The 72,089-nt window shown below is 40.8% G+C and overlaps 1 protein-coding gene across 1 annotated transcript; it reads left to right on the top strand.

Moving 5' to 3' along the window:
• Positions 1-15,842: 15,842 nt before the first annotated feature.
• EHF (ETS homologous factor) lies at positions 15,843-68,405 on the top strand. The gene is made up of 9 exons (XM_053388171.1): positions 15,843-15,954; positions 43,557-43,656; positions 48,394-48,639; positions 50,389-50,448; positions 52,894-52,962; positions 53,063-53,131; positions 61,262-61,324; positions 62,560-62,755; positions 63,550-68,405. The coding sequence occupies exons 2-9, from the start codon at positions 43,560-43,562 to the stop codon at positions 63,647-63,649; spliced, it is 900 nt and encodes a 299-aa protein (XP_053244146.1). The 5' UTR covers positions 15,843-15,954; positions 43,557-43,559; the 3' UTR covers positions 63,650-68,405.
• Positions 68,406-72,089: the final 3,684 nt, after the last annotated feature.

Below are 72,089 nucleotides of genomic sequence, written 5' to 3'. Positions count from 1 at the left end.
TGTAATGAAATTGTAGATAAAGTGTAGTGCATTGAAACAAATTGAAAAAAAGTAGATACTTTTACTATACAAGGGTGCTGGTGCAGAAAAAAATATATTTTTGGAAATGTAGCATTTTATACTTTCAAGTGTTATAAAAAAGAAAAAAGAACAAAGAAACCCACGCTGTACTGTTTTTAACACTGATTGGGAGCCGCCCAGAGTGGCTGGGGAAACTCAGCCAGATGGGCGGGGTATAAATAATAAATTATTATTATTATTATTATTATTATTATTATTATTATTATTATTATTTGTTTTCAAACTCAACTTGTCTCTGGTCCCTACAGACTGTTCACCTGGCTTGTTTTCTGACACACTTTTTTTTTAAAACCCTATATCTCTGATTTACAGCATTAGGAATGTCTGCCCCCCCCTTTCTATCATCCTGATGCCACCTAGGTTCGGACTGTACTACCTTCTGATCCTTCTATTCAAATGTCAAACCTATTAAAATATATTAGGGTAGTTTTGAGAGAAGATGTTTTTGAAAGATTCAAAGATTCAAAGCCACTCATCTGAGGCTAAAGCTAGATTATGACGATGGTGATGAGCCCAGTATACCTGAAGGAGCATCTCCACCCCCATCGTTCTGCCCGGACACTGAGGTCCAGCACCGAGGGCCTTCTGGTGGTTCACTCCCTGCAAAACGTGAAGCTACAGGGAACCAGGCAGAGGGCCTTCTCGATAGTGGTGCCTGCCCTCTGGAACACCCTCCCATCATATGCCAAGGAAATGAACAACTATCTGTCTTTTAGAAGACATCTGAAGGCAGTCTTTAATGTTTGATGTCCTATTGTGCTTTTAATTCTTCTGGGAGCTGCCCAAAGTGGCTGGGGAAACCCAGCCAGATGGGCAGTGTATAAATTATTATTATTATTATTATTATTATTATTATTATTATTATTATTATTACTACTACTACTACTACTACTACTACACTAGACTAGGACCTGGGAGACCAGAGTTCAGATTCCCACTCAGTGTGGGAGAAAATTCCCTCTGTGGGTTCAGTACAGAGGTTTACACCAAATTCCCAATTAGTCATCCTTCATTCAGTAATGCATTGCAGGACAGAGTCCAAAAGAGTCTGCAAAAGCATTTCTATTTGCACACACCCTATATAGGAAATATATGTAATCTGAGCTGTTTATTATCCAGCCAACTAGCTTACGCCACCCCAGCACCTCACCATCTCTCATCCAACCATAGTCCTTGAGAGTGCTGATTCAACCCAAGGTTTTTTGGTGTACGTGCAGAGCCTTATTTGTATCCTTGTATGAATAAATTTAAAAATAATATTTATATACCACTTAATATACAAAATCCACAAACAGTTTACCTAAAACAAAGCAAGATCATAAAAAGAAAGATCTATACAACATTGTAACAAAAATAGCAAAAAAGAAAGGAGACTCTGTCAATAAAACTTCCAACTAAATATCAATAAATAATAAAACAGAGTAACCTATGAACAAGGGAAATATGTAATAGGGGAAGCAAGGATGCCACTCAAAACAATAGCCCCGCGTCTCTTTCTCTCTCTGTGTAAAGTCCAGGAATTTTCACTGTATGAGGTGATGTTATCACATTGGTAATTCCCTTATCCCTTGAAGCAGCAATTGGTGAGGTGGGGAAACTTGCAGAGTGATGTCAAGTATCTTCTGATGTCACAAGGGAGAAAAGAGAATGAGATGGGGGGTGCTATGTTCAGTGAGAGTTCGATTCACATTTCACCTTCCATGGATAGAAAAGCTGTTTCCAAAGGACTTTTGATCCAACAGAGGGATTCTGTTGGTAGAAGGAAGAGAAAGCAACTTTTGCAGGCCTAGCCTTCCTCCTGCTGCTTCCGATGGTGTCAAGGAGAATTCCCAAGTCCCACTGTGTGGGAGCTGATGCTGGAAGCTGTAGTGGTGGTGGGGAGGAATTGGCAATAGTTTCCTCCCCTGCTTCACTGGCAGGACCAAAATCTGGATCTAACCCAACCCGAACACTGCATCTGCTGTCATGCCTAGTTCCAACCTGTGTGAACACAGGGAATAATTCCCCCCCCCTTCTGCATTAACCCAAACCAAAAAGTTGAAGATGCTGTTGTGCAGATGACATTGTTGCTTTTGCAACAGTCAGCTTTTCTGTTTGCAGGACCTGCAGGTTTTTGTAGTACTTCAAAAACCTGCCAAAGCTGTTTGGCCAGAGATGATGGGAAAAGGAGGGAAGTAAGGAGTATCTACACCACTAGCAATGTTGTCTCTATTACATCATCTTTGGTTCTATTAAAAAGCTGTTGTCTGTGGCTCTGCATCCCATACCAGGGAACAGATCCAGTGGCTCATACTGCCAGGGCTGCCATGGCAATGTTGGATTTTCCATTACACAATCCTATGATATGATCTCTGAATACAAGGCACCCGGAATGTGGGAACTTGATGTAATCATGTAATTAATTCCTGATGCTTGTATGTCTTGTGCTTCTGAACTCCTCGCACTTTGATTTCCTTATCTCTCAGCCCTTTACTTTGAAAGTGAGCAATTTATAAATAATAAAGCCAGGACTAGCTTTAAATCATGCAGTTTATAATGCTCCTTTGCTGTGGAAACTGTAATATGAACACAACAGCAGCATCACAGCAAAGTTGTTATCTAACACTGAACAGCCTAGCTTGTTAGCAGAAATACTAGGAGAAGTAATCAATGACACTCATACAGTATCTTTAATTATATTTCTAACTTCAATACATTCCTTTGCTATTAAATTAAGACAACAATGCTATCATGTCACTGACTTTATATAGAATATGCAGGATAACTGATTATACAGAAGGAAGTTTTTTCATGTGTGGGCAGAATAGCGTGCAGAATGTATTTTCCATAATACTGAAAAGCTACAATTGTCTTGGATTTGGGGTAAGAGCTACCAATTTAGACCCCTTGTGTTTTCTCAATACTCCTGGTATTTCTTGTTTGGGAATGAAGGACTGGAGACACTTCACATTTTCAAAGTACAGTGGTACCTCAGGTTACATACGCTTCAGGTTACAGGCTCCGCTAACCCAGAAATAGTACCTCGGGTTAAGAACTTTGCTTCAGGATGAGAACAGAAATCGTGCTCTGGTGGTGCGGTAGCCACAGGAGGCCCCATTAGCTAAAGTGGTGCTTCAGGTTAAGAACAGTTTCAGGTTAAGAACGGACCTCCAGAACGAATTAAGTACTTAACCCGAGGTACGACTGTATTTGTTAACAAACAAAAAACTGTACCATCTTGTTTTGTTGCCTTTGCAAAACTCGTAGCTGCACACACTTGCTATGACATTTATAAAGCAGATGTAGGCCAATGCCTAAAATGGAGAGAGACGGCTGAGAATTGTTTTTAGAGATTCCACTTTCATTCTTCATAAAGAAATGAAATTTTGAAACTGGTAACTAATCAGCTACTGATTGACCTCTGGTCAAAAGTAGTAACTATCTCAAAGAAGCATGATAACAACTGACTGAAAATGCTGCCATCATTGTTTAAGAATGCACATGTATCCCAGTAGTTTGAGCACTAGCAAAAAAAAATTGGTCAGAAGGAAGGAACTAATTTGGAGGCCCATCATTACTTAAAAGGAAGTTGGAAAGCAACTATCACAGTAATTAACTGGAGAATACTTTTCTCACTATTTGACCTATATTTTGGTCCCATTGCAAGACTATAACATGTTTTCCTGCTGGTTTTGGGGATTGGTGTACACACACACACACACACACACACACACACTTAATGTTTTAGAATTGGAAGGTTCCCAATGAGAAAAACCACCTCTGGCTGAAAAAATGTTCTTCAGTAATGTTTTAGACTTTCCAGAAACTTGTTAACAAAACTATTAGGAACACTCATTGTAAATTTTGTGGGAGGCTCACAGATTGCACTGGTGTTTCAGTAAAACACACACATACTTAATTCATATTAAATGTGACTGTCGTGTTAGTCACAGAGACAAGCCAATTATGTATTTGCCATGGGAAACAGGGCTGGTGCTAACATTCAAGTCAAATTGTGAGTGCTTATCACACAGAGAGGACAAAACCACAAGCAGAACTTTAGATTTATCGTATAGCATCTCAGAGTTTCATGTGGACCTTATGCAGTATCAAGAATGAAATCTGTCCAAGCAGGGAGTAACAAGAGCACTATTGCCTTGAAGTTAGAGGTTGGGGATCGCTCTTATAGGTCTTTGATCTTCTGATGCATTGCTATACAAATTAAAAGCCTTTGGCTTCCAGCCCATGTCCAACTGTATTTGTCAGGCCACAAATGGCTCCTTATTTGAGCAGATGCTCTTTCATTTTCAAAATTCCTCTTGGCTCACCAGGGCCAACATTTATTATGCTTGCTCACTTGCGATCGCTTATCTCAGCGGTTCTCCTTCAAGGACTTGGTCGCTGATAAAGCTGTCACCTAAAACAATGCAGATTGTCTTGCCATCAAGGAGACAATTCACCTTTTCCTCGGCAACATCTGTCCTATAAAATATTAGGACTTGGTTTCTTAAAAAATAGGCTGCAATATTAACCCTGCTTACCTGGGAGTAAGCCCCACTGAATTCAATAAGTAGAAATAATTAGGAACAGGCTGTTAGTCAGCATAGAGGACACCTCAAGGTATCACAGATCTGTTATTCCCCACATAGTTGAATGTCATTGATTTTTCCAAGATGGGAGTGTACAAGTTGCGACCCCCTGAGCTGAGTCGGCTTCACCTACTACATGACAGCCCATTTAAGCTTAATAAAACATGTTTTTGCTGCCTGACTTACACTAGGGAGGGAATCCAATGCACAGTCTGGAGGGGGGGAGCTATAAATTATGCCAGGGGTTCCCAAAGTGTGATTCATGGGCTATTAGTGGTCCAGAAGCTTAGCTAAGGTGATCCATGGAATCTTTACATTAAATATTCATATTGATTTTTTTATTGCTTCTTAATGCATTTTATTGTATTAGAATTTGAATTCTGTGGAATACAAATTGTAATACAATAAAATAGAATATAAGAACTAACCAAATACACAATTACAAATAACACAGCATCTAGCACAGCACTTTATGATTGCTACAACAGGTAGAAAATCCAATAAGTGGTATGCTGAGACCATCAGCAATATTCAAGTGGTTTGTTGGAGAAAATGCCTGGGAACCAGTGAACTATGCAAGTGTAGTCTAGGGCATGGGATAATGAGCGTTCAAAGTTCGCATAACTAGTTAGCCTGCTAGAATGTTGGTGGTTGCCAGAATTAATATGATAGATGGCCTCTGCAAGCTAGGGATATTTATTCATTTTTCTCTGAAAATGCATGTCCTGCTGTTCTTTAAAAAAGCAAGCTTTAAGAAATAAAACACATAAAATATGACAATCACAGTAAAAGCATAAGGCAGGGGACAATTAAAATGGAATAGTCATGCAGCACCAACCACAGAACTGAGAAATACTTTTTAATCTGTCAAACATTTCAAAAGGAGCAGGCTTTCCTTAAAAAAAGAAGCAAACCCTGTCCTGGACTTAACCCAACTCTCTGCTGAAGATGTTTTCCTGCTGATCTTTATCTGGAATCTAAAGCTGCTCCCGTTAAGAGGAATCTTTCTGAAGGAACATATATTTAAAGTGACTGACAGCAAGGAACTCAAATATCTTTAATACTATGAGGAAGAGAGGTGGAACAACAACAATTGGAAACACACCAAGTTCTGAGGGAGCAGATGTTTGCAGGTATGTTATGAACTGCTTGATCCCATTTGGGTTTTCATTTTGATATAAGGAGGTGGAGGCATTGTATCATCTTGCCCTGTTGCTCATTATTTTGTTTATTATTGATTGATAGCCATCTTGATTCTGATGGAACCCTAAGGTGGTTTGCACAATAAATAAAATGGTTTGGCATAAACATGTACTGCTTTAACTTAATGGTTCCTCAACTTCAGCTGTTATCTTGATGCATGTGTTCTTGAATTCATGTAATGCTGCCTCCTATGGACAATATGAAAAGCTTTCAGCTGTGCATTTCCTGAGAAAAATAGACAAGAAAACACTAGTATAGGTTTTCACTATGCAATCACACTTTCTATAAAGTGGTGTCATCACTGCAGGACTTCACCCAGCTTGATGGGCCCCACATACAGCAGGGTAGACTTATCACATTTTAAAGCAAGTGAACTCTAGTGAGGATCCCCCATCAGACCATGAAGTCCCAATTTTCTGCACACAGAGAGATATGCACTGACCATCCATTCCCAGTAGATGGACCAGTCTTCCATGTGGCAGAATCCCAAATGCTGCTCTTTTGTCCTAGGAGCAAGTTTGTACTCGGAGTTGAGCTGTTCATCCGAATGCCTTAGATTCTTTCTAGAGTTAGAATGCTTTCATATAGCATCACTTGCTAAACGAGTCAACTCAGTAGTGCTCATTGACCCTTTTCTTATTATGATAATCACCCAATAACAAGGTGGAGCAATTTAGCTTTATCCTAGGCTATTATAATCTCCTAACCACGTCAGGGCTGGTGAATATGAAAGACTCATAAATAAACCACTGAAATAATGAAATGACCACAGAGAAAAATAATCTAATTTAAATAACAAAACCACAGCATATTGGGATGGGTGGGAGTAGTGGTTTTTTATCTGACGAATCTGTGGTTGCACTCAGTTTCTGCTGGGGATCATGTTTATGCAGCCTCATGAAAAATATAGGCTTTAGAATGGAAACAAAATATAAATGAGATAAAATGACAATACAATGTTTTCTTGGAGAAGGAGAGTATGTAGGTTTGTGAGCCTAAATTTGCCCCATCAAAGCTTAATCCCCAGCCTGTTAGGAGAGGCAACTCCTAATAATAATAATAATAATAATAATAATAATAATAATAATAATACAGTGGTACCTCGGGTTACATACGCTTCAGGTTACATACGCTTCAGGTTACAGACTCCGCTAACCCAGAAATAGTACCTCAGGTTAAGAACTTCGCTTCAGGATGAGAACAGAAATCGTGTGGCGGCAGCGCTGCAGCAGCGGGAGGCCCCATTAGCTAAAGTGGTGCTTCAGGTTAAGAACAGTTTCAGGTTAAGAGCAGACCTCTGGAACGAATTAAGTACTTAACCTGAGGTACCACTGTAATAATAAATCATTCTACAGGTTCCTAGATGCTAGGGCAAGATCTAGATAAAATCCTGTGCATGTTTACTCAGGTTCAATTGGGTTTACTCTCTAACAGTGGATTTTGAGAGTGTAGCCTTTAAGTAATCAGACATATCCAACATATACTATGGCTAGCCCTGGACAAACACCTGACATATAAGGAAAAAGTAATAAGACAGCTTTAGTTAATCTGAGAAATTGCAGAAGTGTAGACCATCGTAACAGTTTAAACATCTCTAAAGGATTACTATAAAGAAGAAGAAAACCACCATTTACCAGGGCGCCTGAGGAGGGAAATAAGGATTACTGTACGTACATAGCACCACATGTCCAAACTTATTCCTATAGTCAGACATTTCTTGAATAACAAGGCATTATTCTTAACTGTTCAGTGTAATCCTGAGCAGCTGGCTAAATTAGAAATCTCTTGAGTTGCAGGTGCAAGAGCAGCAGGGTTATCACCAACGACTGAATTCAAGTTGCCACAGAGCAGAGTAAAGTCGGAGATCAGCCTCTGAAAAGAGATGGCTAATAGAACAAATTGCCCAAGGAAGTTGTGGACTTCATGGATATTCTTAAGAATAATGTAAAGTCCTGCTGTCTTGACCACTTTAACACTGTGGGAAATCTGGAAGTCCACATGGACACTTTTTGCTGTAGTCACCTGCCCTGAATGTAGGTAATTCTACCATTGCAAGGATTAAGTGAGCCAGCTCTATGATTAAGTGATTGCAAATAGCTGTTGTTGTTATTTTTCAAATGAAGGCTAAGACTGTCACTTTAAAAACAAAATGGGGTGAAAGCGTACAGATCTGTAAACCTATAGAAATATTTTGTGTCATTTACAGTAAATAATTTGGGCACTAAATTTGATGGGGGTTTAAAATGTTTGATGCAAATATAGCAAGGTTGATATGCTTGGTTTTATGGGTTACACCAAAGTCCTATACCTACTTACCTGGAAATAAGCCCCATAAAACTCAGTGGCACTTACTTCTGAATGGACATTGTTAGGAATGCACTGTTAGTTTCATTCTTATTTATTATATTTCTTAGTAGCTTTATACAAAAAAAGCAACTTAATAATACAAAATACAACCCAATAAAATAAGCTAAAACCTGCCACCACCATTTTATTTCAACCCTGCCATATCTTGTTTTCATCCTAAACCCTGTGTCTTTCATGAGGCTGCATAATCCCTTATGCCAATAAAGATATAAAAAGCAAAACCAAAACAAACCACCATAATCCACAGCAGAAAGAGGATACTGCCATAAGTTTGTCAGAAAGAGTTGGATACCTGGTTGCTTCAGGTAAATTTAATCTTCAACATCCCTGCAACTTTTTGAGCTACTTTTATCCACATCAGTGTATTTGTGCCATGAAAGAACATATGCAGTGGTTAAAAAATATACAAAAGTCCAGAGGCTGGATTCAAGTAACTGGTCCAACTAGCAGAAGCTCATGCAAGGACTTCTGCTAATGCAATAGGGCTTTCTCCCCTTTCATCTTCCCATGTACCCCCCAGCACCCAATCGTCTCTGAAGGGGTTGGGAGAATGTAAAACAAATGTGGAGAGGAGAAGGAGGTTGTTCTGTAAAGCAAGTGGAGGTGCTTCTGCTGATGAAACATTTGTAACAACTTCTCAGGTCACCTAATGTTCCTATCAGACAGCAATAGTTAAGTACGGTAATTTGTTCATTTATGATTAACTGAATTTATATAGCCATCCCATAACACGAATTCTCTGGGTGGTTCAAAATAAATACAACAGTTGAAAAGCTATCACAATAAAAGCTGTTACAAACAAAAGGATTTTTTTTTAAAAGATGAACATATTTTAAAATGGGCAGAACAATCCTAAACTCTAGATTCACTGACTGAAAGGGATTAGGACTGGAGAGAGGCATATCTCTGCCTGCTGACAGGAACTCCACTGGTGGAAAGGCTGTATCTGGCACAGAGCACCCCTCTAAGCTCACAGAAAACTCTTGGGGCAAATACGGTCTGCTGTTGGGGTTCCCAGCTAGTGCTAGACACAAAAGGAGGTGTTGTAAGGACAGGGCAAAGGCAAGGCAGGGATCCAGCGGCCTTGGATCCAGTGGAGAGTCCCCAGGATTGGATCCCCAATCCTCACCATCCTGGAATCAGTGGGGAAAAAATGCACTGGGACAAAAGTAAGGTAAGTCCCCAACCCCCTCAGCTAGTGCAGAAGCCAGGATGACTTGGGAAGTGGGAACCAATCCACTTGGCACCCTGCAAATACCCCTTAGGATCCCACTGTAAAAGGATCAGGCCATATGACATAAGGTAGTTAAAAGGTCTGGGTGGACCAAATGGTCTTCATCTGAAAATATTTTATCTATTAACTGAATTTATATAGTCTATGGTTTAGAGATGTTTTGCAAACGTAGGTGGGGGGGGGCTATGATCTAAGGATTTTAATTCAGGATATAATAGTCAAGGTCCCAAATATTCAGTAAAGGTGATGTGATAATTTGTGAGTCAGCAACAAGATCCTTAGGGTTTAGACACCTGCTGGGGTGCCTGAATTTCACCAATTTCCATTCCTAATGGGGATAATGAAACTATGGATAAAAACATGTTGGAAAGGTTTTTAAATGTGCATCCAGGAATGGATGAATGTGCATGTTTGTCGGAATTAGATGTAGACTCATTAAGAAGATGCAACTTTCTCTGGCCTGCCTGTATGTTCTTGGCATCTAGGAAGATTTGTTTGTTTGTATTAACTCTGTGTGTTTCTTGAGACCTCACTGTTTCCTGAAATTCAAATGCAGTGGTACCTCGGGTTACATATGCTTCAGGTTACATACGCTTCAGGTTACACACTCCACTAACCCAGAAGTAGTGCTTCAGGTTAAGAACTTTGCTTCAGGATAAGAACAGAAATCAGGCTCTGGCGGCGCGGCGGCAGCGGGAGGCCCCATTAGCTAAAGTGGTGCTTCAGGTTAAGAACAGTTTCAGGTTAAGTACGGACCTCCGGAACGAATTAAGTACTTAACCTGAGGTACCAGTGTACAGTGAGCAAAGGGTGCACTCTCTGAACTGAGCTGCAAACGAGTATTTTTGAAACTGCTCCTGATTCATCGGAATTTTAAAGCCGTTAATCATAAACCTGATATTTGCATATTAATACCACTGTACTTTGTGTTGATATTAGAGATAGGATGAACTGGTTCCAAAGTATTTGCCTGTGGTAGCTGTAGACAAAGGTGTATTCACAAGCATGGAGAGGGCTGAACAATTCAGAGTCCAAAGGTACTGAGCGAAAAATGAAAGCGAGTGACAGGCAGGTATGTCTGCAATAAATACAAAGAAGGAGGTTATTGATTTGCAGGTGCTTGACTCGTCTGCATTTTAATTTTTTTTTGAACACATCCATTTGTATGTAAAGGTAAAAAAAAACCCCAAACCTCTTTTACATTGTAACTACTATGCAGCTTCACCAAAAATTGGAGATCCTTTTCTTTTTACAGGCTACTGATACCAGCTGTTATGGGATTTTAAGGATATTTAAAATTCCTGATTTTTAATTCGCCCCCCTATGTTATAGAGTTTTTGATTGTATGTGTATCATATTTTGTGCAATTGTCATACACCACCTTGAGATGTCTGCACAACAATCAGTATATAAATATTTACACCAATAAAGTTGTGGCCTAAATTTGCCCAATAACCATTAACCTTATATCTGTTTCCTTGTGTCTTATTCATCAACGAAGGGGTGGCTTTGGGGTCTCGACACACAAATATTTACACAACTAAATGTTTCTTTTCCTTCAATTCTATTCCCTTTCCACAAAATTTTGCAAATTTAAATACATATTGTGGCAGCGCCAGTGCAACTGCCCAGCCCCAACCTTGCTACCACCCAGTGCTGCCAGTGTCTGGAAGGTACCCCTTTATCGGGGTGCCCTGAGATTTCATACCTGATTAAGGGAGTGATGCACCATCACTCACCCCGCCCCCTCAATCTGGGAGTAAACAAAGCATTCAACCCAATACCTTATCTACCACACAAGCTGTCGCTACCTCACTGGCTCACCTCATTGGCTACCTACAGCTGCAACCAATTCCGCAGACCCCAGTATACATCTAGCAACCAAGCCTCCTTGCCAGCAGATGATAAATGCACACCATCTGGTTGATATCAGTCCAAACATAATGCCAAATGTAATGCCTGCATGCCACATGACCCTACCACCCAGACGCGCCACTGCATACCGCATTGCCTGGTCCACTTTCCATAGGACATGACTGATATGCACTGGCTCCCTTGCACCATGCCAGTGCTGCTGCTACGGAGCCCCCCCCCCAATTATGGTTAAACATGGATGCACTGCCTGCAAGGAGTCAAAGTCAGAAGCCGCTGCCAGGATAAGATCAATGCATCCACAGACACGTCATGCTGATGCTGAATGTCTGGTCACTGTGTGTGTGTGGCTGGCATGTATCCAGGCACAACCCCACTTTTCTTCACCCTATTGATGAACGTCCTGGGGAGTCTTCTGTGAACAACCCCACTGTTTGTGTCTTAATGCTGACCAATGAGAATGCACATTTGGAGGGGCACGGCAATAAATAGGACAACAGCATCTATGTGCTCATTATGTACAAAATAAGTGAACCATATTAAATTGGAATATTGTGGCATATTTCTCAATCACCATTTGTGCCCCCTCCAATATTTAGAACAGGAAGAAGAGCGTAAACCGTTCGTCTCCATGTTCATCTTTTCCCAGTGGCGTAGCGTGGGTTGTCAGCACCCGGGGCAAGGCAAGTAATTTGCGCCCCCTAACCTGTGGATTTGCGCCCCCTAACCCGTGAATTTGCGCCCCCTAACCCTAACCCCAGATGTTGCGCCCGGTGCGGCCTGCCCCCCTGCACCCCCACACTACGCCACTGTCTTTTCCTTCTTTCCACGATCATCATCATTCTGTCAAAGGTAGTTGGATGCTAATATAGTGCCTGTGCAAGTTGTTTGTACTTAATTGATCATATTTACTGGCACAGGTGAGTCACAATATTGTAACTATATGACATGATGTATGCATATGAAGAAATCTTGTGTATTTTTGACCTACTTCTGGAAGCAGAGCTGGTTTGAATTGCATACCATCATGTGAAACTCACAGGTGGAATCTACTGGAGCTGAGGTCAACACTGGTCTTTCCTGCAGCAGACACAACACATAGTACTTACCTGAGCAACCTAGTAGAGGCTCAAAAGTAGAATCCGCCTAACTATGGGATACATCTGGCTTATTTGTTCTAACAGTTAGAATTGCACCTTGGCCTCATGACAGCAGTCAAACATCTCTGCTGCTGTTGCCATTTCCAATTGCTCCGACTATCCTTAATCTATCCACTGCGCCTAGTCAATTTCCTTGCCTGCAATTCAGATTCAGGTAGCTAGCCATGTTGGTCTGACGCAGTAGAAATAAATAAATAAAAAATGTCCAGTAGCACCTTAGAGACCAACTAAGTTTGTTCTGGGTATAATCTTTCGTGTGCATGCACGAAATCTGAAGAAGTATCTGAAGAAGTATGTATCCACACGAAAACTTATACCCAGAACAAACATAGTTGGTCTCTAAGGTGCTACTGGACTTTTTTTTTATTTATCTTGCCTGCAGTGTTGCATTTCATAGCAACCAGAGAAGATAGGCTCCTCCATGTCCTTCATAGCCACCTAGTTGGGATTGGAGGAATGGTCACTGAGGGGAAAGGAAAACAACGATACAGACCTTGACCCATGTCAAGAGCTACAGCTAGTCTTGCTTAAAAAAACACTAATGTTTTACAACCGTGATTTATGGCATTGTGTCACAAATTACAACCCTTTGTGAGAATTGGTGTATCTCAGTATAAGAAACTGAGCAGCAGTCCCGGATCAGATATTGCATCCACCTTGAATGGATATTGATCCACCTGGATCAGATATTGCATCTACTCCCTAGGTTGCCTTAAGCAAGTCAGTGCCTCTCAACCTCCTATAATCAGGACTGGTTTTGTTTGGCATAGTCTCCCCCTCTGCAGCATGAACTCCTCCCCTTCCCTCGACAGCAACAGCTGACAGGTGTGCAGCATGACAGTTTTATTCCAATGCTGTAGCTGAAGTGATGGTAGCAGTAGAAGGAAAAGGCCACTCTAGCTGTCAAGGTATGATGGTAGCAGTGCTGGCTGAAGGGGGAAATGCTGGCTAATTAGCCCTGAGAGGAGTGTCAGGCCCAGATAACCGTAGCCACCATTTTGGGTTGACAACGGGGTCAGTGGTGGGCCCTCAGCAGTTGTTTGATAGGGCTGACCTCTGATGTAGAGTCTGCTAACAAGTATTGGTAAAGATGCAATAAATGACAACATAATCTGCTCAAGCAATATATGCTGGTGGTGTATTCTTGACGTGCAGGGCTGGAAATTTGGTCGGCCCTGGCGCATGATCCCTTTGTTGGCTAGGCTGAGACGGCAACTTGTCCAAGGTCACCCGGTGAACTTTATGGCTGGTCAGTAGGGATGGGGAAGAAATTTTATTGACTTTGCATTCAAAGGTAAACTTAGAAATATGTGTATGCTGATGAATTTTCATATGGACTTGAATTTTTAAAAAACCCCAGGTTGATGTGGAAATATGGAGAACTGAACTTACAAATGGAAAAAATGGTAACTGAGAGTAACCAAAATTGACAGATTTCCCCAACCCTACTTGTCAGAGATGTGAACCCAAGACTTCCTTGCCAAAGTCCAACATCCTAACACCGTACCACCCTTTGACAAATTGCTATTCTTTGACCATCAGCTGATACAAATAAAACAAATGTCATGCTTATTTTGGGAGTATATAGCTGTACAGCAGTTTTCATTTTTGGACATATCTTGGGGATATGGGTATGGACTCTGGGTATGTGGCTATGGAGGCTGCACAGATTAGCACTTCAAATTTTACGACAACACCACTGAGAAAACCAGACCAAAACATGATCATAGCAGCCTTGAACCACGACCAGCTGCTCTCTTATGCATGCAGTACTTGGAGTTCTATGTACGCTACTCCCACCACGCTTTAGCTGAGACCACAACAGCATGGAGAGTAGACAACAAATCAATAACATTGCAGGGATTTTAAGTTCTGAAAGCAAACATGAATTACATTCGTGAATAGAACTGAGGAGTCCAGATTTGTAGACTAGATCTCCCACCCAATGGAGTCTAGTTTCCAGCCTAGTTTCCATGGGTAGATTATTGGTCAACAATGGAAAAGTTGTGTTTGGTGTCTCTGCGATGACTGAGCTACACTTTCTAATAGGGAAGCTCTTAACTCTTTTTATACTGTGATGAGGCTATTCAGTTACATAGACCTGGCAACAGAATTTGGCATCCCTGTCTGCAGGCATGTGCAAAGGTGCAAAATTGTGCTACACCAGCCCTCTCCTTTTGACTAAATGCAAAACTAACCCCCCCTTCCAATACCCACTGTGGCTGTTCTCTCTTATTAGTTTATATCCAACCACCAGCCATTTTTCTGAATGTGTCAATCCCATCTATCTCTGGTACTCTGTTCCTCATTCTAGTCAGGTTAAAGAGGTGCAGGAATTAAAGCTACAGTTTGCTCACACATGGTTTCCTTCACCTGGAGCCAGTTGGCACTGCATTCTTCTGTACAAAGTCTAAAGCGCAGCTACTTCTAAATCCATTTGAAGAGTACCAACTGTGTGGAGCTTCTCATGGACCCAGTGCTGCATGGCCAGGGCTTGGCAAAGCAATGTACAAACTGGCTCTGTTCTGAGCAGATAGCAGAGGCTGGGTAGAATCTGAAAAGCACCATGGACACCGACACAAGTCTGACACTCTGGCTGCCCCTTTGTGCATTGATTGCCACATCCACAGTCACTCCTTGTGCAGGTATGCAGTTTTCAGTTTGTGCCAAGTTTTTGTTTTGTTCTGTTTTCTACCGTGCCTTTGCGGTGTGCGCACACAGAAATAATATGGGCAAAGGAAAGGCACAGAGACAAACTCTCTAATATATGACTTAGTTCAATGAGGGTAAGTGAATACCAGGGAGGAGAAAGATAATCCTTCAATGCTGGATCATTTGCTTGAGCTTGCAGTTAATGCAAATCTATTCCATACTGTTCGTTTTCTGGTTATTTCCCCCACCCACCCCCAAGCCGGTTTGAGCTGTCAGAAATGATGGCCACGTTTCTGGAGTTTGCTTTTCTTTCTTCAGGTTATATTAACTGCCTGAAATAACTTGTCCTTAGCAAAAATAAAATAAAATAAATGGGATCGTCTTAAAAACACACACACACACACACACACACACACACACACACGAAACCAATGCCTCATCCATTAACAGGGCTCTTTCTCTTTTGTTCTTGGGACAGAAGTGTAACCTGGTTAGACTTGTTTTGTTTGTGCGGGAAGGTGTGAGTTGGCTGGCTGTATGCAAATGTTTGCAATCCCTGTGGAGTTTTTTAAAGTTTTATTTTAGACGATCCAATCAGAATAACAGGAAGTGACCTAAGGAATTCCACAATTGGCCAGCTAAACATTCTAAAATATGTTTTAAAATTCATATCACAAGCATCTGCCTTCACTGCTGCGAGGTTTTTTGAAGTGATAGCCTGCCACCTATGTGTACCTAACATCTGGCATAACATCTGATCAGTCTTTTCGCTGCTGCAGCTAAAGGATTTCCCCAACAGAACCAGCAGCTAAATGAGGTAAGGGCTTTGAACTGCGTGCTGCTCAGCTCATTTTAAACAAAAAACTCTGCCACTAGGGATAAAATCTAGAGGTGCACAAGTATGAACTAATCTCTGGCATAACGATGATGTTCCAACCCTTGCCTTGAAAAACGCAACTAAAATGTTTTGATCAAAGGGTGTTGAAAAGCTCTCATTAAGAGATTTTGGCTACGCACGGGCAGCTCAAATCCCATTAAAATAAATGGGTTTAAAATATCCTAATGACGTGCAGGATTCATTGGCTCAACCAGCAGGACAGTGGGCATTTTGTTTTTGTTTAAAGTTGTTCTACTAGTGCTGCTGCTGCTGCTACTACTACTACTGATATCTCCTGCCTTTAGTTACAATGATTATTGTGCTATTAGCCCTGATTTAGTAAGGTAAAGTAGGCTAATGTTCAGATGAAATGTAAACAATTCTATATGTTTTCAAGTATATGTTAATTTAGGACCGGGCACCCCAATTGTGGGCATGCCAGCTTCTGTATACTGAGTTGCTCCTAATTTCTCAAGGGTTTCAAATTATATTTGTGGGTTAGCATTGAAGTATGGACATTGTAATCAGGCCTGCTGAATATAATATTGTTGCTGATCATCCACAAATATATTGATTGCCTGTCTGGTGAAGGAGATGTTGTAATGTTCTCACAAAACCACTGGTCTGCTTCAATTGGGCTTCTGGGTCCAGTTTCCAGATTGTTCCCTATCGCCCAATTGCTATTATAACCAGAGCTACTAATAATTTCGTATCATGAAATTGTCTCACTCCTGTGCTGTGTTGATCGACAACAAATTTACACAAGGTTTCACAACGATCTTGGTCAGTTATTATTCATTTCTTAAGCCAAATTCCACTTCTTCAGTGGCAGGTCACCATGTTGAATCCATGCTCTTATAGTAATAGGTTAACATTCTTTGAGTTTCTGAATATAAGAATAGAGTATAAACAAAGTTATGATCTTCAGAATTTTCAACTGGCTGTATTGGTGTGTTCCTTTCCACTGGCTTTCATTGACATTTAGTTTGAATAACCATGAATCAATGACAGTAGTGCTATTTAAAATATTCTTTTCTACTTGCAATTCTGTAATGGCAAACTGCACAAATTGAGGTACATATTATATATGCTGAATAGGCACTTTAACTTGTTCAATAACTCCTCAGTCATATACGTGCAGGTTTTTTTTAATGCTTGATTAATCTAGAATACACTGTTTGGTGTACCAAAGAGAAAACCTGAGTACATAAAATTAAGATATAACTAACTGGCCAATATTTTAACCTAACCCCTTCTTTTTATTAACCACAGTTGTATTCTTATCAATTGTGCTGGTGGTTAAGAAGTGTTCTATGTCAAGTGGTATAATGAAAGGCATGCAGGCTTCTTGTTATAGAAAATAAATGCAAAAGAGTAAAATAGCTTCAGCTGTGATATGCATTTTTTTTTTTTTGGAATAGCACAAAAACACAATGTGTGCAGATACAAAGCGGAAAACAAAGATTAAAACTGAAGTAGTTAGTCACTCTTTTTTATCCGGTAGAAGATGTTCTATTTCCCATTCTCTTTTTGTTCTTCTTTTGACCAGCAGCAAATGCAAATTTGGCTGTGATTGTGTGAACACTTATCTAGAAGTAAGTCTTATCTAATATAGTGAAGTTAATTACTGAGTTAATTAATAGGATGGTGGAGTAAACATGAATAAGGTTGTAATCCTAAACATGCTTACAAAGGCTTAAGCTTCACTGAACACAGTTTTACTTCCAAATAAACATACATGGATTTGCACTGTAAGGCACTGTTTACAAGCTAAACCACAGGCTTCTTTCTTTCTTTCTTTCTTTCTTTCTTTCTTTTCCTATCCTTCTTCCAATCTCAGGGTAGCGTAACTGGTTCCCCCATTTTATTTTCACTTGGATAAACAGTCATTTAAAAAAAGAAGAAAAAAACTGTTTTCACTGAAAGTGGTCAATTAGTTTAGAATTTCAACATAACTGCCCCAAACCAATAACCTTCTTTATGATAAAGTTGACACATTTGTTAAGTAGTATTGCACAGACACACGGTTTCTCCCCGCAAACTCTTAAATTGATCACAAAGGAAGACTGATAGAGTACTGTGAAGAAAAAGCAAAGAAAGGGATTACAAGGAAATAGGAGATCACATTGTGTATGAAAAATTGCTGTGACATATGCTCTATTAATCCTGGAAAACACAATTCCCCAATATGCCCAATGATCATGCACCATCAGAGGAAATAAGCATAACATACCCTCAGTGGCGTAGCGTGGGTTGTCAGCATCCGGGGCAAGGCAAGTAATTTGCGCCCCCTAACCCGTGGATTTGCGCCCCCTAACCCTAACCCCCACATGTTGCGCCCGGTGCGGCCGGCCCCCCCTGCACCCCCACGCTACGCCACTGCATACCCTCCAATGTTCCTCAGAAAATAGAGACATTCTACTACAAAATATAATCATCAGAACACTGTGGACTTTTCTAATAGTATTTGTTTAAAAGTCAGATTGTGAACAACTAGAGACAGGAGTCTAGGGAGACATCTATGAAATCTAACTTGTCTCCAGCAAGGAGAAATACATTTCAATCAGCTGGTTGTTATGTTATCTACCCCACTCACTCCCAGCAACCGGAATTGCTGGAAAAGGGGGCTTATGGGGCGGTAAAGGCCCACATGATTTGCCCTGCCTGCATAATTGCAATTTTCGCTCAAGCACTGCGAATTCACACCATGGAAAAGCCGTTCCCAAGCCACTGGGGGTGTTTTTCTGTGTGCAGAGGTTGTCAAGTAAGGGTATGCAGAGAGGTCTTCTTGGCAACTGCTCCCCAGCTTTGGAATTTACTTTTTCCTCAGGTTCATCAAAACCTGGAACGAAGGCCGCAAATTAGCAAGCTTTTAGTCGCCTCTGATATGTTTGGCACTATGTTATTGCAATTCTCCTCCATTTCCCAAGAATTACAGGTAGGGAGGCTAAGTTATGTTGAGATAGCGACACCTGAGACCACTCAGTCATCTTCATAGCTGAGCAAGAACGTGAGTTTGGCTTTTCCATATCCAGATGCAGCACTAGGCCTTGTGAACTCAGCTTGTCTGTTTTTGAGGAGAGGGTGAATTAAAAGGGCTTTTGGCTGCAACCTATAAAGTAAATGCAAGTGATTTCAGGGGGATTTTTTGGAATGCACTCTTAGGATTGCTCTTGCGTACAGCCAGGATCTTAAGACCTTTGGAAACAAATGTGACATAATTGTACAAAGCTAGGTTTTAATGCAGCATGGGCAGAGGCCATTGAGGACTAAGCTGCCTAAGCCACGATGCATGGGACATTTTTTAAGGATCAATTTTCATGAGGGAAAGGAGGTGAATTTGAAAGGGCACTGTTATGTCTTGCAAAGAGGCACTTTTAACATACATTTCAAAAACACACACATATTTCAATAATGAAATGTTGTGATGCATGTATTATAATACCCAATGATCAGAACTGGGGTTTTTTTCTAGAAAAAGAGGTGCTGGAACTCACCTCTTGTTCTCTTATAATGGCAATGGCATCCACCTGAGGTGCCGGAACTGAATTCCAGTGAGTTCCAGCTGGAAAAAAAGACCCGCAAATGATGATATTGCAGGAAACTTAGCACTACTCTAAAATGTGTACAATTCTGAAATAATTTTTATCACAAAAAATAATACTGGCATAAATCTTGAATAGACTTATACACTTGTAAATTAAATGTAGCTTATTTTCTGACCTATTTTCTGGGGTCTGTAAATTTATCAGCAAAAAAGGCTCCCACTCTTTCTGGGGGCCATATTTCTGTTTGCTTCTGCTTGTTTTCTCTCCTGCATTCAGCTGACTACTCTGTTGACCTCTGCAAACGTGTGTGTGTGTGTGTGTGTGTGTGTGCACCAGTGGACAGGGGACAGAATTTGTAAAGTAGTCATAGCAATGAATTTGAAACATAACTATTTTAAGACTTCACCCATGGGGCCGAAACACGTATATAAGCTGTCCCATGACTATTTTTGGAGATGTGGTGCAGATTATTTGTACAGGATATAGAGGATATAGAAAAAAAATTCAAGGTTGTTGGAGGCAAATTTTGGGCTACATTACTGGATATGAAATACTGAGAAAACCAAATTATTATTATGAATTGTTTTGAAGGATATGTGGATGATGTGCGAATGGCCACCAACCCCTGACTGTGGAGGGGTGGTGAAACTATCTGCTCCTCAACATTATAAATACAGCAATAACACAGTATGTCTGAGCAAAAGATAATGTGATTGAGAACAAATTGACTGAGAAATGAGCATTTTTCATCTCTTTTTGGTGTTGATGTTAAACCATATTCTTTGCTTTCCTTGGTTTGAAGGTGCATTGTATTAATTAACTGGAAAATGATTTATTGTAATGGTTAAAAAAAAAACCTTTTTCTTTTTTAAAAAGAAAATGTCATCATGAACTAAGGAACTCTGAGATGTGTTGTGCTTAAGATACCATATCGGGAAGGAGCACTACTTTTTGTCTTTCAAGCAATAACGCCTAGAGTTTCAATAAAGAAATATTGCCATTTGATATAAAGTCCCTGAAGTACTAAAGAACAGCTGTGTCAGGGAAAACTCTTGGAAAGCTGGATTTCATTTCATTTCATTTTTTAAAATAGGCTTAACTTATATTGTAGAAAAGTATTTCATGAAATGGTTAAAAGTTAAAATTTGACAGCTAAAAAATTAGCTAGGCCATTTTTCAAAAAGAAATGTTTAAACTAGGGAATTAATTAGATAATTTCCATGAGTGCTTTCATTTGTGATGTCTTGTGAACATATGCTATTTGATGGACATATAAAAACATGTCTAGTTTCCCTATTAATTCCCTATGTCTAGTTCCCCTATTAATTCCAATTGACTGGTCAGCTCCATGCTAATTTTTCTTTGCAAATATTTAGCTGCCTTCTCTAAATGAACAAGGAAAGCCACACAGGTCCCTAGATCAAGGCACACATAAAGAAAGGTTATTGTAAGGTTAACTGTATTTCTAGTTCTCAGAAAGCATATATAACTCCAAGTAGTTGTGTTATTTGGTCAGCTTTTAAAGGCACAAAGTAAACACCATTAAGCAAATTAGATACATAGAAGTTGACCTCATACAGTAAATGTCAACAGTGATAATAACAGCTTCATTGCTGAAGATAATACTTTTAAAAGTATAGTTCATTCCCTGCATATATGGATATAACCTAATTTAGATCTCTGTTGTACGGACTTCAATCATATTTGTTTGATTGCATCAATATTTTAAAAAAATATCAGTTGTACCCTCATTTAGCTTGTGAAATCCCAAATACCCCATTCCAAATTAAGGGCCACACATTTCATTCCCTATGCAAATCTGTCTCATTTGACTGCAGCTATGAAATGGGCTCAGTCTGCATCCTCAAAGCATTAGTACAAATACTTATTTGTGTCTGGGTGGGGTTAGATTTTTTCCTCTTTGATATCCTGCAGGCAAGAGGGTGGCATCTGAAGGACCACAATAATGTTCTCAAGTGGAAGAGTACCATCTATTACTGTTTCAGCGATGGGAAACATATAATTGCAAGGTGCCTTCAAAGATGGGCAAAGGAAAAATAATGTGACAGCCTCTTCTAGACTGCATAGTTGTGAGCTGATGTGTCTTCTAAGGCATGTTGTGTGAGTAGAAGAAATGCAATTAAAGCTGCAATCCTATGCAAAGTTGGTAACCTATTGATTTCAGTGAACTCAAGTACAAACAGACTAGGGTACACCCAAGGCATTTTGGCACCTCAAATGGACTCCAAAATGGCCAGTGAAGAAGGGGTCAAGGAATATCTACAACAGGAACAAGTGGGGAAGAAAGATTGACAACTGGATCTGCTGCCCTGGTGGACCCTGCTGCCTAAGGTGGTTGCCTTGCTTTTGCCTCAAAATAAAGATCTACACCAGAATCTGCTCATCTGTGGACTCTGTCTCCTGAAGCATTTGCTTCAACTTCAGTATCAAGAAGTTGGATATTTTATATATAGTGGGTAACATTGCACAGAAATGAAACTTTTCTGCTCAGCTAAGGGCTCTAATTTAAAAGCCATAGTACACAACTATCTGAACCGGAGTAAGAAAACAATTTACCCAGAGCTCCTAATAAAGCAATTTATATAGGGGATGGGTCACAACTCAGTACAGTGGTAGAGCTCATGCAAAAATTCTTAGATTCTGTCTAGTAGAGCTGGAAAAGACTCCTGTCTGAATCTCCAAGAGATTCTGCTGGTTGGTGTAGCCAATATTGAGCTAGATTGACCAACTTAGTCTGACTTGGACTATGTTCATGGAAGACAATCTTACTCGGCTATGAGTGATCACCAAAGAAGAAAGAAGATAAATCACCTTCCTAGCTTCTTGTTATCTAACTTTATCATGTCGTTACAGTCCTATGCAGATAGCTACCTATTTTCCAGAAATTCTGATTGCCCAAATGTTTTGGAATGAGACACAAATGATTTGGATGTAGTCCTGCAAAGACATAGTTAAATAAAAATGAACAGCTGTAAACAGAATCTAGGTAAAGGTGATGTAACTTGGAAAAATGTAATTCAAACTTCTTTAGTATTATAATATATTACTACTGTATTGTTGTGACATTCTTTCATAATCAAACCCCAAACTATATGTAGAATGCAGCATGCTTAGGTTACAGGTGCATTAAACAGGAAGTGTAGTTGAAAACATGGCTTGTCAACTAATGGAGTAATTAACTATCCTGTTTTATATAAAAAGAACCATTTTCCATTGGACGCAACTACTGGATTTCTAATTTAAAATAAATATGCATTTATTTCCTCATTTGGAACAGATGACGAGTGTGATGGCAGGAGTGCAATTCTAAATTCAAAGATCAAGAAGCTTTCAAAGTCTATCAACTATATGTTTATAAAACTATCAGATATAGACTCAAAAGGAACTATAAGGGATAAGGAGAAAATGCTGTGTGGTTTCTTCCAAGCTTCTTGGAGGAAAAGGAATTAAGGAGTAAAACGAGTGATACCGACTTCACATATACAGTGGTACCTCGGGTTAAGTACTTAATTCGTTCCGGAGGTCCGTACTTAACTTGAAACTGTTCTTAACCTGAAGCACCACTTTAGCTAATGGGGCCTCCTGCTGCTGCCCCACCGTTGGAGCACAATTTCTGTTCTCATCCTGAAGCAAAGTTCTTAACCTGAAGCAATATTTTTGGGTTAGCAGAGTCTGTAACCTGAAGCGTATGTAACCTGAAGCTTATGTAACCCAAGGTACCACTGTACACAGTTATGGTGATGGCTGCTGCTGAAACACCTCCGATCTGCTCTTTTGGGGGTAAGATCTAGCAAAGCTTCTCTGTTCTCTTTTCTTCTGGAGTGTTGGAGGACTCTCTGCAGCTGACCGTAAAGGCATGCAGGGGGGATAAGGGTAACCAGAAATCCCTTTGCACATATTGATTTACATTGTGTAAGCAGGTGGACATCATTGAATGTCATCCATATAGTCTCCAGCTTAAGCACTGCATGGAGCTGTCTAGGGCTTCACTTGAAACTTTGTCTTAACTTTTATGCATACTGCTGAGGAGATTGCTCAAAACAAATGCCTCATTCTGAAATCCTGAGCAAAGTGGTGGTGTGGTGGTGTTCCATATAGCATTATTATTATTATTATATTATTATTATTATTATTATTATTATTATTATTATTATTATTATTATTATTACTACTACTCACCCATCTGACTAGGTTGCCCTAGCCACTATGGGTGGCTTCCAACAAATTAAAATAGAAAGAAGTTAGTAAGAATTAAGGTAATCCTAATGAAAATATTCAAATTTTGTTACTTGAGCAAGGTTCTAGCTAGTACTTTATCTGTACTGTAGTAAGAAAAAAGATTAGAGCAAAGGAGTTTTATTAGCAAAAATCAATGTTAACATCATGATTCCTGAATCATGAAGCCAGAAGGCACCCTCAGATTCTACTACAGCTGCTGCACATGGAAATTCAAAAGAACACAGGACAGGAAAGATGATGCACTCTCCAGAGGCTTTCTTCCTACAGACCAGCGTGAATACTAGCAACTAACATTTTGGTGCTGTTCTGAATAGGAAAAGATTGAATAAAATGCATACCTTTCATTCCCTGAGATGTGGGGCAGTAGAAGCTATCTGAGTCACAATGACTTGGGGAAATAAAGGAGAAAGGCCACAATACTTGCTGGTAACTGAATTAACCTGGTTTCTCAGCAGGCAGAGGAAAAGATGGGGGTGGGGAATGAAAATATGGTAGTTTCTGCTTGGAAAAATTTATTCTCCAGAAGAGAACAAATCTTTTCACAACAGTCCTACATGCTCAGGTTCCTAGTTTTGTGTCCTTTGTTTTCTTATGTTCTTAGCCAAAGATCCAGCCAGGAAATATTAATATGATGATTCTTAAAGTGATTCAGCTATATGTAAAACCTTTTTGTTGTTAGATGCAACCCTGAATTTGCATGAATCCTAAATCAGCTTTGATATAAAACTGAGTTTGGGCGAGTGACTAATTTATAATACAGTATAATTGCTCTCTCATGTCATCTAAAGACCGTGTAAAAATCAGCCAAGATGTTGTGGTTAGAAAATCCTATGTACCCAACATAATTGTCTCTTTTTTTATAATGTAATGGGTTTGACCAAAACATACAATTATTATTGCACAACTGCATATAAATGATTCAGAATTCTGTTGGTTCATCTTTGTGGTGTAACTTCAGGAAACTTTGAGAAATACAAGCATCTGGGACTTCCGGGTTGGCGCCATCGCCGAATGGCGGACTCCCTCCGAGCTCCGGAGGGAGCCTGCTCGGCAGGGGCTGGGTCCTACCGCATCGGCGACGCGGGGACCCTTAAAAACCACGGCCACGGAGGCCGTGGACATGGAGACTCGGCTGGCACTGCTAGCGCCCTCCCGACTCGTGAAGGAGCCTTTTTAAAGGCTACGGATCGGGTGCCGGGGAGAAGCGTGGTGCTTTGAGTCCTCTGCTATCCCTGCCGAGCGAAGCCGCATGCCATCCGGCGGAGAGCGCTGACTTCTTCCATTGAGAATTCGGATTTGTAACAACAACCCGTGAGTAATTTGGAAACCGGGTTTAAAAGGAGAAAAAAAGAATTTTTTTTTTCGGATTTGATACGAGCGGGGGGGGGATCCAAAAAGGAAGTCAGTCCCCCTCCCTACTGTAAACCTTCCAAAACAAGGACTGGGAAACCAAGGTCCAAAAAGAATTGAATTGCTGATAAGAACTAAGAATTCCACGATGGGAAACTACAAGAACTGTGCTGGAGGAAGAATTGAGGGAGAAGGAAAACGTAACCCCCCCCCTGGGAACCGGGGTGATTGAGGAGAGAGCCTGGCGAAAAGCGAAGGAGATTTTGACAGCTGTCAAAGTAGCTGTCAAAGTCCGAAATTTAAAGAGGACTTGATTATGAGGACTTTGCTGGTTAATTTTGTTACAATTTGTTACAATTTGTCAAAACTTGGATATAAAATGGCGAAAACATGGATAACAATCGGACTTTTGGACTAGAGAAAACAAAGTTACAACAATCCCCCTAGAGGAGTTTCGGGACATTACAAAGAAGGTCGTAAGTGGAAAAATACCATTGGAATTCTACAGGACTGGTTATCTTCTGGGAAAGCTGCGAAACGGAAACAATATTGTGTCTACAGGGTGTTTAGCTAAACAATAGAATTTTCTATTGAAGAAAGGAAGGGACTGAACGTATGTTTTTGTTCCTGAATAACAATAATCCCTGCAGACCTACTAAACTTCTGAATTAGAACGTTTTGGCAGCGGAACAAGAGGAAACTGGACTACAACTTGGAAAGAACAATGGGGGGAGCTTTATTAAAGATTGGAAATTAAATGGTTTAAAAATAACTTTAAAAATAATTATAAAAAGAAAAAAGCCAGCAAGGAATCGGGGGGAAAATGTGATTTATGGACTTTAAGAATTCCAGGCAGACAATATGGATTAGTGGTCAGGGGGAAATTAAACCGGGGACGGGGGGGGGGAGAACTAGAATCCAAAGGCTTGTCAACTATTTTTTGAATTGGCTTTTTTTCATTTACTATATTTTTTATTTCTTGTTTCTTATTTCTTTATTGTGTGAGGTGTCTTTATCACTAAAAAAAAGGGGAAATTGTGGAATGGAAAGGGGGTGGGCCCTGGGGAGAGAACTCTTGTCTTTTATTAAGGGTACTGGCGAGGACTGAATAATTTTAAATTTAAATTTGAATAATGGTTTAAACAAATTAAGTTTTAATTAGAACTGAGAACTTGTGGAGCCAACAATATGATAGGGGAATATGGTAGGGGTGGGGGAAGGAGGGAGTCCCGGAAAGAGGGTGTTTGAAAAGAAGGCTTTGAATGTATTCTATTCTTTTTCTTTCTGTATCTCTGAAAATCTTAATAAATATTATTTAAAAAAAAAAAAGAGAAATACAAGCATCTGACTGTATGGAGACAGGAAACATTAGCACAATCTCCCTGGCATTTGAATGCAAAGTTCAGATGTTTGAACCTTTCTTCACAGGAATGAACCTTTGTAATATTTATAATATTTAGTATTATTTGGCATAGCTATAGTGAAAACATCCCTCAAAGTATTTATGAAGGGACAGGGCCTTTCTAAGTGTGGCAACAGTGTTCTGAAGTTCCCTGCCCCAATAATCTCAGCTGACAGTTTTTCAATTAATTTGAAACACATCCTTTGGGTGAATTGTAAATATATTTTCATTTTGCTACAAGCATATACTCTACTGACACATACACACTCTCAATTATTTTATATGTATCTATGCATCTTTTATGGCTTGTAAGTGAGCTTGAGGGCCAGTTTGACCCAAATCAAATTGATGAGGCATAATTTCTGAGAAAAACCAATAAATAATTTGAGTATTTAAAAGTAAGTATAGTAGTTGGAGAGTGCAATTGCACTGTGGATTTTAGAGTTGTCTGATGTTGTTTGATGACGTCCTCAGCATTCTATTAGGAATCCCTAGTTTTCAGAACTAGGTTTCCTAAAATTCTGTACACCAGGTAAAATAGATACACCAGTTTATTAGATTGTGTAGTGGGGAATGCAGGGGGCTTTCAGTCCAGTGGCCTCATCCAGCCCCCTCTTGCATATAAGGAATCTTGATGCAATGGTGCAAGATGGAATTTGTTTTATGCAAAACCACTTCTGTTCACCAGTAACCTGAAACAGCATAGTAACACGGAAAACTCTGTTCAGCTATGAAGCCCTCTGGGTGGCCTCAGACAAATCACTAAGGCTACAATCCAGTACATATTCAGTGGCGCTTAAGCAATCCAACACTGAAAGAGGACAACCACTGTCTTTCTACTTAATTTATCTTACAGGGTTACTGTTAAATACTGCTCTGAACTCTATTTGGGAAGCACAAAATATAAATATAACAAATATATACATCCCAGTAGTTGGGAGACATTGTTACATTAACCATTCACTGGAATGCAAAAATTCACCACCAGTCTTAAGTAATTTCCTTTCAACAGTATGACCATCTTTTAATTATTTTTTGGCTGGATTTTGTTATAATTTACTATCCCGCTTGGCCAAGAGAATCTTGCCAATAGTGCAAAGATGTGGCTCATGCCTTTGGGGCATTTAACACACACAGAATGAATGTACATCAGAGGTGGGTTTATGGCAGGCGGCTACAGAAGCATATGCTAGAGACAGAGCTTGCCACCCTAGAAGAATTTGTTCTATGTACTGAAAAGCTCCAGTCTCATGCGCATAGAGTACATTTTGACAATCAGGCACCTGCTGAAGCCCAGACAGGAGCCCAGACAGAAGCGCTGCTTTCTTCACTTCCACTTTGTACATGCGGTCAGTTATCTCCGACATAAACACACTTACAGTAAGAATCTGGGATATGATGTCTAGATCAGCTGCTGGCGTTTCCTGGCCTGTTTTTTCCTTTTTTGCTGCTTTGCCAGCTTGGGATTTGAATGTACGTAGAGTTGCCAGTAGCACTAGTACCTTAGTATTTGGAAAGACAGGTGTTGGTGCTCATAGGGAGGAGGAAAGAATGACTGACTCCATGCTTGCCATCTGGCGGTGGCTGTTTCCTCCTGGCTCGCCCCACCCTTTGGCCCTAGGAGCGTTCCTGAGAGAGCTGGTGTTTTTCTCTGGCCTGTTGTGTCTAGGTATAAATATTCTTTTTTTTGCTGGAGTTGGCGGGGCCTGCTTTGGATCTACTTGGGACGTGAAGCTCACTGTTGTCACTTGTCCTGTTGGTAAGCTTTAGGCTCACTTTTTGTTGCATTTTAAATGAACTGCTAATTATTGAGTTGTTTTGTGTTATGCTGCAGTGATAATACAACTTCTGTCATGCGTTATAATCATGTGCAATTATTGTAGACTGCTTATTTCCAGTAAATCGTTTCCCCCAGTAAATCACTTTGAGCACAAATGTTATTTGTGGAAAATGCAGGTATGTAGCTATGAATAATTGGCTACAGACTTTGCCTGGAAACCAATTGTCCCGGCTGTGGTTACGTAATGTTAAGAGAAAACACGGGGTGGAATTTAACATAGAACTAAGGAGATCATTCTATCAGTGCAAGCATTTCTGCTTGCTCTATGGAACAAACTCTCCTCTAACCCTCCAAGGCACTTTTCTAGGGGGGGTCCTCCCAACCATCCAAAATCGGTTTGGAGGGGCACACAGGGGCAGAAGACAGGGAGAATCACCATTGCATTAGCAAGAGTTCTTGTGCTGGCTTCAGCTAAAAGCTGAATCCAGTCCACTCTCCATTTTCTTCTTTATTCATATGTTCTAGGGAGCCTTCTCAGCCCAGCAGACCAAATCCAGAGCTCCCCAGTAGGCGATTTTTACAGGTGGATGGTGCCTCCCACCTGTCAATTACCTGACAGCAGATGGTGGGTGGGCATGGTTTGGGGAAAATGGCCCCCCACTGCTGTTCTAGGTGTGTGTGGAAAACGAAGCTTGAGGGGGCTCTTTGACAATCTGTTGCCTCATTACCTGGAGCTTGTTCTGATTCTAGCTTCCTGACCACATGATTACAAACACAGATGAGTAAATGTAGGATTTACCTTCCTATTTGGGGATGCATTTAGTTGTGGAGAATATAAAGTTTGTGTGTGTGTGTGTGCGCGTGCGTGCAGTTTTTGATTATATTTAATTTAGCATTTTTTAAATGTAGTCTGCTTCTCTAAATGGTTTATTCTAACTTCAGACTTGTTCATCAGACTTGGCCCCTTCCCACCAACAACTCTCTGTTGAATGACTGGGAATATTGACTGAAATATCAACAGCAAGGAATGCTTATATGCAGAATAAACAAACTGAAGCCATGTCACCCTGGCATCTGTGTCAATGGGTAGAAAAGACCTGCAGATGGGCAGCTAGCAGCCAATCTGTGCTTCATCTCATGTTCCTGTGACTTTTTAAAATCTGTGGTATGTAATTGCAAATCTACGCTCTTTGGGGTTTCATTTGGCAAGTTAGTTACATATCCTTTACCACGCTACAATGGGTCTCACCGTTCTCCTCTTCTCTGATGGATTAATTTAGCCTTACCTACCTCACAGGGTTATTGTGAAGATAAAATGGGGTGGAGAGGAAATGTGTGCACGACCTTGAACTCCTTGAAGGGAAGGTGGGGTATAAATGCAAAAATAAATGCAAAAATAACACTAATAATAAATGCAAAGACAACTAGAGCAGTCATATCTTTGCATTTATTATTAATATTATTTTTGCATTACCCACAATTTTGGGTAAGGCATAAGTGATAGTTCCAACCATTGACCTCAACATGAAACAATTTTAGTTCCATGTTTTACATTGCTTTGTTTTTCAGTACTTGCTGTTAGCTACATAGAGATCCATAGAAAAACCTTTTGATGGCTGGCTGGCTGGTTGGACTGTTTTCTTTTCCTTAGCCATGATTTGCATATACCTATTGTACCATGATCCTGAATTACAGAGAGCTTGAGAAGTCATTTGTTCCAAAATGACTTCCCCTTTCATCACTTCCCTTTAATGCATTTGCTCATGGTATTGTCATTCAAGGGTAGTAGAACAAAGGATATGGAGTGAATGAGGGGAAAGCCTGCTCACACTTCCTTCACAATTTGCACACTTGCTTATAGCTGGGCATTTGCTGTGTGCTGCTTGGGTTCTGGTTAATGGAAAAGGACAATGTCACATCTCATCTTGGGAGACTGCTCCTCCTCCAATTGGACTCTGCATGTTGGAAACCATGGGATATTTACACATGGCAGTAGAAAGCCATATAGGAAACTCTATGGAAAACTCTATGGAAAAGTGCTCTCATCAAACCAGCTCAGGTTGCTGAGGCCTTTTTTTGCTTTTGTTTTTCAAATAGCCCAGCAAATCAAAGCGTGGTGTGAGCTGTTATCAGGGCTAAGCAGCAGGTGCAAAAAATAATATAGTATAATAAATAACCATGCTGCCAAAAGGTAGGGTTAATACCCTTTGGAAGGCACTGAGAAGATAACAGAGAGCCATGCCAACAACTGAATTAACGTCTCTGTTTACGGTGAATTTTACCTTGACAACCCGTTTCCAGTCTTTTGACATATAAATGCTCCATTGTATTGAATCTAGTCTAATTTAAAGCAAGCACTGTGAGAGCTATTTTCTGCAGCAGCGTTGGAGGAGAAGCACTGTGAGGGGGTGGGGAGAGGCTTCTTCCTTGAGCTGATGAGCATAAATACCTTTTCCTTTCGCTGTTGTTGTGAGCACCACTGGTTTGACACATGTGCGGCTGGAGCCAGAGGAACTTTCTTTGTGTGCCTGCTCCATGAGAGGTCAGGAGGGTGGCAACACGAGAATGGACCTTTTCTGCGGTGGCTCCCTGTTTGTGAAATGCTCTCCCCAAGGAGATTTCCCTCAGGCCAGGCGAAAACATTTCCTTTTAACCAGGTCTTTGGCTTCAGCTGATTAACTTTCTATGCCCTTTAAATGTGTTTTTGGGAGGGTGTATTATTGGTTTTGGGACACGGGTGGCACTGTAGTCTAAACCACTGAGCCTCTTGGGCTTGCCGATCAGAAGGTTGGCGGTTCAAATCCCCACGATGGGGTGAGCTCCCGTTGCTCTGTCCCAGCTCCTGCCAACCTAACAGTTCGAAAGCACACCAAAAAGTGCAAGTAGATAAATACGTACCGCTTTGGTGGGAAGGTAAATGGCGTTTCCATGCGCTGCTCTGGTTTCAGTGTTCTGTTGCGCCAGAAGCGGCTTAGTCATGCTGGCCACATGATCCGGAAAAACTGCGGACAAATGCCGGCTCCCTCGGCCTGTAAAGCGAGATGAGCGCCGCAACCCCAGAGTCGTCTGCAACTCGATTTAACTTTCAGGGGTCCTTTACTACTGGTTTTGTTTTGTTTTTATTATGCATTTTGTATTCTCACTTTGTGTTTTTATGTTGTGAAGCACACTGTAATCTTTGGATGAAGGGCAGTATACAAATTTAATAAATAACAACAAAACTTTATTCACACTTTAATCCCATTGAAATCAGTGGGACAAGCTGGCCATAACTAACTTAAGTCCCATTGGTTTCAATAGAACTCAGGCTTGGCCAATGTCTTTTGCGTCACCCAATCTATCATTTTAAGGTTTTGTTTCTTCAGCGTGGCATTCTGCTTACCACTCAGACAAGTTCATGTGCAAAGGGGCTACCTGCAATCATTTTTAACAGCACATTTCTTGAAGGTGCTGGTTTGATTTCTACTTACCGTATATGGGATCTGGAGATGTATTAAGAAAGATAGTGATGGCTGATGCCTTTATGCGTGCACTGACTTGACACTGCCCGAAACTGCACATGTCAAGCTGCCCTCGATTTCTTTTTATATGTTGTGTTGGAACCGCAGCAGCAAAATCTTATATTGCTTTCTTGATCTTAAATAACATTTATAGAAAATGAGCAAACATCTAGCCAGCACACTCTTTAAGTCAACATCCCCTAGAATAAGGCATTGTATTGCAGTCTGCTTCTGGAATGCCAGACTATTTGCTTTAAAAGGAGCATGCTGCATTTGCAAGCACAAGAACATAACAAGAGCCCTGCTGCATCAAGCTGGACTTCTGTGCCCAAATGTAGGGAACGAGTGCACCAGCACTCTCCCACAATCGCTTTCCTGCCTCTGATCCTGCAGGTGACATATAGCCATCACAATTAGTACACTTTGGGTCGTATCCGGTGTAGAGGTGGGGGAGAAACTGGATTCAGTTCCCATCTAAATGCGAACTTGCCAAATTTGCACCTTGTGAAACCATATGCAAACTGAAACGCACTCCTTCAAACTTTGACATTGTCCCCATTTTCCACTGCAATTCAAGAAATCCATATGCTAGTTTAAAGTGTGTATATAAATGTATATGGCAGTGAAAATAAAATTCGAAAATTGCATTAAAAATTGTGTATGTTGGGAGAAATTTGCACTAAAATGCTGATTACTTTTTTTCCAAAAAATATTGCAAACCGATGTGTTGAAAACCGAACTTAAGACTGGGGAACAGAAAGAAAGCAAAACAGACATCTTCACCCATCCCATATCTCATGGTGAATTTGTGCTTGTGGAAATGCTTAGGGCAAGGCACCCTATATTTGCCAAATGCACTGCTCTGTGCCATATTCCTTGCTGTTCCAGAGGGTTCTCCAACTCACAGGAGAGGCTCTTGGGGGCAGGACACATAGAAGCTGCCATTGGGTAGGAGAGATCAATCAAAACCAGATGCCCTTTCTTTGCTCAGGAAAACCACCATTGAATACAACCTATCGTCAGTCTTATCCTCCATGACTTTGTCTAATCTCCTTTTAAAGTCAATCAAGCTGGTGGCCATTACTACAATTTGTGGCAGCAAATTTCATAATTCAACTAGGCATTGCATGAAGTAATTCCTTTTGTCTGTCTTTAAGTTTTCCTCATTAAGTTTTGTTGGTTAACACTGGGTGTTAATAATATGAAAGAAGAAGTGTGCATAATTTTATGCACCTTTATCATGTCCCGTCTTGCCGCCTGCCCCCCCATGAGCTGAAACGCCTCAAATGGTGTAACCTTTCCTCCAGCCCTTGATCATTTGAGTTGCCCTTTTAAGCTATTAAGCTAGACAGTGCTCTCCTTCATCACGAGTATGCTTTCCAGAATATATAAAACTAGCATGAACATTCGTAACAAAGACAAAGAAGATATTCATTCTACCCAAATGCCAATATGTATAAATATTTACATGACTAGCAGCCGCTATTTGAACTGGAATGAAACCTTCCACTCCCACTACTGGGATTTTTCCCCCAATGTGAGAGGGAAATCTGGATTTGGACCAAAACTGTGACAAAGGATGGAAGCCCCCCACTAATGGTTTTTCAGCACACATGCACCTTTTTAACTTTTAAAAATCATTCATGAAATTGCACAGTGTCTAGTTTGGCCCTAAGATTTTTCTGAGTATTGTTATCTGATCTTACCATGCTCATTTGAGTAGGTGACTTGCACAAGCAGGAATCTGTTTTTTTTTTTTGAGCTGGCACTTATAACAGCTAAGTTCTAAGCACATATAAACTGAAGATAGCTATGGACAGCTTCAGACTTCCCTTCAGACTTAGCCTACCACGGAATGAGCCCATTGGATTAATGGGAAACCACATGGGAAAACAATAGATACTTTGACGTTTTCCTACGCCACAAGAATTTTAATCAAAATGAACAACTATGTACAATCCAGAACATGTACAATCCAGTGTACTGAGTATGATGTCATCCAGATGTTGTTGGATGACAGCTCCCATCACCCCTGACCATTGGTCATGTCTGAACACTTACAGGAAATAGCATTCTATATATATTTTAGGCTAACCAACCAGTCTAGAGGAATGTTTGCTCACCTGCGTTATGAGGTAGAGACAGCTTTGGGGTAGATTCAGTCTACCTCGGGTAGAGACTGGGGTAAGACTTACCTTGGGTAAGACTGATAGGAAGAGAAGCTTACTTATTCAGGAAATAGCTACCTACAGCATCATTATCAATGAAGGTATTTACTTAGCAGGCCAAACTTAACATAATTCATGATCAATCTCGCTTCCATACATGCATCATCCTTTTCAAAGGTAATCTAAGCTACTGGCCACCAGCTACTAACCACTGGAATGAATGCCAGCCCATCTGTGCTTTACCTGAAGAAATGCTTCTGATTGTTTGTCTTTTTCCTTATATAGTGGTACCTCAGGTTAAGTACTTAATTTCTTCTGGAGGTCCGTTCTTAACGTGAAACTGTTCTTAACCTGAGGTACCACTTTAGCTAATGGGGCCTCCTGCTGCTGCCACGCCACCGGAGCACAATTTCTGTTCTCATCCTGAAGCAAAGTTCTTAACCCGAGGTACTATTTCTGGGTTAGTGGAGTCTGTAACCTGAAGCGTATCTAACCTGAGATACCACTGTAATTATAAACTAAGGTGGCAGTGCATGAGTAGGTTAGGGTTACCCTGATTTTTTGCTGATTCCCTCATTCCTCTACAGCCCACTACACCGTATCTCATGCCATTATGGAGTAGCCACCAGGAATGGCTTTTGGGAAGGCATGGGTGACTAGAGTGGGGAGAGAGAGGCGGGAAGTCCGCTGACTGAAATCAGGATCCAAGTCATTGGATTTTATATCCATTCCATTGAACTTTAAGGGCTTTTAAAAGGTTCTCGCAATAATAACAGCAGGTTAGTTACTGCTGCCATCAAAGATGCTAATCTTTTCATATGGAACAAAGTGTTATATTTTAGAACAGTAATGTGGATTGATAGGGACCTGCTCATATTCTGTACCCCTTCTCTGGATTGCTACTGAAACTCATTCTCGGAGCACTCTGTGCTTCAATCTCCCTCTTTTGTCCTCCTGTTCTATAGTCAGCGTTCATTTATTTCTCCACGCATTCCTTCTCTGACCATCGCTAATCCTATTTGCTTTTTATTAATTCATAACCTTCCTATCTCTTGCCAACTACAATCCATCTTCCATTTCTTCACCATGGGCCATAGAGCTGGCTGCCAATGACTTGTGCCCTCCTTCCAATGAGTTTTTGTTTTTTGTAGTTGTGTCTTGTGCCATCACCACAATGCCTCACGGGATGGGAGAAGAGAGGCCGCACGGGAAGGCAAAGTACACACAGAGCTCCTACCTGCCACAATGGTCTCATGCATCATTGCTTGCTCAAATGTGCCAAGAGTTGGTGGGTGGGGTTGCAGGACTCTGTGGTGCCCTATGACTAAGCCATGTGCAGGTGCTGTGCCTCAGGGGAAGGATCATGTCCTTTGTGTTTTATATCTTGGTCCCATGTGAGTCCGGGAACGATCTAGTTACATTTTGTTCTGGAATCCATTGTCGATGAATAAATATTCTAATATGATTATATTTATTAAGGTTGGATTACATATGAAGTTTGGAATGTATTTACTTTCTTTATTGTAATCCCAGCAGCATGTGGCTGAATAGGTTGGATTTGTCTGTTTTCAATAATGATGGGCTAGCAGACGGTGGCCTCTTTGAATCCTCTAGTTTGATGGAAAAAGTCGCTCGATTTATTTCTCCGGAAAAGTGGGAAATTAGAGTTGAGTAAGACGAGTTGAGTGGCATCCAGCGAACCCCAGTAATTGTAGTTTGTAAGCCTAACGCAATCGTCGTATTGCAGAACATATACAGTACTTTCTCCAAGCACAATTTATCATTTTATTTACTTGCTCAAATGTTTAAGACATTAAGGCACCACCACTCCAATAGCATAAGAAAACATCTTCCTCAAGATCTCGCTCTTGGTAGCCAGTTCAAATCTCACAGGCATATATGTGAAATTAAGAGTTTTTGCTCCAACATGCATCACTTTACACTTGTTTGCATTATTAACAAGAGAAAAAAGTGCAAGTCCAAATACTCATCCTTGGGGGACTTCACTTTCTACATCTTCCCTTCAGGAGAATTTTCCATTACTGATGCACAAGAGGATCTCTTTTCCTAGTCTATGATTGTTAAACTTAATCAGGAGTATCTGGTGAGGTACCATATTAGAAGCTTTTTGAAAGTCCAAGTGCATTATTTAAACTGATCACCTCTATCTATATGCTTGTTGACACTCTCAGAGAACACAAATAGGCAGAAGACATGTTGGCTCTGCTTCAGCAAGGCTTATCCTTCTATGGGCTTCGTTATTTTATCTTTAGCAATAATTGCCAAATGTTCTAGGGCAGTCATTTAGAGAATCTAGAAATTTTACCTCATTGTCATGACCAGTCGATGTGAGGATATTGAGGTTACCCAACATTGCAGCATTCCTTCTTTTGGATACTTCATTCTTCAGTCTAATACAAAACAATCTTATAATTGCCTCAAACTCCTGTCAGATAGAATGCATACAATACAACCTGTAATCTCCTCCGAAAGCATTGCCAATCCTTCCTCAGCTCTCAGCAAAATATTAAAATTTAGGATCTGAATTCAGTGAGCTTCCTCATTAGCAATTGTTCATTTATGATGAAAAACATACATAAATAATTAAAATTACAGATCACCTTATGATGCATATATGTTGATCAGTCAACATAATGCCACATATATGCATATCTTAATTAAGAAATACATATTCAATCCTACAAAAACAAATTAGAGTTCACGAGCCATTCCAGATTTTCAGGCTGTGACATAAAATAAAATACTACAAGGGCATCAAAAAATATATTTACATAATTTAAACATACAGTTTATTAAAAGAAAACATTGCAGACCACTTATTCCTTAGCATTTTCTAAAACTAAAAGACTCAGGGCTGGGTTCAATTAAGAAGAACTGAGCTCTGAGGCCAGGGCAAAAAAAATAATAAGTCTTTTCTTGCATCCAGGAGGAGGCAGAGCGGTAAGTGATCACTATCAACCCTCTCCTCCACTTTGCACTCAAGGGCTCTATTTAGGAGATTAAATGATACCATAACATAGTCGATAGTGGAAGCTCCTGCATTTGATATAAAAGTAAATTCCCCACAAGTCTCCCCATTCTTGCGCCCATTTAGTATGACCAGGTCCAGCTTGTTAGAAAGACGCAATAGGCACAGACCTGCATAATTACATCCCTTGTCTTTTGAGAGCCTGGTGGGTATAAGATGGTTTTCTTCCACGATGGGTGGCGAGTCGTGGAAGTGTGCATATAGTGCTTCGTCAGACTGGCCAATTCTGGCATTAAGATCACCAGCCACTAGCACTGAAGCTGCAGGGGTTTGAGTCATCAAACCATCAATGTATGTTTCCAGCCCATGCCAGGTGTTTTTAATCAGCTGCTTGCCTCTTTCGGGGGGGAAGATATACATTAATCAGTAGCAGGGTGAAGAATCTACTTTTCACTAGTAAGGCCATAGCCAGGTGTTTCAGTGTCTCTAACTTTACTAAGGACGCCCTCAACCTTGTAGATATTAAAATGCCTAGGCCACCCTTGACTCTCCCCCCTTTAGTGCTTAGGGATCCTGTGAGGGACATTGAGGAAAAGCCGTTAACTTCTAGGTCCCCTGTGAGCCATGTCTCCTGTAAAAATACTATGTCATAGCCTTGGATAAATTTAGCAAAGGATGGATCAGCTGCCTTTTTCCCCCCATCCTGCGATATTCCATGATAAAAAGGTAAGGTTGGCTTTACCAAGATCCACTCCTTGTCAATTATCTTCCAAGGTACTGTTGGAGTTTACCATTCTACGTGGCAGCCGACTATCAACCTTGCATGGAGAGCTGCCCAGATGTTCTATGGTGTCAGATGGTAAATGTAGAGTACTCACATTGGTAGACACTGAGGCCAGGGCAGGCTGTCATGAATTCTCTGGGAGTGAACCTGAGGGAAGGCCAGTTCCCAAGGGAAGCCCTGCATACAAGTCTGCCTGCCATTGGCCAGTCTGAAGGTAGGCTTGGGTCCAATTCTTGGCCAGTGAGGTGAATATTCAGCTGGCTGGGCAGCTCCAGCGACCAAAGGCCAGGCCAGACCATGGTGGGGGTTGCCAGGCCTGCAATGCTGCCAAACCGTGTAAGGCTAAGACATTTTCATAAACCCAGGCCCTTATTAATTCAACGAAGCCAACGTGCTTGTGGAATCCAGTGCAAGGACTCCCACTAGTACAACAGGGCTTCCCCTGCCCCTGACACACAAAATTGCTCTGGGAGTTTGGGAGAACCCCAGAACAGCATGGATGAAGGAGAGGGGAGATTGCTCTGTCTGGCAAGCAGAAATTCTTGTGGTGATGGAACATTGAATTTCTCCCTCTGTTATATCTTCATCTGCTGGGGTTATTTTGGTAGGGTGATCTGTTGTTCAACATTGGGTAGGAGGGAGATTAAAAATTACTACTGGGCATGCCCAAGTCCCTAAAAGATATTCTGACCACAGTTTTCAAAGTTTGGCGTGTAAACCAGCAAATGGCTAAAATTCCTGCACAAGGGTGATATAATCCACTTGGCCCACACCTTTCAAAGTTGGAACATAAAATAGAGTATTGGTAGCCCACAAACTTCTCTATTCTAAAACCAGGAATTGGTGATGCAAGCACCCAAATCAGAACAGTTTGGCCATCACAGCTAAACTACTGTTGTTGAACAAGTCAACCTTGTACACTCCCTGCACTGTGATAGTATTGTTCCCTACATAACATTCCCCGTGTTTTGGTATTACACATGTCCTGATATAGCAAGACGATCCAAATTGCCACTAATCAAAACAGGAGTAATTGATTTCAAATGTACCATCTGTCATCATCATTGTCATCATTTGTTAACAGGGTAAATTAAACATATATAAACAATGAAAACCAGAAAATGGAAAACAATCTATAGTGCAAAGGGTGGAACTCAAAATGGCTGTAATTGGACTGTTCTGTCAGTGCCAAACAGAATGAATTCCCCTCTCTTCCCCTGCATGCTGTTCTGGTAGTTGTCCTGTGGGAGTAATAGATAGCACACAGGGTGGAAGGAGAAGAGGAAAACTCCGTTGCACTAGTAGGAAGTCTTTGCTCTGATTTGCACCGGGTTAGTTGAATCCAGCCCAGACTATCTAAAATGCTCCTCTAATAACATAATAATCACAGGTCTTACCCACTCTAATAAAAGATGAGAACCACCATCTTCATTACCTGAGGAAAGAAAAGGTCTTAGCCTTGTGCCTAGAATGATGGTGGTAGTGCCAGGTTTGTTTCCGTGAGGAGAACATTCAGCAGATCAGCATTTCTGGGTAAATGTAAATAGTCTTAAGCCTATGAATTCTGAAATTTCTGTTCGACTGATGTTTGTGTGTGTATTGCCTGAGAAATATATTCGTGTTTCTTATGGATTACTTATTTATTTCAATGCATTTCTAAACTGCTTCATAATCTTAAAATCTCTAAGTGTGTACACTATGTACAATACAAAAACAATGTCCATGAAAAACAAAGATACTGCCTACAGTCAATAAATCAGTATAAAAACGTAAATGCAAATAAGGCAGATTAAGGGGATTAATAGACAAAAATCAGGGTCCAATCTTATGGGTCAAGGAAAGCCTGGACGAAAAGATAAGTCTTTGCAAGACATCTAAAGCAACTGATTTTTGCTGCTTTGAGTATGGCAGAGGGAAGGCTATTCCACAAAACAAGGGCAACAGCAGGAACTGCCTGTTTTCAGGTCCCCAGCCTATAATATTCTGTAGGGTGCGCTACCACAAATAGATTTTCACCAGATAATCTAAGTGATCTTACAGGTCTGTACAGAGGAAAGTGGTCTTTAGGGTCACCTGGTTCTGAGCTGTTGATGTCTTCATATGTTAACAACAAGGTATTGAATGTTGCCTGGTAACAGGAATATAGGTTAGCACAATGCTAAGGGGCATTGCTGTAGTCTAAGACACTGAATGAAATACTGTGGCTACTGGAAATGCTTCTTAAAAAGTAGAAAATTTTATGACAGGTCTTCATGGGATATGGGCATTCATCTATCTTGGGACACAGTGAGGGAGTGTGCCTTTGGGGGGGTGAGGTTAATTTGTTAGAGAGTTAAAGTGCCTTCTGTGGCTGTAGAGACCAATTCAGGAGAGACATGTTTGGTTGCAGCTGGGTCAGATGAAGGTGTCCAGTTGTCCTGCTGCAGATACACCATGGCGTTTCTTCCTCTGCGCTCCACCCAGCAGCCATTCCTCCTCTGGTCACTGCTATGGACGCACAACCTGTATGTCTCCAGGTACTGTGGTCGTCTGCAAGGGATTCCCACACAGAGTGCCTGGTGCCCAAAGCTAGCTCCTCATAGAGCACACATCCTTGGGGATCCTGCCATTTTCCATTCGGTGGACATGGCCAAGCCAGCTAGAAGTTGCCAAGACAGGAGTGCGAACATGCTGGGAATGTGTCCTTGGGGGAGCACATCTTTGTTTGAGACTCAGTCCTGCCTTGTGATGCCCAAAATATTCCTGATGCATGTGAAGATATTAGTAACCAACAATTCTTACGCAACTTCTTGCTGGGCTTTGCCTTCTCTTCTGTGGATATAGCAATTTCCAAGCACTTTCGAATGAAATGCAGCTAGCTGCCCCAACTGGCAGGATCAGGAGGGCTGCTAAGCCAGGGTTTGGACTGAAGTGCTAGTCACCATATACTGTAGTTCCATTGCTCTTCATGACTAACATTGGTTGGATTGGGGCCATTAGCTGTGAAACAAGTTAGTTGGTTATATTTCTAGTCCCGTTTTCAGGCAACTATTATTTCTCAGAAGTTCACATTAATCAAAAATAATGAGAGACAGGCCCTGGCTTCAGGTTTATGAGCTAAAAGACAAGAAAGTAGGGAGGGAAAGATATAAAAAAGGAAGGTCAGTGTGACAATGTCAAAACAATTTTGTGGGTTTCAAACCGGAATTTTGCTTTCAGTTTGGCCCTGGTCTGGTTTTGGAAGTAGTAAAACACAGCCTAGGGAGGGGGCTTTACAGAGAGTTGGCACTACTATCACATCTGCATCTCTGCCGTGCATGGTGGCCAGGGCAGAAGGCAGGGGACACACAGACTGCTACACCAACCTGAAACTGGTGCAGTTTTGGGACTGGATCAGGACCAGTATTATCATGTGACAACAGCCTGCCTGGTTCAGGATCCAATGGACCCTGAGTTGGTTCTGGCCCACCATTTCCCTGCCCGTCCAAAGCACTGTTTGGGGGCTTTATACAGCTTGTCAACAGTGGCACACCCACCCACAGGTTTGGGCAGAAGGAGAAGCTCTATGCCAGGTTGGTGGCTGGTAGGTCGTGAGGGGAGGCTACCAGGGCTCCAAATTACTCTTCCCCTGTCCAATGCAAAGGGTGTTTGTTAGTAAAACTCCACAATACTTTTGACTAGTTTATTATTATTATTATTATTATTAAAGATTTTCTTGATTTACAAAAGTGTTTGCAATGTCTCTCGTATTTTTTTCCATGTAACATTTTTACAAATCAGTTTCATTTGTTGAGACATTAAGAAGAAAAGGGGGAAAGAGGTGGAGGGAGGGTAAGATGGGTGGGGGTGGGGTCGGGTGGCGATGTTTCTATTTTACTTACTTTATGTAGGGTTTGGTGTCAGCGTTGCCTGTGCAGGTTATTTGCTGTTCGCTTGTGTTCCTTTGGTGGTGAGAGAGGTTGGGGTTGGCCTAGGGTGAGGTTATTCATTTGTGGTTGGCTGTGGTGATCTTTTTTTCGTGTGTGAGTGGGGTGGGTGGGTGTTTTGGATCAGATTAGCCATATTGATTTGTATGCTGTTGGTGGATTTTTGTCGTTCTCTTGTTGGGCTGTGTATGTGATAAAGGGGAGCCATACCGGGGTGAAGGCGTCTTCTTCTATTTGTCCCCGTGTCAGTTTCAATTTATTGGTTAATTTTTCTAGTAGGGCTGTTTCCCATACTATTTGGTACCATTGGTCCATGCTTACTCCTGACAGGTCTCTCCAGTGTCTGGTTATGATGCTTCTGGCTGCTGAAAGTAGGTGGGTTATGAGTTCTTTGTGGTGTAAGTGGGCATTATTGTCTTGGAAGATGTTTAGTAAGGTCAGTTCTGGGGTAGTTTCTAATACTTGCTTGGTTATTTTACTTATTTCTTGTATGTACAAATTTTAAGAAATAGACCAGTAATTCTATAAAGCATGGAAAGCTTGTTTAGAACCATCTCTAGATTCCCTGAAGGAAACTTGGGAAACAGATGCTGGTTTAACAGTTCATATGAATCAATGGTGAAAGCCTTAAGATCTATTTCAATGTCATTTTGAAATACTGTATTGTTAGACTGATCCAGTGAATGATTGCATTTAGTATTCCCATGAGACTCTGGCAGAAGAATTTGGCAGTGGATAGTAAATGTTGGTTGGTGCTGTGTGGCTCCGAGTGCTTTTCTCATTCATATGTTATGGAGCTGTTGTTAAGCCTGGAGGTTTTTCATAGATTATAGTATAATTCACAGGGTTGTATCCATGAAAAGCATACCTTTTATGCAAAAAATCTTTGAAGTATTTCCTAGAGTCTGGGATTGAGAAGATGCACACACATTATTGTTAAATCAGGCTTCTCCGTTTTTAAAAAGTCTTGTAATACTTGACATCAAATATCTCTCTAAATATACAACATTACATTTCTGTTTTGCGTGTGTTAGCAGTCTGAGAGCAAATAGTGTTGAATAAGCATAGCAAGGAAAACATTTTGATAACATTTAGAACACTTTCTTACATTGTCTTTCTGCTTATCTTTGGTCCAACTTTCTGTCTAGTTGGCTATTTGTTAATCAAGGTTAATCTTTAGCCTGCATTTTATGTTGACATAATATAAATGTTGTTTATTCCAGATGTCTGCATATATGGTTGAAAATAAGTTTTAAAACACTTTTATAAAAGAGTGCACAGCTGTTCAGAACTTACTGTATTTATGGCCCTTTATTCCAATGTTTTAATGTTTAATGTCATCAAGAAATTATTGCACAAATTGAGGGAGCAATACAAATTTAGGGAGCATGTGCTTTATTTGAGGAAAAATATGGTTTTAGTATATAAACTCAGGTTTTGGAGCGTCAAATAGCACGAATTACATTTTACTACTCAAAGAAAGATCGGGGGAGGAAATTCAGCTCTCTTTCTTTCTTTCTTTCTTTCTTTCTCCCCCTTAATGTCTTTGAAATGGGAGTACCGTTAAGTAAAGGTAGGTTGCTGTCTTTTTTTTTTTTTTGTTTAATTCTGCTTCCTTCCTTATTACAGCTTACTCTTTTATGGATGAGTGGCTGTAGAAACTTGATTCATGCATATGAAAATCAGGCACAGCAATGTTTTGCCAGTAGGAAGTTTTATTTCAGCCAGAAAGGGGTTGTGGCAACTTGTTCCTAACCTGGGCTGTGGCATTTGCCATTGTTTGCTTTTGATGGGATATTCTTGGTATTTGTGGAGCAAGAAGTTTGAGCTAAGTCAGCTGTTTGGTTCATTTGCAGATCATGATTTTAGAAGGAACTGGCAGAATGAGTCTTAATTCAGTCACAAGTCTTCTCCACGAGCAGCCATCCTGGACAGATGGATACCCCACATGTCATGGTAGGAAGAATTCACCCGTGGTGATCTGTGAATTGTCTTGGGAGTTGTAAACCTTTATCTTGCCCTTATTCCACTTGGGGGGGGGGGGAACTATCCAGTCTACTTTACTGCAGTATTATTGTTTGCATTACAGTTTTACTGTATTCCTTAAAAAAACAAAACAAGAAAATTCCACGCTACCAAAATGGAATGCAGTGTAACCAATGCAATTTATATTCTATGGTAATTTATTATACCCTATTTATTCCTGCTATTTATTTGGAAGATGATGATTATACTCTATATATCACAACATTTTTTGGGGGGGCAAGAATCTCTAAGTGGCTTAGAAATTAAAAACCAAAAAACAGTAAGTAAATGATAAAAATCCATCAATTAAAAACAACAGAGTAAATGAACAGAATAACTAATATAATATAATATAATATAATATAATATAATATAGTAATATAAATTTCCTGCAAAGGAGTGTACTGTCAACAGCAGCCATGATGCATACTGCTCCCCAATAAACACCACATTCTAATCTAGCCATGACATCAGGAGAGATCATTTCTACAACTTGAAATTCTCCATTCCAATTCTGACTGTTTTAGTTAACACTGAGTGGTGGTTGTTGGCACTGAAACTCAGGATGCCACCTATGGCCAGAAGTTATTTGGGGTGAGATAAACCTCTTCATTTGGCACATGACTGAAATCTACACTAGACTTGCTCTCAAATAGGTCACGTATGTAGGACAGACTCATTAAAGCCTTTCTGTCATTAAATGCTAAGCAATTAGACTAAAAGCCCCTAATTTCTGTATGTAGAAATATATTCAGGTGTTTATTGGAGACAGCATTGAGTCTGCTGTTGACGGTATACACTTTTTCATGAAGTTTATTTGAGATATCTATCTATCATCTATCATCTATATCTATCATCTATCTATCTATCATCTATCTATCTATCTATCTATCTATCTATCATCTATCTATCCCCCTAGTTTCTGTATATAGAAATATATTCAGGCTGTGAATCCATGTAGATCTAACTTTTAAAACGTTTTCCTTAACTCTAAATAATCCATTTATTTATTGCATTTATATCCCACCTTTTTCTCCAAGGAACTCAAGGTAACATACATGGTTCTCCCTCTTTTTATTTAATCCCCACAACAACCCTGTCAAGTAGGTTAGGATAAGAGGCAGTGACTGGCCCAAGGTCACACCCAGTGAGTTTCATGGCAAAGTGGGCATTTGAACCATGGCCAACAGGACCTAGTCTGACACTCTAACCACTGGCTCACAACACTACCCTTAAACCTGGTCACATAAAGTAACTATTAGTCAGTTTTCTTCTGACAATTCACCATACAATTATATTTCTCCAATTTTTTTTTAACTATCTCTAAAAGAATTTCTGGTTATTTTATTTTAAAATCCTCATAACAAACTTTTATTGCCAACTTTCCTTTTATCAGCAATGTTTCCTCTTGAAATTGATGCTTCACAGTTGTTCCAGTTTTTGAGTTGTCTGACAAAAACAGAATTTCTCAGTAAGGATATCAGATTCTGAAACTTCTTAAGATTCACTTGTAGTTTTGAATGCAAACACACCTAGGTTCCCAAGTCAGATCTTCCTCCAAAAATCACATGAAGTGTAGAAAAAAAGAGTCATTTGCTTGTCCATTTTTTTTACCAATTTGGTTATGCACATGGGTGTTGCCAGATGGGGCAAATGGGACATGTTTTGCCTACCTAGAAATATACTTTGCCCCACTTCTGTCCTCCCACCCTGATCCCACCTCCCCTGGTTCTGCCACTACCTATGCATTATTTAGATTTAGAGAGGCTAGACTACTCTTTATATAAAATGTGGTATAGAATAAAACCCTTGCAAATGTGATCCTCCAGACACAATGTAAATAAGTTAAGAGAGAATACATATATTCTGAGTGTATACGTCTCCGTGCTCCTGTGTTGAGTTCCTTTCAATTTTCCCAACAACTGGGAACATATTGACTATCTTATTTTATTGCATAATAAAGAACCGAGGCCACCACCACAGTTTTTAAATAATTCAATCCTCTGGTAGTCTGTCCACTTTGAGATACTATTGCAGGCTTTAAGTGATGACTTGCTGGGAGAGAGTCTGCTTGCCTACATTTCAGAAACACAGACTAACTCCAAATTGACAGTGGGATGTTTAATATTTATTCTTTCAAGCCCTGTGTGCTTGCATGCCCAGATACATGTGCATACACAGATATGCTGTTGCACAGTAGTGTTTACTTTTCAGGTGGTTGTTTTTTTAATATAAAAACCCCCCAATGTTTCAGATATTGTTTTGTTCAGTATTGGTATACTTATTAATATTTGGATATTTAAGAAGCAGCTTAGAGTTTGGCCTTGAAGTCCAGGGGAGGGGAAACATTTCTGCAAATGTCAGACCAGATCTAAAATATGCATAATACTGACTGGCTAGCCCAAACGATCTTGCCAAGAAATGCCCCTTTGGAGCAGTCTTGCACTTCAGAAAAGTTCCTCTTTTTATTAATAAAAGCTGATGAATGAATGGATAAATCACATATATATATACCCCTGTGTTTTTAATGACATTATTGTAAATCTCCTTGAGATAGATGTAAAAACCGATTCAATCTATCAATAACAATAGCTATCAAAAGGTGTGTGTCTGCCATTTCTGCTGCGAAGTCAAGAGGAAGTCAGTCAGTATGTCTTGTTCGCTAATATGCTGAGATCTCTGGCTTCACCGATAGAATGCTTGTATTTAGAACAAGAGCAACAGGAACAACAAAAGTGTTTCCAAATTTCCAAAGCCTTTCATGAACCCTAGAGCAGATATCTAGACTAGCTTTTCTGCACCTGCATTGGAACTGAAAACAGAGGAAAAAATTGGGTTAGAGAGACTTGGAGAGTAGAGACTCTGTAATATTGAGCCATATATGAATTTAGGATTCTATATTGCTGGGGTATTGCCTTCTCAAGGTTGGGGTGGAGGGTATACTGCTCCTTTCCTGTCATCCCTTGAGGATAGATCACAAATAATGATGGAGGAGATGGTTTCTCCATCTCATGGCCTTTAGCCTGCAGGGTGGTTCAAGGGTCTATCTTGGTGCCCATTAATATCTACATGAAACCACTGGGTGGAGTTGCCTTTAGATACAGGGTGTGGTGTCATCAGTACACTGACAACACCCTACTCTTATCTCTCCTTCCCATCTAATCCTAGGAAGGCAGTAAAAGTTGTGAATGGTGTCTGAGGTCTATGATGAAGTGGATGACAGTAGAAAAACAAACAAACCCTAATCCAGAGAAGATGGATGCGCTGTTGACTGGAAATATGGCTGGGCCTGTGAATGGGGTTCGACCCACCCTGAAACTCAGATTTGCAATAGGATGTCCTCTTGGATTTAGTGCTGCTCTGAGAGGGTGACAGCAGCCAAGAATGCTTTTTACCAGTGATAATGCCAACTGCATACTTTCTTGGATACAAACAGCCTCGTCACAGTAATTCTTGCCTAATTGCTATAGTGACATCCAGATTACTTTACTGGAATGTGGTCTACATGAGACTGCCTTTGAGGAGTCTTAAGAGTCTAAAACTGCTTTGGAACACCAAGATCTTGCCTGGGGCAGGCCTTAGTAGACATGGAGTACCAATTGTGATACAACAATGGCTTCCAGTTGGTTTCTGGGCCCAATTCAATGTTAGCTTTGACCTTGAAAGCCCTAAATGGTTTCGGTCCATAATATCTGACGGCTAGGGGCTTTTTTTGCAAGTGTATTCTGCAAAATATGTTATTGATTCAATAACATGCCTTAGTGGCAGACTGTAGTATCCACACATAACCCCACTTTATTAGTTGTTCTGCATTGCTTCCCCAACTTTACTATACTGTTGCCATCTGGAGGGGCACTATGGCACTATGGCACACACACACACCCAGGATAAAAATTAAACCATAACAGCTGTAGTATCAAAAAGATATAGGATTTCAGCAGGATGTTACGGGACATGTACTGATTGGAAACAAAGCAGTGTGTCTGCCCCCCAAACCTGTGTAGGTGCAAACATTATTGAAAGTGTGATTGCATATAACTGTCCATATACCACCATGAGCACAATTTTTTTTTTTAAAAAAAGACATCTGGCAAGGTCTCAAGGTTATCAACACCTGAAGTTTTCTCTCTCTCTCAGATGCCTTGTTCTCTCACCTTCTGTCATACAATGGACAGTTACCTAGGACAGGGCCTTTTCATCAGTGGCACTAAGATTATGGAGCTGCCTTCCTAGGACTCACTTCACAGTGGATTTATAGTAACTAGATGGAAGCTGTTCAGAGGACCTTTGGGGACTTCTGCTTTTATTGTATTTTTACCATTTTTGCTGCTTTTGTTGGCTTTTGTTGCTACTTAATCAGTTATCGTATTCTTTCTTCTGCTGTTTAATTATTTGCTGCTTAATGTTTGAGTTGCATCCAAACAAATTTTACTCAGAGCAGACCCATTGAGATGAATGGAGCTAAGTAAGGCATGCCTTTTAATTTCAATGGGAGAAATGCATCTCAGCTTGCCAGATAAAAAACGTGTCCCTTCTCCTCTCCTTGTGTGCTGTTCGGGGGTGGGGGGAGGCAGAAAATCTGTATATAAAATAATACTAATGCCATTTTACCTACATTATTTGCTGACGATCAGTGATCAGGCAAATGACTCGAGTTTTTTCTTGCAGCATCAGGCAGTTTCTTTGGAACTCAGTGGCATGAGATACACCCTCAATACTGGACAAAGTATCAGGTCTGGGAATGGCTTCAGCACCTTTTGGACACCAACCAGCTCGATGCCACCTGCATTCCTTTCCAGGAGTTTGATATTGGTGGGGAACATCTGTGCAACATGAGTTTGCAAGATTTCACCCGAGCAGCTGGCACAGCTGGGCAGCTTCTTTACAGCAGCCTTCATCACCTGAAGTGGAATGGTAAATAAAGCACACTAAAGTATCAGGGATTCCAGACCGGATGTATACAATTCTGTAAATTACTTGTTCCTGCATGGCACATCATTGTTCCCTGCAGAATTTGCTTCCAGGTCTGATGAAGTAGCAGCTGTGTTTCTTGCGGCTGGATTATGACGGTGCAGTTGGGGCTGTGGGTGTGAAAGATCGTACTGCACAAAACCTTTGCTTAGTGAGAAATTTTTATGTACTTTTTAAATGATAGGTTCAGTCATGTCCTGTTCTCCCATCACTCAAATTTTACTAGCACCCCTTCATTTTTTTAAGGAGAAGCTTTCTTCAGACCAGGTGTGGGGAACCTCTCTCAGTCAGAAGACTATGTGCCTGGGTGGTGGGCAGGGCTAGAGGTAAAAGTGGTCAGAACAATGTTGGTGACTTTTACCTTTGTACAGTAGGCTACCATGCAGATACCAGGGGTTTTTGCACACAGCACACCTCTCCTCCTTCCCTCCATTCAGACAAGAGGCATAAGCAGAGTTCAAGAGCACAGTCCAGCCAGGCAAAAACACTCAAAGAGGATGAGGAACAGAGACAGTGATTGGTGTGTTTTGGGAGGGTGTGTGGCCTGGAAAGAGTTCCGGGGACCAGATAGAGAGGACTGGAGGGCCACATTTGACTTCCGGGCCTGAGGCCATAGCAGAGGCGCTAGCTTCTCCAGAGGATCAGGCCCCCCAATGTGATGCTGTGCAACATTATCTAAATATTGAGGGGGCCAAACTCCCTAAATTAGGGGAGCCAAAAGTGCCTCGGTCCCTAGGAGTTGGCACCTTTAGGCCCTACCATTTCCATTGCTTCCTACCTTTACGTGCTTCATTGACATCCCTCCTTAAAACTTATATGTGAACTTTAAATTCGGTGTTACAGGGATAACATTAGCTTACCACTCAGTTTCTGTATTGATATCTAGTATGCTAATGATCTGCAGGTTAAAACATGCCCTTCATATTCCTTGAAACACCTTGGGATGATATCTGCATAACTGCAGCATTCATTGAGCCAGGCAAATTCATCCTATTTCAGGTTTACGAACCTCCAGCATCTCTTTTATATGGTAATCAGGGCAATATCAGGTCTTTAAAATAGCTGAATATCAAAACAAAGTTTGCAGCAAGGCCTTCACATAGCAAACTGAGTAGTGCTGAGCATGAAATCTATGCCCCAGAGACCATGCTGGCAGTCTCAGAATGGCCTCTTTAGCTGTACCAAATAAATAGGGAGGTGCAAGCCAGGACGTGTGCAAAGCCAAAGAAGAGGATGGGCAGGGAAAACACTGAATGTTTCAGTTAAATATAAACTTATAACTTTGCAAAGGTTTTATATAGGCTCCCAGCCCTTGTGAATCTGAGACTTACCCATCTGTGAAAATGTATTTTCATGAATTCAAAGTGCTGCATTAGGAAATGGTTGCTGAATGGCTGAGGGCTGTTTCCCGCACAAAAACTTAACACCCACAGGTGTGTTCAATTGCTTGCGATTTTGATATGTGAAGCCAAGGAGCTGGGGAGGGGGAGAGAATCCTGTGGGAAGACACTGTCATGCAGAAGTTATAAAGCAAGTGACTGCTTTTCTTTCTCGTTCTGCTTTAAACCAGTAACTAGTAGAGCTGTCTGATAGCATTGGTTCTTCTTGTCGAAACAGGCCAGTTGGTTTGGTGGTGTGTGCTTAAAATCCTGCCCTTATGTATATTGAGCTGCCCTTTGCATTCTCTTGCAGGCCAGTGTGGAAGTGAAATGTACCCTTTACACAATGTCATTGTTAAGACAGAACAAACAGGTGGGTAATGCCAGCAATATTGATGTCCCAATCAACTGCAAACAACTCCAAATAGATATGAATTAAGATGATGTGAAGAAATAAAGACAGGCACATTTATCTGGAAAAGGACAGGGAAGCACATTTCAATGTTATAATAATAATAATAATAATAATAATAATAATAATAATAATAATATGCACTAAATATAGGGGAAATGATGTGAGTCAACATTAAGCATTTTAAAAGTTTCATTGATCACAATAGATGAGAGTCAAGCATGTTCTTGTATTTCTTGTTGTAGTCAATGGGACCTCTTGTGGAGGGACCACATAAAGAAGGGCCTCAAATTATGAGTCCGGGTCGGTTCATATGGGGAGAAGCGTTTCTTGAGGTATTGCGGTCTTGAGCCGTTGAAGGTTTTATAGGTCAAACCCAGCACTTTGAATTGGGCCTTGAAACTGATTGGCAGCCAGTACAGTCAGGCTATGGTACAATGCTACTGACATAGTATATGTTCTTATCAAGCTTAGCTTTTTTTCAGATATCCCTTTCTTTAGTAGACATGCCATGGCAGTGCTGGAAGTGTAAGGGAACATTTTGAGCTTCACCTTTAGAACTCTAGGCAGGGCAAGTTCACCCAAGTCAAAGTCCAAGGTGAGGGGAGATACCACCCTCCACCAGACCTGAGGGCAATGGGCTAGGTTAGGGAATGCTGGCGGTGTTGAATGGCTGACACAGCTCTGTCCTTCAGTACACTTTGTGGCTTTCCCCTTACCGACAGATTTGTCATTGACTTCAGTTGGATGTAGACTACTTGCCATATTTGGCATTCCTTGAGTTCAGCTGTATGTGATTACCAATGGTGGCTGATGCCACCTGGGACTGGGTCCCCCCAAAAAAACACACCTAAATTATACTAAAGTGAAGAAATAAAAAGGAAACAAAAAGTGCACACAAAGTACCAAAACCCTTGTAATTCCGTACATAATTATGGAGCACGAAGGCATATGAGATGAAATTATCATTCTAATACATATACATTTATTTATAACTGACTATATTTTTTAATACATTCCATTCCCACTGTCGTTTTATTTGTTCATACACAATCTATGGCTATGAGCAATCTGCTCGCAGGTTGCAAGAGTTGCCACATTTTCTATCCATTGATTAAAGGGGACTGGTTGAGTGGAATGCAAGCAGACCAATAGTTGGTGGAGACAAAACAAATGACTGGCAGAGCCAAGTCATTGAAGTCTTGTCCCCATCCTTCCTAGTCTTGTCCCCAGACAGGCAGTGCCATCCCTTGGACTAGCTCCATTCGCTCTAATGGACAAACCTCCACTGATGATGACTCATTTTAATTTTCTGTAAAGGAAACAAACCAAAGCAGAATGCTACTGGAGATATTCTGATACCGTGCAGAACTGCAAAAATAAAAATTCTTCCAAGCCCCTCTTGGGCGAGGCTTGTTTTTAGAGAAAACAATGGGTAGATCAGGTGTCTAAACAACAAGAGGGTGTGTGCTATTTGAAGGACATAGGTTTGGGATGCCCAAACACGTAGCTGGTAAGCAGAAGATCGGCTAAATTCCTGTGTCATAATTCTTAACCTAGCCAAGAACAATGACTTAGTAAGTGATTCATTTTCAGCTGTAATCACATTCATTTCTTTAAAAGACAAACCGATCCCCAAAATCACCTTGCATTTTGAAATACAAACAAAAACAAACTTAACAGCTCCAAATAAGTAACATGTGTTTGTACAGATTGATGATACTTTTGTAACAATACCACGCTAGTATCATGCTTGCTACCTGTGTGCTACGGCTCAAAAGGAAATTTTGGAAGGTTTTCGAAACCTTTGTGTTTTTCTCTGTTGCATCAATACATTTTGCTTCTTGCAGTTCATTGTAAGGGTGCCAGGTCAAGACTTTAGAAGTTCAGGGCAACTTCAGGCTCAGTTTTAAATGTAGAACATGTGCAGAATTCTTCAGTTACAATCTCTCTTTCATCGTCAAATCACTATGAAACCATTGGGCCATATAAAATGCACTGGGAATGAATTTAAGTGAGAAAGGTTTGAGCAGGGCCATACCTATCCTCTTGCCAAAGCAGTTGTTGTCACACTGGTAGGGGGGGAGCATCCTCATGGGACCAGATCTGGCTGAAGGAACAGCGACCTGGACCTGGGTGTAGGAGTTATGATGATTGGCCAAGGAGAGCTAAAGTTCCTTATCTGCAAAGGGTACCCAACAAGAAAGATCAAGACACATGGAGGGCAGAATACCTCACTCTAAACATCTAGACCACTCAGTTTGCCCCACTACTTTTTAAAAAAACAAGTGAGACATTCAAATGCTTAAGTTTGTCTGGATTTGTGCTGTGTATTCTGAATATGGAGCATTTAAAAAGTTGCCTTACCAACATTGACTCTTGTTTCTTTTTGTTTGCTTGTTTAAGATCCATCTTTAATGGCGTCATGGAAAGAAGAGAACTATTTCTATGATAGTGGATATGGTGGCACAGTAGGTAACTAACCCAACAACCTATAAAGCATTTTCAAATGGTTCTGGGATCCTCTTTTAACAAGACATTACATCATTGTTACTCTTTCTTTTTGAATCCTTAGAATTAGTGGACAGCAAAGCGTATTGTCGAGCACAGATTGCAATCAACGCTACTAGTCACCAGCCTACTGGTAAGCATATTTAACATCTTATGATTTACAGTGGTACCTCAGGTTACATACGCTTCAGGTTACATATGCTTCAGGTTACATATGCTTCAGGTTACATACTCTGCTAACCCAAAAATAGTACCTTGGGTTAAGAACTTTGCTTCAGGATGAGAACAGAAATCGTGCTCCGGCGGTATGGCAGCAGCAGGAGGCCCCATTAGCTAAAGTGGTGCTTCAGGTTAAGAACAGTTTCAGGTTAAGAATGGACCTCCGGAATGAATTAAGTACTTAACCTGAGGTACCACTGTAGTTCAGATGCTTCAAAACCTGGGCAGAGTCAGACGGCCACCTCATGATATCTGATTTCTCCAAAACTGGAATGAATATAAACATTGTTTTGCATGTGCATGGTTCGTTGCCAGTTTTGCGCATGGTTCAGTATGTATATAGACTTCAGAAAAACACGGACTGGTCTGTGATCTGAGAATTAGAATGAGAGTGGCTGTCTCTGCCTTGATTCTTCCTTACTACATTACACTTTGAGTTGGTCAGAAATAGAAGACTATGAGCTGAATCACACCTGGACATTCATCACAAGTGATTTATTTATTTACTGTTCCATCCCCCTCCTTCTTCCTGCAAGGGGTTCAAGGTGGCATACATGGTTTTACCCTTTTCTATGTTATCCACAACCAACCTTGTGAGGTAGGTTAGGCAGAGATACGGTGACTGGCCAAGGTCAACTAGTGGATGACTTAGGATTTGAACTTGTCTTGCCCTTGTCAAAGCCCAGCACTTAACCACTACGGCACAGTGTGCCCATGCTGTGGAATTTGCAGTGCTTAATGGCTTCCTTTCTTGCAGCTGTTAAGGCACAGGAGCTCTGCCAGCAGAAAAAGATGGCCGTCCTATTTTCAAATAGGCTATTAACAATGGCAGGGAAAAAATGCATTTGAGTCTTCAATGTCATTTTGATCTACAGCAGCTGTGCAACCTGATTTATCTCGGTGCACACACTTCAAACAAGTGAGCTCAGCAATTGATCACTCTTTCCCTTTTGCTGTCCACCCATTCTCATTAAAAATGGCTGCTAGCTCTTCAAATCTTTCCTGACAGTGATGAGGTTCAGTCAAGCTCCCTGTTGTGGTGTGTTTATCCACTTCCTTGTTGGGCCTAGAGAGGTAGGATGGCATGCCAAGGGCACAGCGCTGTAAAAACCAAAGTTGCATATTCTGAAAAAAACACTGATGTGGCTTTTTTTCCTGAATCATATGCAATTATTGTGAGCACAATTCAAAGTGTTGGTGCTGACCTTTAAAGCCTTAAATAGCCTCAGCCCAGTATAACTGAAGGAGCATCTCCTCCCCCATCGTTCAGCCTGGACACTGAGGTCCTCCTCTGAGGGTCTTCTTCTGGTTCCCTCACTGCAAGAAGTGAGGTTACAGGGAACCAGGCAGAGGGCCTTCTTGGAAGTAGTGCCCTCCCTGTGGATCACCCTCTCTTCAGATGTCAAGGAAATAAACAACTATCTGACTTTCAGAAGACATCTGAAGGCACAAGCAGAAAATATAAAAATAAGATAAATAAAAGAGAGGGACACCCACAATATGTCTAGAAATAGGGTCAGTGCCAAGTAATCAGGGTATATGCTAGCAATCCTGCCCACAAGCTGGTCATACACAAGAGGCAGCCAATGACCTCTCAGTGATGGAGACACACCCCAGCACACAATCCACACCCTCACCCACACCAAGCAAGATGAAGCCACAACAACACCAGTCCACAAGGCCCAGATGTACAACCAGTCCTCAGGCAGGGATTATAATATCTTTATCCAGCCACACATGCTCAAGAGATGGAAGATGTGATATGCAGCAAAGTGCCCAATTGTGTCCTGGGAAACTCACACACCCCTCCCTGGGACAAGAGTTTCAGACCCACCCAGAGAGGAAAAGAGACTTTTGCCAATTGGCCAAGGGGAAGGACAAGGAGATGCAATAAGGAGCATCACAAACATACACTGACATCAGTACCTTCCAGTGTCTCACTGTATAGGTTGGGAAGCAGGTGAGGAGAGTCTGAGGCCCATCAGAGGATGGGGAAATATGCCCCAATAACTGTTTGCATGCCTGGAAAAACAAAGCAGTTGCGTTAGGAGTGAAGGATGGAGGGAACTTCTGATACTTCAACCCACACTGCAGACACTACTAAGCAGCAATAAGACAAATCACAGAGCATTTGTCTTCCCTGCACCTGATTTCAACAGTCAGTCCTCAGCGCCAGGAGCACAGAGGTTGCAAGAAGACTCTTAGGTGGGAAGAACACCTACTGTTTTCCATTCTTGAGTTCTTTGGCTCAAACCCAGAGTGCACTCTCGTAAAAGGAAAAGGAGAGGCCCTCCCACATTGAGGCACATTGAGCCAACAAACTGAGGACCAAATAGCCTCGTTCCTCCATGTTCCAAGCAACCCCTTTTGCCTACCACTCCTTCTGGTAGGTAAATACAGCCCCATGCCACACACGGTATGAGTTATGATCTCCCCATGGCAGTTTGCTATAATTAGGTATTGAGTCCTCTGTTCAGGCCATTGATGTGGGCACAGCTATTTTTGAATCCCTGCCCTTTTTGACTGAAGTTAATTGGGGGGGGGGGTAATTTCCTGCCCCAGGTCTGGAGCTAGTATAAATTTGTGCTGCCAACGGATCTATGGCCATCGATTGAAGAGGTATAGGATCTGGAGCAAGGGTGCTTTCTCCCTTGTGCTGTGCACAAACTTTATGCGACTCTACCCTTGTTTTAGCTGCATTACAGGCATCTCTTCAACCACAGAGCAGCTCTGCCAACCAGGATATTCTGCAGGAAGGAATCACAGGCATTCCACTGGTGCAGAGGTTTTCAACCTTTTTGGGTCTACAGCTCCCTTGACCAACTACATTCTTGGGGCTCAGGAGCCCTGTTATATCACCCCTTGCCTACAGAGCCAACAGCCCCTCACCACTTTTTGAACACCCTCCCATGTGGAGTGTTCCCTCATCCTCCTCTCCCCACTCCTTGGGAGTCCTCCGGGCAGCTACTGGTCTCTGAGCTGCCCACCCTGCTCCAAAGAGAGGTTTCGCCACACACTGCCCCACAGGGGCCTGGGAAGCACCCCCTGGCTAGCCCCAGAGGCACCATTCACCTGGAGAGCTTGTAGGCAGGGCTGCTGTAAGAAACAGCCATGCAAGTCTTTGGGAAGCAGAGATGTGAGAGAGGAGAGAGGAGGGAGGGAAGGAAGGAAGGAAGGAAGGAAAGAGGGACAGAGGCCAGTGTTGCCCATGGCACCCTGACCATCATTCAAGGCACCCAAGGGTGCCATGGCAAGCTGGTTGAAAACCACTGCACTGGTGTTTCTGTCATGATGGCAACATAGCTGCTATTCGGCTGGCACAGCAGGGCTTCTACCAGATCCAAAAGCCTCTTTAGCGAGCAGAACTCCAGTACAGGATTGTGCCCTAATTTCAATAGAATAAAATAACTAGATAATTCAAGAGTAGTGGGGATTTCTTTTCCCTAGGAGAGTAAATTTAAATTCCTTGGAGTCTCATTCTCAGGGCAAAATTCCCAATGGAATTTGGTTTTAAGGCTGGTATGCTTCCATAAAGGCAGGACTGTCATGCCTTAATTAGATTTTGGGACTTTCCCACAAGCTCAGCAAATCGTACAAGAGGATGGTGTTCTCTGAACTTGACAATGCAGAAGGAAGCACAAATGTAATTAGCTGGTTTTCAACTGTGGGTACAGATTTCCAGCAGAACCTAATGGAAGGCCATTTTCCTGGAGTGCTTAGCAGTGTTGCAACGAAAAAAACGTTCGGACAAGTTTGTGCAGAAAGCCTGGCAGTTACTGTAAGTCATCTGCACATGCAAATAGCTAATTTCCATTGGTGACTGTTTATACATGTGTATAGGTGGAAGAACATGTGTGGGCTTTAAGCTTCTCTGGCACTGATCTCCTGCAAGGCAGACACAACACAGGTTCCTGGCACTCGGTGATGTGCCACTGATAAATGGAAACAGATTGCCACTAGCAGATTAGGCAGGCAAGCCTTCAGCTTCTTTGGCTTGTTTTTAAAGTAGTGAGTGTTCAGCATACTAAGTGTGCTAAGTGATGAACAGAGAGAATTTCTACCTTTCATTACTCTGGAACTTCTAGTGCTCAGAAATCTGATTTCCCTCCCTCCTTCCTCCGGCATACTGTTGCATCAGTAAGGGGAAGGCGGACTTGTCCATGTCTGACTGACAACAATTCCTAACAACATTGTCTCTTATGCCCCTGAGACCTGTTGATTGTCCCACTTCCTGAAAAATAGGGATGGCTGAATCTGTCAATTTTGCTTTCTCCATTTCCAAGTTGGTTCTCCACATTTCCACATCAAATTCTTTTAACTGATTTTATTTTTTACTGTGGATTTTTCTTATTAAAAACATTTTTGTATGAGGTTTTGACTAATATACAGTTTTGCAAAGTGATTGCCTCTCTTTGTATGTTCTTTTCACTAGGATAGGCACTTCCATGCATGCTTTGCCCTAGTGTATTCATTTTTGTACACCTTAGTTGGCTGGGAAACTGCATTGCAAAATTCGGGGACAATGCAAATTTCAAACGGTGGTTGTGTTTCAGTCCGTGTATTGTTTCAGAAATTGCAAATGAGGTAGGTCTGCCTGTAACTGTGAACTAAACCCAATTTCTCCCCCAATCCATACTCAGAAACACACCATTATGTGCTCAGGTTGGTTGAGCTCAGTGCTTTTCTTCTAGGGGGGAAAAAGTGCCAGTACTGTGTACCCTTCAGTACCCCCAGAAAAAAAAGCACTGGTGAGCTAAAGGGGAAAGGTGCCTTGTCCTGTGGCTCACAACTGAGGCTGAGTAGCTGGGAGGCAACTGTGAAATGGTGGAGTTTGAGATAGAGGGTATCGAGCCAGGCAGTGTCTGGAAGACCACATATGTGAAAGGTTGGTGTCTGGAGTTGACTGCCTTTGGGTAGATGGCAGAAGGAGGACAGCACATTGGGGTGGTATTTTGAAGTGTCAGAGTCTTGGAGACTTTGCTCTGCTGGGGACTGCAAGAGAGACAGCAGCTAGAACGTATTATTTTTCTTGATACTATGTTGAATACATAATTTCCATATTTTACGTTGTATATTTGTTGTTTTGTTGTGTGAGTTGCTTTGAGTGTTATTTTAACTATATTAAATCTAATCTAATCTAGGCTGCATTCACACAGCACTTTCTTCTATTTCCCCAGGGTTTTCCTAACTGCGAATTTCTGCGTTATATTTGAGCTAACAAATGAAGTAAAAGCCACTTTCATAAATCTAGTGGAATGTAGTACGAGATTAGCACTCATTTTTGTGTTAATTCCTTCTGAGGAAAAAATGTATTTGCAGCTCCATTAACCCAGAAAACTACAGGGGTAAAATGCTGAAATTTGGGGTGCTGTACTCGCATACAGTTCCTGCTGTCTTTATGGAGGAATGATGGGGAAACAGAAACGCACATTTTGGGAAAAGATGAGGGAGTAGCAATGCTGTCCAATGTCCACTAGTATGAATGAAATTTAGTTTAGCATGCCAGTATATCAGTCAAGAAGCCACAGTTCCATAATGCAACAGGTACCACAGTGCGAAAGGCACATTAAAAAAACTGGACAGAAGAGCTGACATTATAATCAGGAAAACTAATACAATATTTTCTACCCACCCCTGCTATTTCACCACTACCCACACTTTGCATTAGATCAGTTACCAGAAAATAACGAAGGAGGAAGTCTTTAATATAATTTCTGGAAAATAATGGGCTTACAGAGGATACAACAAAGGGTGTGGCAGGCCTAGCATTAGTGTGTCATTTAATTTCAGTTTGGTCTGAGATAAGTTTTCCTCCCTCCCTCGCAATATTAGAACTTGGGGTTATTCCTCAATCAAGTTGACTGGCAGTGGGTTCAAGTGTGAGAAACAGAAGTATTGCTTCACCCAGTGTGTCCTCCACTTCTGGAGTTCACTGATGTGGTGATAACCATAAATTTCAAAAGGCACGCGCACACACACACACACACACACACACACACATATCTGAGACTTGTTTGTTTAGTATGAAGGTCTGGAGAGGTTTACAGAATTTCTCGGGGTCAGGAACCAATAATGCTAGGCCTGCGAGTGGAAGACTTTGCATGAGCATGCCTGGCACCAGCAGTCAGTCAAGCATTAGCCAAGGGCCCCAGTGATCAAAGGGGCCCTTCAGTGGCCTGACCTGGCTGTGCCATCTTATTGCCCTCATTGCTTGCCCCTGGGGTATCTGTTTTTGCCTTGGGCAGGTAGCACTATTGCTTTTGAACAGGAGCCAACCTTGGTTCTTTTCTGTGGTAGCTGACTGCCATTTTAATTTACCTCAGATGCAATGACTCAACCTTTAGATCCAGGGCCAATGTGTTTTGGGTCAATTAAAATGGTAGGCGGCTACTATGGACAAGAGCCAAATGAACCTACCCTATTCTTTTGATTGTATTAGTTTTAAACTGATTTTAATATTGTATTTATAAAATGTATGTAACCTGCTCTGGGGCCTTGGGGTGAAGGGTAGGTAAGAAATCAAATTAACCTGCACCATTATGCTAAAATGCTGTCTGGATACCCAGCAAGGAAAGCAGTAATTGCTGCTGCAGAAAAAAGTCAAGTTGTATAGTGTGTGTGTGTGTTGCCAAGCAGGGGAGGGGGCATCATGGTGAGGACCCTCTGAAATTTGCTGCTGTCCTAGAGTATGAGTCTACCTGTCCCCCTACCCACTTTAGCCCTTGCTGAACACCTGAGGAGGTGAATATCCAACAAAGGAAGCCTAACATTGTCTATATGTTTTTCCCTCGCTGTCTTGGTGCTAATCATTATCATTTCTGCACCCTTCCACCTCTGCTAATTCAGCTTTCAAAAGGCAAAGGGTTCAAAGAAAGGGACTGGGAAGAAGGACAGGAAGATTGTGCCTCTTTAATGAATTACTAGTTATTTTATGCTCCTTTCTGGTGTTCAAGCAAAGCACCTGGCTCCTGTTCTGAATGCTCCAGCTACTTCTTCACTTGACTACTATAATACACTATCCATTGAACTGTTATAAAATGCAGCTTGGGAACTTCAAAATGCAGCAGTTCTGCTTTTAGCTGGAACCAAATAGCAAGCTCACATAGATCTTGTGTGACCTTTACTAGCTGCCAATTTGTTCCTGGGCTCAATCCAAGTTGTTGGTTTTGACCTTTAAAGCCCAAAATGGTCTGAGCCTGGGTTAATCTGGGAGTTTCTCTCTCCATATATTAGTTAGAGAATTATATGTTAGATGGGGAATTGTGGTACTTTACATATTATTGAATTCCATCTCTCGCCAGCCACTGTTAGCTGAGCCCGTGGCCAAGGATGATGAGAGCTGTAGTCCAGTAATATCTTCTAGAAGGCCACAGCTTCTTCATCCCTGACTTGGATCATCTGGATAATTTTCCCCCTTGTTGCGGCACTAATATGCATTTTAATTTGCCCCCCTCCTCCCAGTGTTTAAAAAATAACCAGTGACAAGGGCCACAGACTGAGGATTGTAACTGAAAGAAATGTAATAGTTTATTGATACACTTGTGTTTATTGATAGGGAGAGGAATATTAAATAAATAATATTATGAACTTAAATAATTGCATAACAAACAAAAAGGAAAAGTCAATCAAGGCAGGACTATGTAATAGACAACACAAGGCAGTGTAAATAAACAATAATAAAGACAGATGATGGCTTGGATTGTGAAAATTCCGCTCGGTAAAATTCATTGGACCTATTTAATGGATGCATTTAAGGACTTTGGGGAAACATTTTTGTTCTTTGAGCCTTTTGTGATTTTGGAAAGTGATAATTTTATTAGGTTTCTGCTGTTTTATTTTCAAACAGATTTGAAGGTTTGGCACTGAATGAAAATGTACTTTTATGCTATGTTTCTTCATCTTGCGAGCTACTTTGAGAACAGAATATAAACAATACATTTTTGTGTAGATATGGCTTATCATGTGATTGTTTCTAGAAACAGGGTCATGAGTGTGTGTGCCAGAACAGGTGGAAGAACTGACCTACCCCCCTTTTCTGTTACAGAAGATGCTTCAGGGCTGAAAAAAACACAAGATCACCTTCCAAAATCTCACAGCAAGAAACACAGTAAGTTAGCTACTACAGAACTATTGCCCGGTAAGGTGGGGCTGAGCAAATATTTACTGACATAACGGATAGTGAAGAGAACCAGAACCAACAGAAAAGGAATTGCACACAAAATGCCCACTGTAAACTTCATTAGAATTTAAATGTCTGAGAAAAAACCTGAAGGTCCTACTCTATTATACTCTTTTAAGCATTATCTCCTAGGGATAAATGGCAACATGATAGCCTTGGCTATGAACATCCCCTTCACCTTCACTGTCCAGTCAAAGTAAGGAATGTACTTTAAGACATTTGTTTGAATGTTGTAGCTTGCCAGCTATGCAACTTTAACCTTCCCCCACTGTATCTGGAGATGAGTTAGGTGGTTAGACAACTACAATGCTCAAAAAAGCACACAACTGCTCTTTTTATCTGCTCCTATTCCCATGAGGATGACCATTCAGAGTCTGGTACTAATTTGGGAGTTCTTCTCAGAATGTCCCATTTGAACTGGGCTCAGTTGCATATTTCCCCTTCATTCAAAGCAGAGAAGAGTACAGGAAATAACACTGAACGTAACTGATTTGCAGAAAAGACTCTACGATCTGAAATTAGAGACAAAAACAAAAATGAGTTAGGTATTTGTCCTTAGTGAGAACCTCAATACTACAAATAAACTTGTAGGAGATGGCTTGTTAGCCAAGATGTCATTCTTTCATAGAAATGTAAACTTTGTAGTGGTAGGCATGGATTGAATCTTTCATTGATTAAACATTTGCCATTGGTGGGGATGGAGGAGATAAACTGCATGTTGTTCTCTTCTGCTTTTCAAACTGTCCTCAGCTAAACAGTTAGTGGGGGGTGTTTCAGGGAAATGTGGCTTGGTTGAGAAAGATCGAGCACTCTCTTTCCTCTTGTCAATTATCCACTGCAAATTGCTTCCCTCTAAGTATGCTTTCAGAGGCAGAAGGAAGAGCCTTTGGGCTTCTTTATACACAGCTGCAGTGTAGCATGTCTTTTGCCTGACACCAAATGATGCTTCCTGTGGTCAGAAAATTTTCTAACTCTCCTAGATCGATATGCTTGTCTAAGGACAATATACCATCTAATTTTTCACCTGTTCAGAGAACTATTGGTTATTTCTATACACAGCATAAGGGATGACCTCCTATTAGGAACTGGGGGGGGGAAAGGATTATCCCCATGTAGTAGTTGTTGCTGTGGATAACTTTTCATTGTATTTCATTTTATTTTAGCTCCTCGAGGGACTCACTTGTGGGAATTTATCCGAGACATTCTCCTGCATCCGGAGAAGAATCCAGGCTTGATAAAATGGGAGGACCGGTCTGAAGGCATCTTCAGATTCTTAAAATCTGAGGCAGTAGCTCAGCTGTGGGGAAAGAAGAAAAACAATAGCAGCATGACTTATGAGAAACTCAGCCGTGCCATGAGGTAGGTTAACAAGAAGGGAGAAAGTTTGGGCACAGAGTAACTGTGCTTAGTTTGGAATCCTACGGCGTGATCAATGTATTTGATATAGAGCAGGAGAGTTGAGCACGTGGCCCTCCTATATTTTGTCCAAGGCCCATTGGCCCAGCAAGACCAATGGTCCTGGATTTTGGTAGTTATAAGCCAACATTTGGAGGGCACTGCTTCCTCATCCTTGATGTAGGAGTTCCAATGAAATATAAATAACCACACCGACTGATATTTGAAAAACTGTGATGCATGATATTGCAAAATGTTGCATGTAGCCTTTTATTGGCCTAGTGGCTATCACAGAGAATTGTCACAATTCCAACCAAGTTAGGAATACTTAAATCTCTGTGAGTTAATTGGTTTCATTGATTTAAAGTATGCCTAATTTCATATTGATTTCATATTGAGCTATGTTACTTTGAGCCTCTGTGTTCAGTAAACTAATGAGTCAATATTTGTTGGGGCAGGGGGATTACACTTGCCTGTTCCTGCTCTGACCTTCCCCGGAAAGTGGGTGGTGGGTCTCCCACAGTAGCTTGTGGATGGAGTTTGGGGTTTCTAGACCCTGTTGCACTCCTGATCACATCATGCAGTGGGTTCTGAATCCCCTATGAATCAGCCTTCAAATAAGCTCACCTATTTTCTGTTTGGGGAAGAGGAATAACTTAATTTGCCAAATCCAATTTTAATTTGAGTTCAGGGGGAAATTCAGCAACCATTCATTAGACAGTTCTGATATATCCAACTTCATTGCTCCTTTTTAACAGATACTATTACAAAAGAGAAATTCTCGAACGTGTAGATGGTCGGAGACTAGTATATAAATTTGGAAAGAATGCCCGTGGTTGGAGAGAAAATGAGAACTAAGGATCCACTTTAAAAACAACTGTACAAATTTTCACCACCGGGAACTTGTCATGGATGTAAATATTTCAGAGACTATTTTCTTCTATTTATGTACAAAAAATTGAGGGAGGACGGGCAGAAATCTACTTCTAATGGGAAGAAGGAACACTATGGTTTATTGATGTTGAAGTTATTTTATTTGACATATGTCCTTCTATGGGGAAAGCTGTACACAGTTTTCTGTGACCTATGATATAATGCTGTATGGTTGTGTTTGGGGATGTGTTTTCCTTTCTTGTGAAGACTTTAAAAAATGTATTCCAAGAGAAATGTGATTTATAACAATACTGTGAGAGAAGAATGTACTAAGATGAACTCACAGGGCATTACTTTTTACTTCAGAGCCTGAAAATAAGGACTATTGCTTTCTGCATGTAAGAGAAATTAGGATGCATCTATATATTGCCCTTCCCCAACCTGGAGCCTTCCAGATATTGTGGCAAATGGTCAGTAACAAGGGGAGTTGTAGTCTAAAACATCTGGAAGGTGTGAGGTTATGAAAGGTTGATCTATATCCTTTATCACAGTGCCAGGATCATATGAGAAGATCTGGCCACTCAAATCTTGTGTCTGTTTTAGAGATAGCTGAGTAAAACTGTGGAATATGATGACTGTGGGATATTATTTCTGTAGTCAATGTGCCCTTGCCCTGTCTTGGTCTCCGTTCTTGACCCTCAATTTAAGAGATGGATTCATGTTCCTGGATGAAAGACTGTTTGTTCAAATAACTGTCCTGGAACATGAGAATCCATGATCTCAGTAAAAGGGTATTCTTTTGTTCTGTGAACCACCCTGAGGCCTCTGGGTATAGGGTGGTATATAAACTCAATTATTATTATTAATAATAATTTTGTATTTTTTAGTGGAATTTGATTACCAGTTTTATGAATGCTTAGCTAGCTTATTAAAAAAACCCAAAAAACTCGTGGTGACAGCCTTCCCCAACCTGGTACAAGTTGTTGAAATGCAACTCCCATCACTCCTGCCAATTGACTATGCTGGCAGGGGCTGATGGGAGTTGGAGTCCAACAATACCTGGACAGCACCCCATTGAAGAAGTGGTTGGCTGTTAACTTGAGACACATTTGAGTATCTTAGGCAATCACTGTGCCAAAATCTCTGTCAAAAAGTCAACTTTTTGGTCAGATGTAATCCTCATACAGAGAAGGGCTGTAGTTCTGTGGGGGAGCACATTCTTTCCATGCAAACAATCTTAGGTTCAATTTCCAGAATCTTCCAGTAGGGTTGAGAGGCTCCTGCCTGAAGCCTTGGTGGTGCCAGTCATTGTAGACAATACTGAGCCAAATGGTCTGACTCTGTATATAGTACCTTCTTATGTTTCGACTTAATATGGGTATAATTCCTGCTCAAATGTAAGAGTAAGAGCAGGATAGAAATGTAACCATATACAAATATATATATATATCAAAATCTAACAATGGTCTGATGGAGATTTGGGGCCTGCCAAATGTTTCTGAACTCTGGCAGTCACAGCCAGCATGGCTAATTGCCAGAGATTGTGGAACTTGTGGTATGGCAAAATCTGGAAGGGGCAAGATTATCTACTCCTTGCCTAATACAAACTGTTCATCAAGCACTCAAAAATTCTGTTTCTGCCTGCTATATATACATGTTGGCCTAGTTCTCACTCAGGTGAGATCCTGACTGCACCACATTCCATAGTTGAATTCTCCTCCATTCAAAGGCCACTCCTTCCATCTCAATGAGAAAACTGACGTCTCAAGGAGAAGCCTAGGGTAGAACCTTACATCTAATTTCTTTTTGTAACGATTTCTTTGTTTTTCTTTTTTTATGGAAGACCATTCCGTCACATGAGCACTTACAGGCACTGTGAAATGATATGGTCTAGACACAGATTTACCCTATCAGGGGAAATTAGGCAATTGTTGCAAGTGCTTAACTTAAAAATGGTCACTTTGGGCTCATTTATATTTGCCCACATGATTTAAATCCAAACTGGAGTCTTAATTTCAAAGTTTCCTTTTAAAGTTCTTAGATGGAAGGTGATAGCTCGTTTTCTAGGTATATAATGGAAGAATAAAGCAACAGAGCACAGCACAAAGCTGTCAAGGCTACTGGGGGACTTGGTCAGGTTTTTGCAGAATCATCCAAGTCTTCTACAGCCTTAAAGGTCAATGAGTTGATTATGGCGTAAGCTTTTGTGCCTCCCTCTTTGGTCTTTGCAGAAAAACACACATAGGCATGTCAGGGAGACAACACCTTTTCCTGCTCAGTTATTGCCAAAGCTGTCACCATCAGTTATAGTTATGTGACATTTTTTACTTTACATAAGGTGGGTGGAGGCAGGTTCATCTTATTTACAAATGAAATCATAGGACTCCAGCCGTCAAAGCAAGCCTTTTCTTCTTGTGTCTTTTTCTTGACTTAACATTTGTTCTGTCTCTGAATCAGATTCCACCACCCCAGCTTGCTTCCTATTGCCATTGTTAACTTCATGGGTCCCCGCATCTAACCAATTATCTGATCCTGCATAAATGTTAGGTGATGGGTTGGATTTGTCACTGTTGGGAATTACCAGTATGGAGTGTTTCTGAGCCAAAAGGTTATACACATTTATAGCCAATCTATAGTCCTAATGAATGAAACACACTGAATGGATAATTTTGTACTTCTAATTTATCAGTGCTTGGGAATAAAAGAATAGCACTACACGATGGCCCAGATCACACACAAAGCTAAGCAAACTATGGCAAAGCGTTGCCCTGCTTCCCGGAGCTAAGCCATGGTTTAGCTTCGCATTACGTCTGAATCTGAGCTCATAATTTGTTTTCCCCAACAAATCATGAATGTGGGGTCAAGAACAAACCTTGGCAATATTTGTGGCTTGTTTGGAGCTTGACAAACCATGAGCCTGGGATCAGACATAATGCCAAACCCAAGCCATGCCTTAGCTTTAGGATAGCATAGCAGCAGGAGGACTTGAGGAGGAGAAAAGTATCTGTACTTTCAGTCATTTATAACTATCCTTGGCTTGGATAACGTTACGTGCAAACTGTATGTGCCTTCTTCTGTAATATGTAATATGAGAAGGTAATTAAAAGAATTTCTGTGCTACATACAAAATGGCTGACAGTTGTGTTAGTATTTAATTATTGTGTTGGCTCGAATTCAAGCCCTCAGCTGGTTAAATTAGCTTAGTCCTTTCTGGTTTCTTATTTTGTCCCACACCTTTCTTGCTTTGGAATTCTTGGAAGTAATCCACATTGACTAATGCTGCTATTTCACTGTCACATAGATCTTGTGGTAACTACTTATAATTATGCCATCATGTAAAAATACTTCTTTGATGACAATTTTACGGGAGCTAGACTGTTCCCAGCAGCTCCTCAGTTTGCAGAGATATTGTAATTAGGTGTGAACCTTTAGGACATAAGACTACATATTTGCATCGGTAAAATAGTTGTTCTCTCGTCCCAGCAATCCCTAGGAACCAAAATTCTATGAGAGGGTCTAGTGATTTATCTCAGCACCCCCTTCCCGTACTATGCAACAGGGGTGGAGAACCAGTGGCCGTCCATATGTCGTTGGACTACAACTCCTATCATCCCTGATTATGTCCATGCTGCGTGGGCAAGTGAAGACCAACTGCACCTGGAAAGCATAGGTTCCCTATCCCGGCTATACAGGAGTCTTTGGTAGAAACTAGCATAAAACCAGCATAAATTTGTAGTGTAGAGAAGATGAGGAACAGTTCTTCCTCTTATAATGAGCAGGAACTGCGGGAATAGTCTCTTTCTGAGTTCATAAACAACCTTCATTCGATTATTTCTCAATCCTATAATATCAATCCACGATACTGAATAATAGTATGAGATATTTCCCGCTATTGTTCAGGACTTCATTTGATTTCAGGACTCTATAGATTTGGAAACAGAAGAAACCTAAGATTTACTCTGCTATAAACAGAGACAATAGATTTATTAACTGCCACAGATCTTGCCAAGCACATGCGGTCCCAGCCAAAAATAAACTTTTTACCATCTCTAACCAACAGGATGTTTATATGAATGTTTATATCATAAAGACATTTCTGAGATTGCTGTTCTAATACGGTATGTTGGCAAGCAATGGAGTGATGATTTTTTAAAAAAACAAAACAAAAACAAAAGGTTTATATATATATATATATAATATTACTCTGGTAAGATTTGTATATATTTTTTATTTTAGCATATTTTTAATATGCATAAAGTTCTATATAGGATAAAGGTGTTTCTATATTTATATTGGTTGCAAGCAAATCACATGGTCAAAGAATTTGTTGTGCGATCTGTCTGTGTTGTTTGCTACCTAAACAAGCTTTCTTAGCACATATTTTTTTGTGTACGGTGCAGTCTGATTCTGTGCTTGTTTATTCACAAATAAGTTTCACCTTGTTCAGTGCTCCTCAGTACATGCACATAGGATTGTAGCCACAGTGAGCTTTTTAAAAGATACTTATTGGGAGCTGCTGAATGTCAAGTTAAATGTTGGGACATTTATATGCTTAGCATTCCAGCTTTCATGTTGCTGAATAATCTCAGTTTGTTGCTCCATCTTTGCTGTCTAAATGTTTTCCAACAGGACAATACTTTGGGTATTTTTGCTTCAAATGTCAGATTAAATACTGTCACAGAAGTGCCATAAAATGCTTAACACTGATTTCTGTTTATGAATGCTAATTAAAACAATGCTTTTCTTTGCTTCCTGTGGTTTTTTTTTTAAATAAATAATTTGAATTTCGCTCATGGCAGTTGCTTGAGAAAGAAATAATATAGTCTTGATAAGGCAAGATGTGAAGTAGGAAATTAGAGTCATGGCAGTTTGAGGCATCTCTGTCTTTAGACAGTTTAGACGGCTTCAGTTGGAATCTAACAAAACAGAATGAATAAAGATGGGCATTTATTCACAAGTGGGCAATGTTAGCATTTTGGAAGAGGAAATAAATTATCTTTTATTTTATCTGTCACATATTCCTGACAGAAATGATTCCTATGTTTCAGTTAAAAAGTTTCTTTTGAATTATGACTCATACCGATTTCTGTTCACAATCTCTCTGGGCACAGTTCAGAAAACAACATAAGCCTTCACTGGTAAACATTGGTCCAGCAAAATTAATAACCACATTTCTATTGACATCAGTAGACACAATGACATTCTCCCAGCTCTCAGTTCATCATATCTATTTCACATCATGTTCTCATCAGCATAACTAAATCTCATCTGTTTTAATTAGCAACACCTCTTTAATATCAGAGTCCTCTAGCATAACATATGCAATTCTTGAGACTGGTAAGATCTCATCAGACCATCCAGCACTAGATGATTCACCTGTTATACTTGCCAGATTACTTTAATAGCTTTGCAATGGATATGTAAAATATTATGAAGCTTCCATGTTGAAATTACCTTCAGGCTAGAAAGCATCTGGGACTTATTTGTCTCATGCCCAGATAGACCTCTCAACAACAAGGCAAATTCTGCAAGACAAATGTATTGATGATAGATAGATAGATGATAGATAGATACATAGATATACCCATAGAACCTCCCCTATAATTTGTAAATATGAGCTAAGGAGAAATTGATTACTCTAACTACCTCCAGCTTCTTGATTTGAATAGGGAACAGCCATTCAGAAAAAAATAGGCAAACATTTCTGAGGATTTTGGTCAAACCTGTTTGGGCTGCTGTGAACTATCCTAGCATTCTAATGATCCATCAGACATCCAAAGCTTGCATAGTTCTTCAGAACAACATGTGCAGAGCTAATTGTTGAGATGGGAGGGCAAACAAGGAAGAACCAGGAGAGACCCTTCTGCAATTCCCACCCCATCCAAACTGCTTGCATTGGCTCAGTTTTGACTACAGTCCTATGCAAGACATGAGAGAGCACGGGACTTCATTCTCAGCAAATATGCATTGCATCCCATGCTGTCCTAGAATCCCCAACACTGCTGATGCAGCCACCTCTGCTTCTTCCATATGGCTGTGCTGGCTGGAGCTTATGAGAGTTATAGTCCAGAGCACCTTGGGGCAACAGGTTGGAGGAGGCTGGCCAAATGCTACAAATGTATTTCAAGTAAGAAACATCACTGCCAACTAGTTCTTCAGAAAGATACGGCAACACCACAGATAACACTGCAGTGCAACAGGTTAGCCACAGCATAATCTAAATCTCCCCCATTCAAGCTGAGGTTCAGAAAAAATGGCAGGTATGGATGTAACTGTGCTTCTGATCAGACAGTTTAGCTCAATGTGCAGGAATAGCGGCAAAAAGAATACTACCATATTCCCTGTCTTTCACAGCAAGAGCAGGGAAACATTCCTGCAGTGCAAGGAGAAGAATGCATATTGTTGGTGAAGCAGCAGCAATTGGTACAATTCCTTGCCCCAATGGATGTTGTCCCATCAGTCATGTGAGATCACTCTCTTATGAGCTGTAACAGAGCAGATCTTGGATTGGCCCGTATTAGGTATCTAGTATTAAGACTTACAAGATCTGGTGGTTTCATAATTATAAGGTATAAGGTTCATTATGTGGTACCCAAAGCCACTCAAGGTGCAACTTCCAGAGTCAAAGAGCAATTACAGCTATGCTGAGTTTTCAGATAGACCTGATAGAGGCAAGTGCATTTTAACTAATATGGGTAGATGTGTTGTAATAGATATTCACCTGTTGACTTCATCCTCTGTTGTTGTGTTGTTGTTTTTAAATGGCATTGTGCTCATCTTGAATGGCACATCACCACATCAATCACTCAAAGAGCTTGGATGCCAATGAAAAGAAACCACAAGGAAAATGGATAATTGCAACATCTTGCAACATCTTGGCTATGGTAGTTCAAAACAATGACTCTGCTGGCATTCATCCTGTAGCTTAGGGATGATCTAAAGTAGATGAAAAACACTGAATTTCTGTAATAGCTCTTAACCACTTTGGCAATTAAAGTTGGAAGGATTTTCTCATAGCAGAAGCAATAAGTGACTTCAAGCTACATAAACGCTATGGTAAATTCATGAAAGCAGTAAGCATGAAAAAGGACTGCTTTTTCCGCTCTGTTGGTGTTGCCAAATCCACAGCCAATAGAGATAAAATGGGGCATCATAGCATCTAGAAACTGTATCTTCATGAAGAGTCAGGCAGCAGATCCCAGCCTTACTGTAGTGAAGTTCTGCTGTGGTTTTCTCTAGCCATGCTCCAAAATTAATGTGAAAAGAAAATTGTATTTGAAAATGATGGTGATGAAAAAACATGATGCAGTAACAAACAATAACCCCCTACCACACATGCACACACAGTTGAAAAGGCCTGGGAGAAGAGGGATGTTTTTGCCTCACACCTAAAGATATGTAATGACGGCACCAGGCGAGCCTCTCTGGGGAGAGCATTCCACAAGTGAAGAGCTACTACATAAAAGTGGGTTAAAGCACATTTTTGAAGAATAAATGAAGCAGTATTTAGATGGCTTCACTTTAATACTCCTGAAAACAACTGCACAGGCATTTGTTGGTATCAGTTTTAACAAATAGAATTTATTCCAACAATTCTTCCCAAGAAAACTACTTGGGACAAGGGATGTGGAAGAAAATCAATTCACTTTGCATTTATGGGTGAACTGCTGTAATCTGGACTTTCCAAAAGAGCCCAAGAACCAAAATACAGCCATCCTGCAAAATTCACACATTTCTGAATTTTGCAAGGCAGTTTGCCAGTCAAGGAACTCAAGTTGATCCATGTGGTTCTCTCTCCATATCATTTAAGCTCCACAACAATCCTGTGTGGTAGGTTAAACTGAGAGGCAGTGACTCGACCAAGGACAGCCAGCGATTTTCATGGCCAAGCAGGGATTTTAATCCTGGTCTCCCAAGTCCTAATCTAACACTAACCACCACACCACACCAGCCATTGTCAGATACTCTCTTTGTGATTCCAGTTTTCTCAGCTCCCCCATATGATGTCCTCCTCCTTTCTTTCCTGATGTTTGTCTATGAATTAATACCTTGGAAAGATAACTAGCTTTATTAAAACAAAACAGAATGGCACCCAGGAGATTTCAGTATAACCAATTCTGAGGTGCCAATTTAAATGCTAAATGCAGAGTGTCTCAAGAAGCTAGCCTTTTCTGCTGAAGAAGCATTTGTTTTTGAATTTTCAATTATGCTGTGGGAAGAGGGAAAGTAGTGTAGTTCAGCACTGCTCACAAGCACCAGAGCAAGGTGTTATGAAAGCTATTTTGCTACCACCAAAAGCTTCACCTTGTGTGTTTTCCCCTGCCCACACGGCTTCATGGGATGCTACTTGTAGGGGAGGATGAAACCACTGCATGGTGGCATCATAGCACACTGTACATTTTAGAGTAACAGTTGTAGGACATGC

The sequence above is a fragment of the Podarcis raffonei genome, chromosome 1, assembly GCF_027172205.1.
Source record: "Podarcis raffonei isolate rPodRaf1 chromosome 1, rPodRaf1.pri, whole genome shotgun sequence".
NCBI classification, from domain to species: domain Eukaryota; kingdom Metazoa; phylum Chordata; class Lepidosauria; order Squamata; family Lacertidae; genus Podarcis; species Podarcis raffonei.
This window is presented reverse-complemented; position numbering and strand designations above follow the sequence as displayed.

Excerpts from the sequence above, each read along its gene's own strand:
- EHF (XM_053388171.1), top strand. The coding sequence starts at position 43,560 with ATGATTTTAGAAGGAACTGGCAGAATGAGTCTTAATTCAGTCACAAGT. Across the intron at positions 43,657-48,393 it reads TGGATACCCCACATGTCATG|CATCAGGCAGTTTCTTTGGA; the intron begins GTAGGAAGAATT and ends TTTTTCTTGCAG. Across the intron at positions 48,640-50,388 it reads TCATCACCTGAAGTGGAATG|GCCAGTGTGGAAGTGAAATG; the intron begins GTAAATAAAGCA and ends ATTCTCTTGCAG.